Source organism: Mytilus californianus, unplaced genomic scaffold (genome assembly GCF_021869535.1).
Source record: "Mytilus californianus isolate M0D057914Y unplaced genomic scaffold, xbMytCali1.0.p SCAF_3, whole genome shotgun sequence".
Classification (NCBI taxonomy): domain Eukaryota; kingdom Metazoa; phylum Mollusca; class Bivalvia; order Mytilida; family Mytilidae; genus Mytilus; species Mytilus californianus.
The window spans coordinates 90721901-90793989 of NW_026262679.1; the positions used below are offsets into that span (position 1 = coordinate 90721901).

General features: G+C 34.2%; 2 protein-coding genes across 2 annotated transcripts; both read right to left on the bottom strand.

Moving 5' to 3' along the window:
- Positions 1–20068: 20068 nt before the first annotated feature.
- LOC127733684 (uncharacterized) lies at positions 20069–38984 on the bottom strand. The gene is made up of 2 exons (XM_052242998.1): positions 38937–38984; positions 20069–21784 (listed from the first exon to the last, which is right to left on the bottom strand). The coding sequence occupies exons 1-2, from the start codon at positions 38982–38984 to the stop codon at positions 20435–20437; spliced, it is 1398 nt and encodes a 465-aa protein (XP_052098958.1). The 3' UTR covers positions 20069–20434.
- Positions 38985–57979: 18995 nt separating this feature from the next.
- LOC127735387 (uncharacterized) lies at positions 57980–70823 on the bottom strand. Its single transcript, XM_052245552.1, has 2 exons — positions 70751–70823; positions 57980–59752 (listed from the first exon to the last, which is right to left on the bottom strand). Exon 2 carries the CDS (start codon positions 59737–59739, stop codon positions 58057–58059), a length of 1683 nt encoding a protein of 560 aa, XP_052101512.1. The 5' UTR covers positions 59740–59752; positions 70751–70823; the 3' UTR covers positions 57980–58056.
- Positions 70824–72089: the final 1266 nt, after the last annotated feature.

Consider the following 72089-nt stretch of genomic DNA (forward strand, 5'->3'; position numbering starts at 1 on the left):
TGTCTGGGAAGATATTATTTTAAGAAAACAATACTATGCCGCAACATGCTTAATCGACTGACCTAATAAAAAATTCCAGATTAACTAATTGACTATGAAAATTAGGTCAAGGTCATATGAACTCTGTCAGAGGGACATGTACAGTCATTCCACACACCACAATAATTGACCTACTGATTATAGTATCAAAGAAACGTACCTATATATATAATAAGGAAAACTTAGCAGTGACCAATGCTATGATCCATGAAAATGAGATCAAGGTTAGATAAACCCTACCAGAAGCACTTGTACATCTTACAAGCTTTTCATACACCAAATATAGTTGACCTACTGGTTATAGTATTTTGAAAACGTACCTTATTACAAACACTTTAATTTGAACAATGATTCATGAAAATGTGATCAAGATTAAATAAACCCTACCAGACGCACACGTACATCTTACAATCATTCCATACACGAAATATAGATGACCTACTGCGTATAGTATCTGAGAAATGGATTTAATCACGAAAACTTCGAGTTGATCACTTATCCATTAAATGAGGTCAAGGTTAGGTGAAATCTGTCGAACGAACATGTATTCTTTGCAATCATTCGAAATACGAATATAGTTACCCTATTTCTCATAATAACTGAAAAAAATCATTTGAGGAAAAAAAAAACCCAAAAAACAAAACAAAACAAACAGTTTATAAGAAGTCGATGTACAAAGAAAAGGTAAATGGTCAGATGCCAGGCGCAAACTTCGTATTATCAAGCATCTGGGGCTTTTTTCACAAAAAATCTTACGACTAAAATTGGTCGTAAATTATAAGCCAGAAGTTTCATACGATATTCACGCCATCTTGAAATTATTACGTAACCAGTATCGGTTTTCATTGGTTGTCTTATGATTTGGGAAAGATTCTATTGGCTTGAATGAGAAATAGAATTGGAAACATACCCCGGACAGGAGAAGATATTAATTACGGAAAAAATCAGTATGGGTATTCAAGATCCGATCCGATACCCGATTGCCTTTACTTTGACCTGTTGATACAATTTGTAATGCATTTTTGTTATTTAATGTTTACTTATTCAGGGTTATATCTAGTCTAACTATTTTTAATATATACCACCTTTAATAAGTATTTAGTATGACGATAAATTTTCACGTTTGTTCTCGTACTAGGAACAACAAACTTATTTATTTTGTAAAAATTATTTCCTTACTCCATGTATACCTTACAACAAAATTATTTTTATTTACCTGTGTACGTTATTTTATTTGGCGGCATTTTGTCCAAGGTTATGGTTGTCTTTCTGATATTGTTAAACATCTAACCCTCCATGTTTTATTAATTTTGTATCTACATTGTGTCATAAAATCAAATTTATTCGTTCAGTGTATGTTGACTTGTTATTGATGTCTTTTGATTGAGTCAAGCCATTTCAATTGATATTTTATAGTGTGTCTTCCTATGTTGTGATGTTACACTATTGTTTCAGATAGGGTGAAGGTTGGCGCCTATCAAAACGTTTAAACCCGCTGCATTTGTTTGCACCTGTCCTAAGTCAGGAACCTGATGTTCAGTGGTTGTCGTTTGTTGATGTGGTTCATAAGTGTTTCTCGTTTCTCGTTTTTTATATAGATTAGTCTGTTGGTTTTCCTGTTTGAATGGTTTTACACTAGTTATTGTTGGGGCCCTTTATAGCTTGCTGTTTGCTGTGAGCCAAGGCTCCGTGTTGAAGGCCGTATTTTGACCTATAATTGTTTACTTTTACAAATTGTATCTTGGATGGAGAGTAGTCTCATTGGCACTCATACCACATCTTCTTTTATCTATATACTGGCTTACCTTGCTATATGTTAACTTCATATTGATAAATAAGAGGAGGGACAAAGATGAACAAGTTTCTGAGTGGTCATTTTACTATATATGAATATACACCAACACTTAAAATACCTATTACTGCCAATGACCTTCAAGAATTTTGTCAGAATATATGTGATACCCCGAATTGTGCATTATAATTGTTGTGATAATGATGTGGAATATTTAGGAGGCATCTAATAACAGGTTAGTAAAATGGCTGTGTAGAAAAATATGCATTATGAACAGTATCCATATACAAATAAATATTGCATCAGAAATGACTGTTAAAAGTCCAATAACTCTTGTACGATAAACCATAAATTTTCAAAATACAAAGCAAATCTATATTCTCCTATACCAACGACATAGTAAAGTATGTAGTAAATTGATCAAAACATACTAGATCTAGTGCATTACATGTCGAACAATACCTATTATTAATCTGACCGTCAAATTCCCATAACTGTGGAATGACAAATCATAAATTTTCAAAATCAAACCATATCTCTGGAATGACACAACCAAAGAATTTGAAAATCAAAATGAAGCTTTCTTCTAATTTTTACGGTGATGTAGTTTACCGAACCCGGCAATTGAGAAACGATCCGGGTAAACTTATCAAACCTTTAAATAAACTTATTCTAAAAGATTACCAATTCAACACTGTAAGAATTTTGAATATTATTTTTATTGGTATAAATAATGATTTTGCTATCATTAAATTAAAACCATACTAAATATTTTTGTTATACACAAATGCACATTCACGGTTCTACAATGTGTCGATACCTATTTTTTGGCATTGCACAAGGTCATGTTTTTCTCGGACTGTTAATGACGTCTTTACACTTAAGCCATTGGATGTTGGATGTGTACTGATTGATATTTTAGTCTTAGATACATGATTTTTGTAATTAGTTGTTATTGACCTTGAACTATCTGTCAGTAACTGCGAGTACTCTCAGATCTGTATTTATACTTTGCGTCTTTTATTATTGTAAGGGATGTATAAATTCCCTGGTCTGTGTTTTTGTTATATGTTAAATTGCTTTGTATCGATCTGCTGAGTTAAGCTCTTTTCAACTGTTTTTGTAGTGTGTTCTTATGTTGTACTGTTACACTACTGTCCCAGGTTAGGCTAGTCTTGGCGCCTTCAAACATGTTTAACCCCTCATTCTCTAAGTGCCTGTCCCAAGTCAGGAGCCTGCAGTTCCGTGGTTGTCGTTGGTTCATGTCCGTCATATTTGTTTTCGTAAATTGTTTTGTTATAAACTAGTTTTCTCAACTGAATTGTTTCATATTTTTCATGTCGGGGCTTTTTACAGCCGACGATACGGTATGGGATTTTTTCATTGTTGAAGGCCGTACGGTTGCCTATAATCGCTTACATCCGTTTCATATGAACGTTGGTGGATAGTTGTATTGGCAATCATACAACATCTCGTTATTTTTATATTCTATCAATCCGTATGTTCCGTTTAAGTTTTGTGGGAATCGGCAAATTTTAGTTTTTATAGGAAATGTTCATGGATGAACTACAGGTTACTATAATACATACCATCTAAGACGGGCTTATGATACCACAATTATGAGTATATACACAAAGGAGATAATTAACACCTTTCACATACTAAAATAACCACATAAACCACATCTTACTTAAAAGTATAATACAGCGAAGCACTCCAAAGATTTTAAGAAAACTAAAACTTTGTATACTGAAATATTCAATACTTTTTGTGAATTTGTGAAACTAGTCACTGTATACAAGATACAGGTATTCAACCATCTGAAATATATAGAGCCAACGCCGCAGCCTACAGATTACAATGTCAAGAATTCTGGAGACAAAAATTACCCTTCATGGTAAGTAAAATTGCAAAATATATTAGCAATTTTTCATGAAAAAAAAAACATTAGGAATACTGCTTACAATTTCACGTGTAAAATGATAACACCTTGTTTTTAAAATTTGGTGCGTCCACAGCGCTTTTCAATATTTTTATGTTCACCAGGGATGCTCAAAACCAAAACAATTGAAAGCCAGGTACAGCGTTTTGTGCACCATATGTTATTACACATTAAATCAAATAAGTGATATGAAATGAAGTAAAGAAAATTAATTTGTTTGATTTATACTCTCTAATGTTTGTCATTTTATCGGCTTCAAACAGATTTTAATAATTTTACAAATTCTGCTTTGCAGCTGTAAACTACTTAATCATCACTTAAGTCTTAACTTAGTCTGTATAATGCAATCTACTATTATTGGCAACTAATACATTTTCTTTCTTTCCATCAAATGCGAGTCCATAAGGCTGACTACTGCCGTCATCTTTCCCAATCAGCTTTCTTGCTTGTTTTTCGTCCGACGACTACTATTACTATAATATATAATACTATTGTTACCAGATGAGGCAATATAAACATTCGAGTCATTATCTACAGATATCCATCGCGGAGAACGAATTGATTGAGATGTTCTCCCACATCTTCTCTCCAGCCAACAAGCAGCATGTTGCTGTATGATGGGAGTTATTGATATAAAACTATCTAAAATTCCACAACATCTGCTTCGCAGCTATAAACTACGAAATCAAAACTTAAGTCCGTACAATGCAGGTCTATAATGATACGAAACTATTTATTTTTCTTTCTTTACATCAAACGCGAGTCCATAAGGGTGAATCCCATCATCACTTCCAAGCAGCTTTCTTGCTTCTTTTCATCCGACGACAATGCAATAATACTATCGTTACCAGATGAAGCAATATAAACGTTCGAGTCTTTATCTACAGATATCCCTAGGGAAGAACGAACTGATTGATCTTTGTATTCCCACATCTTCTCTCCAGCCAACGAGCAGCATGTTACTGTATGGTGGGAGTTATTGGTATAAACTATCTTGCCTTTAGATTTTGCTATATAACTCCACGGGGACAAGGTGTTGTCTTTAACCAAAGAAGAAGAACAATTGTCTGACATATTTACTTTCTGAATACCTCTGCCACAATCACAGTACAACAAATAGCCATCTGTGTAACATAAACCGTAGCATCTACCGGCCGTTTTGATTGTGCATTTTACTGTTTTAGTTGAACTTTTCTAATCTGTATTTGTTTTGGATTAATAAAAGAAACAGCGACTGTCTTGTCATCGATACATGTACCGTCAACTGGGTATGAAGATGACATACGTATGTTACTCTTAAAGGTTCCATCTTCCTTTAAAATAAACAGACGACAATCGCTGCGGTCTATTAGAATGATGTCTCCCGTAGAAGAAATGGAACATCCGGTGATACTAGAAAAATTGAATTTACTTTGTAATGTCATTATTATGTCATTGATACTTGAAAGTTGTACGTGCTGCAAAGACCTTGTCTGTGCTTGTATTTTTTTCCCTGTCTTCAGAACCACCATTACAGAACTTGATTCGATGGATATTGATCCTAGTGAAGTAACAGTTGATAATACGTCGGTTATTTTGTCCTCAATTTTACAGTTTATGTCTATCTTTCGCAAACTCCCATCGTCGAATAAAGACTGCATAAATATTTCATATTTTTGAATACCTGTTTCAATCATTTTACTTCCTAGAAATGCTTGAAGGTCGGAAGCATAATCTTTGATGGCTGAAATATTATTTACCGTTGAATTAACATTTTCTGTATTTTCAGCAGGTTTTCCTAGCAAGTCCTCAATTTGTGATTTAACTTTCTTTTCGGCAGCAAATAGATCCTGAAGTATTCGTTGTTCTAGAGTGTCAAGGTGTTCGTTAATTTTATTACGGACCTGCTTTATTTCATCGTGAAATTGCTGCCTTTGTTTCTTGATTTCCACAAGATTTTGTTTCCGATCTTTAACAACTCTCTCGATATTCATTGTGATATTTATCAGATTCTGATCAAGACTTTCCAATAAGACTGAAGTCTTTGTTGTTTTTATGACATTCTCCAGCGATAATATCCCAAGACAGGTAGCATGGTTGGACTGAATACACAATGGACAACAGACACTTTCATGTTGCGAACAATAATTCTGGAATTTTCTGTCATGCTATATGCACAGTGTTGAGATATATTGGCTTTCGACGCAGGTAATTGTTTATAATTGTCGACAGGGATAACTCCATGGGCACGTGTGGCTTTTAATGCATTGTGATACTTCAGACATTGGAAACACAATCCCTCGTCATACTCAGGACACCAGAAGTCCGCCTTTGTTGTCCTGTTTTGAGACTCACAAACATCACATATTACTGTGCTGGATGATGACATATTTGTAATAACTCTGGAAAATAAAAAATTAAACCGTAAGCCTAATTGTTCACTATAACAAAAGATCATTCAATGATGGTGATGTATCTCCTACAGCTGTAAAGCTGGTCATATAATATTAATTGGGCTGTTGTTGAAAATTGGTGTTAAAGTAAAATGAAAATCTTTTGATGCAAAATAATCAACTAAATAAAATTGCATTTTAGCGAGGATCATAGTGCACTTAAAAAAATCGGTAATCTTGGAATTAATATAATAACTATGAGATGTATCTCATGTTTTACGATGTGTATTTTGGAATTAGTTAAAATGGTTTGTCTTGTTGTACGGCACTTTCTAGTTTAAACAAAACCAGGCCGTCACAGCAATCTTGGGGTTAGATTTATTCTTTTAAATAGTGCATCGAGTTAAAAATGTTAACCCCTTACAAAGACATTGCTTTTCGTCCCTTAGAATATCACAAAATTTTATTTTCCCAGGTAAAACATTTTTTTTCACCTTTTATAAACTCTCTCGACCCAGTTTTTAAAAAACTTAAAAATTGGGGATGCGGTATGAATGGAAATGAAACAACAGAGACCAGAATCTTAAAGAATACCATATAGTAAACTAAACAAGGATTCATTATTCAAGATTGAATATTACCATAGATTTAACATTTGAAGCAACGCTGTGCAATGAAGCCATCACTTTTATAACCTTCAAACAGCCAAGAGTTGATTCTCTTTCAATACACCAAGACAAAACTAGAGGCTCTAAAGAGCCTATGTCATTCACCTAGGTTCACGTGCATCTTCAACAATAGACACATTTCGGACTAGAATAGAATTTATCACAAAAATCTCTTTTTTGTTGATCTTGTATTGCTTATCATTTTTGCTGTTTACAATTACTCTCTATATTCTTTAGTTTTTGCCCAAAACACCAAAATAAGGTAAACAAGCAATTAAGGACAATCACTCCTATAAAGAGATTAATTACTAACGATTTAGGCAAAATTTACTGTTCTGTAGATCTTGTCTTGGTGATCTTTTTTGCTTTTAAAGTGTCTATCTATCTTTTATAGTTTTCAAGATAATAGGTAAAAGAACTAAACATCGTCATTAAAGGGCAATAACTTCAATAAGGAGTCGTGTGACGACTTCGACATGTTGATTTATTTGTAGATCTTGTCTTGCTGAACTTTTTAGCTAATAGAAGTTTGTCTCGATCTATGATAAATATATAGATAATAAGCAAAAATAAAAAAAAAACAAATGGTATAATTCGTCATTGAAAGGCAATAACTCCTTTAAGAATTCGTCTGCTAGTTTTGATGTGAACAGACGGTGGGTAGATCTCAACATTCTGAAAGTTTTTGAAGCAGTCAGATTTTCTCTATTTATATCGGTTTTCAAAATAATAAACAAACCTTGCATTTTAACCCTATGTTCTATTTTTAGCCATATAGGCCATGTAGGTTGGCATGCAGGATCATCGGACACATATTTGAAACTAGATGTCCCAATGATTGCTGCCAAGTTTGGTTAAATTTGGCTTAGTTATTTCAGAGAATATTTTAGTAAAAATTAACGGACGACGACGACGGACGACAAGTGATGAGTAAAGCACATAAATAAACAGGTGAACTCATTCAGCAAGTAAATACGTGCTTCCTTCAAATATTTTCACCACAAATAAACGCAATGTCTCAATTGGTAAATTTATAAACTTGAACAATGCAGGAGAGAGAACTTGTACTTTATTAATATAGAAACTGCTAAATGCAGGTTAACGAATAAACACGAGAAATCAGTTATAAAAGAAAATGGGAATGATACACAACTTCACGATCTATGATTTTTTTTTCATATTGACTTTGATGTTTCTATATTTGACACTTAAGGTAGCTCCAAATATGATGTGACGCAAGACGATAAAAAAAGTAGGCTCACTTGACGCCAATGGTAAGGAAGAGGGGCGGGGCGTTTAATGCGTGACGACAAAGCTCGGGTCATTCCTATCTCCAGAAAAGTTCTTGCATAAATTACACCAATAAACAATCTCAGAAAACCTGTTAAACTGTGTATTTAAAGACATGGATCCTAAGATGAGTTTTTATACAATCAGTTTTATCGTTTCTAATGCCATACGGTCAGTCTCTAAGATCTGACATCCCATTTTCACACAATATAGCAAACTGGCCACATGTTTAGTACGGGAAACATTGTTTCATTGAGCTTGATGTTTGTATGGATTGGTAGGTAAATATAACATTGACTGCGATTAAATGAAATCTTGGAACTTACATGCAAATTTGTTGAACGTCTAGAATATTTTATTCTGGTATCTATGATGAGTTTATTTACATGATTTAGAATGAATGTTTATGTACCAGGAAGGTTAAGTATAGATAAGTGACGACATGCTACACGTGACTTTGATAAAGTATTAATAATTCAAACGCATGGCAAACCCAAAATATGCATTTTGCGGTGATTCCTGGGGACAGCATTTAATCCAAAATTTAATTGAACTGTATTTGTAACATGAATGTTAAGTGTTCTTTTGATCTTCTAGTGAGTGAACCTCGGTTAAAATATAGCATTTTTATTAGTTGTTGGTCTATATATACTATCCGGCTGTCATAAGGAAAGCACATAATTGGAGGAACTCAAACTGGCTCCACATCCTTAGACTAGTAAAAATTAAAGAATAAACAAAATGAAATATCAATATCATGAACAATTTTCCTAAATATTTGAATAACTAATTATGTTCCCAACCATATGCGTATTTGGACCATATGCGTATTTAGCACATACTTACAACTTCTCGTCCAATCAAATTGCTTGAATTTGCCTTCTAATTTTTATAGTACATACTTTTTTCCGTGTACTAAGTAACTACGCATGAATGACCACGAGGGTAAGATTTCATTGTATCGTAATCAAGATATTAAAACAAAAATTGCCACTGGCTATTTTGAAATAAAATGCTGTGTTCTAAATTAAATTAAATAGTTTTGTAATTAGTTTTCATTTTGATTTTTTAAATATCCTGCTATTTAAATCTTTAGATTTCTTTCATTTAAATAAAGAGTAACAAATATGGTTCTTTATACCTTGATTGGAGTATAACGCTATCTTAAAATTGTGATAATTTATCATCCATGCAATTACTTTGTACACAAAAAAGTGTGTACTATGAAATATTGTGAAGGGAAATTAAGGCAACTTGGCTGGGACTATTATACTAAGTTAGTATAATAGTCCCAGAACTTGGTGATGATTTTTTTTAACTTTGTTGTGAAAATCTATTTCGTCATGAATTGATTGATTGATTCTTGGTTGCTTAATGTCCAGTGGCAAATATTTCATGCATATTCAGGACGATGTCATGAATTGAAAAAACCCTTATAATGTCTGAAGAGAATGTGCCACCTATATATATACATATATACATATTCTGATAAACCTTTTAGTTTTTACTTTGAAAAAAACCCCCAAAAACCCAAAACCTATTATCTTTGATTTATAGTTGCTTTTTAATGCCTATCCGCCAGACTATCTATGGGGACAAACTATCTTTATGTTTCAAATTTATTATAGCTTTAGTATTACTGTGAAATTGAAAAATGTTTTCAAAACATGTAAAGCTTCCACTGCAATTTAATTATTGCCTGCTTTTGGTCAATTTATTTTGTCATCTTACCATGTAAAGAAGTACAGGTAGATGAAACTTATATAAATGAAGAAATAAATGAAAAATGAAAAAATTGAGGCCCGATTTATATGGATCCAATGCCGTCAGTCGGCTCCAGAAGCAACGAAGCAGCGCATCCATTTTGGACGGGCAAATATCCACTTTTTTGATATCGGACGAGCTCTGACGTCTCACCGCCCCAGCTTGTCTGTCAAAACAGCCGTTGGACGTCAGATCGAGTAGTCAACTTAAAACTACTGTTTGATCGGTTGTCAGGGGGAATTTCCCAAAGTTCAATAACACAAAAAAAATCTGATTAAATATTTCGTGGAAGGGCAGACTTAAAAAAATTTCAGAGGTTGAAGATGAATTACCCTAGATAGTATACCAAAAAAAGGAACTCTTTTGAAGTTATGCATTTTTAAGATCCACTTGTAAAGTATGTTATGTCTTCAAGAGATTTCAGTAAAAAATTGTTATTCAAACACACCAACTCTGTTGTTATGACTCATTAGAAAGGTATTTCACTTGACCAATATATTTCATTTTTAGTACTGTGAATTTTGAATGTTATTATACCAACTTGTAGCCTAAATATATAAAAAAATTTATAAAATATGAAGCGAGATGATGTATCCAATAGTTTTGCTTTATACGTTTTCAAGACAACATAGTGAACCCAAACACGCCTGAACATGAAAAGGTGTACTTGAATTTTCCTTCCAAATGACATTATTGAACATTTTTAGGATTTTTTTCCAAGAAACTGTCACCAGGGGCAGAGATGCAAATTAATGCTTTAAAATATCAATCTTTTATCTTTCTGTGGAATTTTTATCGGCGGAATTTATGCTAATGCACAAAAAAGATCCACATGTTTCGTGAAAATTTGTCATTAATTTAAAAGTTAACATATATCTCGAAGCTCCATACTAAAATTTATATAAAAAAACGGGTATAAGATGCATAAAATCCTAAATTATGCACTTACATTAATCTTTTAAAGCCCATAGAAGCAGATGTAAACAATTCAAATGTACCAACTTGGCCTATTTTTACCTTCTCTAATAAAGAGTTCCATTTCTTTTGTTATTTTCAACTGAAAATCGGCCTGTAATATATATCCCAATATCGTAAAACAACATGCATGCCATAATAATTGAGACACATAAATACACTGAGCACTTGAAATGATTCTATGGTGTGAAAAAATACCGGATGAAACAAATTAAAAATAAGTGCATGTTATTAAAAAAAACAACATGTGAGAGTCCAGTCCAGTCCAGTCAAGTCCACCGTCAAGTCTAAGAATCCAGACCAGTCCAGGTAATACACTTTGCCCAAATTTCCAGTAACGAGGTTGTGCCATTAACTAGTCAATTACTAGTTTTGTTGTTTTTTTTGGATGTTATGAGTAGTTTCCTACAACTTTAGTTTATTTGTTCAAATTAAGGTACATTGACGAAAGATTATAAGAAACTGAAAATTTCAGTGGTAACTCTGTATCCGTAGATGTGCCTTATAATGATCCCTAATTGCTTAACAATGTATAATAAAATTTTGACCTTCCAAGATATTTTTTGATAATCTGTAAATCATCGGACCCCAACCGAATCGCTTAAGGGCTCGAATTTCAAGCTTAACTGACAAGGGTCGTGGTGAACTATCGCTACCCCTTGTATTAGATAGCTAGATAAAAGTATTATTGAATTAAGAAAAGAGACCTGAATAGGAAGGAAGGGAGCGAGAAACAGCTGATTTGTTATTGTTAAATATGCTCTTTGTTTTGATTATACGTTAGAATTTCAGATTATTTGTTTCATGCTGAAGTATTCTGATTCAATTTCCCAATTTCACCATATTAGATAGTGAATCTAAACATGACTAAACGTTACATTCAACTTGTAGATTTTGACAACACTTAGTTTCTTGCTAAAGGAGATAACCAGTTGGAGATGGGGATATTCATGGGATAAACGTGTGTCTGGAATGGGGGGGGGGGTTCTTCATTTCTCTATTCTTTATATTTTTTTGCTACTATTCTCTATTCTGAAAACCCCATCCGAACCCTCATAAACCATAGCACCAACTTGCAGAATCATTCACAGTGTTTGCTCAGCAATCATTGTTTCGATTAGCAACTTAGATTTCCCCCGAGATCAAGAACTAACAGCATTTAAGAAGGGTTTTATAGCATTGCTTTCATTCCTAAATGTTATTGGGACTATAGATGGAATGTTAATACCCATCCATGGCCTTTTTGGAGGGGAAGAGCCAAACTTTGTTTGCAGAAAAATTAAGGTTACCATGCAATTAATGTGCAGGCAGTTGTTGATCACACGTTGAGGTAAATTATATAATCAGTCATATACATTGGTATATACATCTAAGGCACTGACTATTTGACACTTTTTAGAGCTATTTTTTTCATTCAGGTAAAGGATTGTGGAAACCTGAGTAGAACAGCATATCACATCCTATATTTTATGGAAATGTTAATACCACGTAATTATAGATTTCAACATCTTACTCAGGAATACGATACAAGAAGAAAGCAGTTTAATTATTTATTGCTACAAGATTTGTATAATGATAAAAATTTAGACCTCATAAAATATGCAGATATGTAACCAGTTTATTTCTATGATGGAATTAATCTCAATGTGTAGGGGATTAACAAGTTTGTCAGTAACATGAAAGAAATTACAAACCCCCTTGTGAATGTCATATCACTAACACAACACAGTAAACATAAACCTTAAGGAAACAAGAAGCAAGGCTTTCATGAAAAACAAAGTTATTCAAACAGGCATTCCAATAACTATAACTCAAATACATACCAATATAGAAATAATCAAATGTCTATAAATAGAGACAATAGTATTAGAAATTTTGATTAAAATCAACATAGAAATGCTTGATACACCAACTAGCCACGATACGAGAAGCAATCTTTTTACGGAGAACATAGGAGTCACGATAACATTTTATGATTTACTTAACCTCATATTTGCATGAAAAGGTTATTAATTCACTGAAATAAAAGTTACTATGATAGTTGAAATTTAGTTTACAGTATTGGTATTTCTAAATAAAAGGTTTTATAATGTTATCATATCATGTAAACACTGAACATTATCATGATTATGAACTGTAGAAAGAGCTTGCAGTTTTATTCTTGTTTTGACTTTACATGTAGTACAAATGTATTAATGAGTCAGCTATCAACATCTGCCTGACATGTGCATGGTTTCGGTGATAAACTAAAACTAAATGATATTCATTTTAGAGTAAAAATTAACTGTGATTTGAGTATCCTCTTAGAAACTTGGACAGGTGAAAATAAAAAAAAATTGTTTACCAGAATACCACTCTATATCTTATTGTGGAAAAAAGAGAAAGAAATCTAGAAGACAAAGTGGAGGTATAATAATTTATTATAAGAAAACTCTTTTGTAGATGCATACAATATATAGAAAAGGGTTCCAAGTCAGAAAATAGACTTGACCTTCAAAAGGCATTTGACTCAGTGTGGAGAAGAGTTTTACTGTATAAATTAGCAAAAATTGGAGTGTGCAAAAATATATTTAATATTATGATGAAACTTCCTTGAAATGAAACAATACTTGTTACAATTTCTTTGAAACCTTACGAAGAGTAAAACAGGGGGACCCATAAGTCCCACTCTTTTAAATATATTTATAAATGCCCTGGATAATATCTTCTGTTCTGAAGACTCCATGCCACCAAAACTAGTAGATTCAACCCTTGGATCACTATCTTTTGCAGATGATCTACTTTTCATAACAGAGAGCAAAGAAGGTCTATAGAACAGTGTGAATAAATATAGCAGTTTTTGTGAAAATTGGCAACTTACTCTAAATATGAATAAAACTAAAACCATGATTTTACAGCCACATACTGCCAAAAGTGTAGTTTCAATTCTTAACTACAATGGAAATATAATAAGAAATGTATTAGAATATAAATTCCTAGGAACTCTTATAAAAAGCAATGGTAATCTGATTTTAAGTTTAGAAGACCTAGCGAAAAAAGCAAGAAAAGTCGTGTTTTCGGTTAAAGCAAAAGTAGCTTCATTGGGAAATCTTGATAAATTAGTTCAACCAGTTTTAACTTATAACTCTGAGATATCCTCTATGAATAGCTATTTAACACGATACAGAGCTAAGATAAGAGCTGATCGAAATTATAAAAAACTTTGATCAAATTTCATTTATTGATAAAACTCCATTTGAAAAGGTTCAAATTAATTTTTGTAAATTTTTGCTGGGCACCAGAAAAACATCATCAAATATAGCAGTCCGAGCAGAACTAGGAAGACTTCCCCTTGAACATTTTATTTTTTCACAGTCTCTATCTTGCCTAGCAAGACTGAATTCTGAAAATATAAATCCTTTACTTAAAGAAGCATTTATATTGTCAAAACTGCTGGACTCCCATGGTACTTATTCATGGTATACATATGCAAAGAATATTTCATCCAACCCGGACCTTTTAGATAAAGTTAATAATTATAGGGACTTGAATGAAATAAAGTCTTTAAAGCCCTTGATTAAAAATGAATTAAAAGAAGTCTTATAATTGCTTTCCATGCGTTCATTTCTTTAAGAATTGGTATTTCTTTGCTATATTATGTTTGTTTTGGTTTTTGTCATAAACTAATTATGTTTATATGACAATAAAGATTATTATAATAAAGCTCGTAAATTTAAACAGAATCCTTTGTGACTATTTGAATAATCCGCACCATACTGTATGTGCCTGATCCAACCTAGGAATATGTAGTCCAGTGGTTGTCGTTGTTCTTGTGTTTTTATTGTTACCGGTTTTACGTTTTCAGATTAGTGTCTCTATTGAAAAAGAAAGAAGGGGGAGAGGTATTTCAAATCTCCAACTTCTGCTCCCAAAATAAAGCAGACTTTTCTCCGTATCTGAAACGGCGAAGTATTTTATTATGTCTACTCATATTTCATAATAATTTTAAATAATAGTTCTACTTTGGCCTCAATTGGCAGTGGAAACTGGTGAAAGACATCTTCTATGAAATACTCAATCCTAAGTCTTATTATCAGCCATTTATTTTTGGTCTGTAGGTGGTAGGAATAGGTTTATATCTCAGAAAATAAATAAATAACACATAAAACAATTTCTTCACAAACATTGTTGTGAGGTGGTCGGGAGGAACATATGATGCCTTCATTCTCCAGCAGTCGCTTGTATCGTTACATGGAAAAACATTTAAATAATTGACGGCTGATAATTCCGGATACCCGGATAACCCCACTGAAAAACCCTTCCAACCCCCAGGAGCACAGATCTAATAAATCTCATTGTAAAACAAGAAATATTGTAGAAAGAGCCTTTGGTGTGTTCATGCAGAGGTTTGGGTTTAAAATAGTAACAAATATACCTGACAATAACTACGTGTAACTCTTTAACTTGGAAGTTTATTTGATATTGGGCACTCTACTTACAATTTATTTTTACATCATTAACAACTGGAAGTAAAACATGAATACTGAATCAAGGCCGAATAGGTAACATTGAATTCTTATTCAAGATATAAGCATGAAGACGTGCGGAAAATGAATAGTTTGAAAATTAGTTTAAAAAAAAAATATTGAATTAGAAGAAACTGTTGTAAATATTGTAGATTTGGAAGGAACATTAAAAGCACTGTAACCGCAGACCCTCCACATAAGCAAGTTTATAGTTCAAAATAGCCCAGTGTATTTAAAGTCGATTTCTGGAAATTCCCGTGAATGTTGCTATTTCTATTTACCGATTTAAAACAATAAATGAAAGATCTTATAATGGTCATAACTATAATTGTTTCTGAATAGTTTGAAATTAGGTTTATTTTTATTTTTTTATATACAGAACCGATCAATGGATATCTATACTACGCAATACCCGGTGACATGTAACCATGTTTACACCAATAAAATTGCCAAATGAAGATCTGATATGAAATACACACATCACTGAAGAGACATTAGTTGTCGAAATCCGGATATGGTGTACAAATTTTTGCACCTCATGATTGCGGTATACCATCTTTTCCGCAAGTTTATTGTTTTCTGTTTGTTATTAAATTAATTATTAAGATCCATTTTGTTACATCTGGTGATCCGTTTGTTTGACAATCGCCAATGGCAGTCAGAAGGTTTCAAGAAAATCCGTTGTTCGACCTGCTAGTTAAATGCGTTTTGTTAAAATGTACTTTTTCACTTTTTTGGTCTTTTGGAAAATTTTGTTTGTGCTGTATTTAGACCCCTCTAACAAGAAATTTCTTTTGCATGCACATGTATAAAAAATTGCGGTTTTTATCCAACGCAATCATAGGTTTGAACGTGTTTTCAATTTAGACTTGTTTATATTTTTCGTTTGGGCTTGTATTATATTTGCCTTCAGGTTTATATGATCTGTTCATCCTATTTCGACTCTTCAAATTTCAAGAGTCTATACTAAATTGAGGTAAATTACATGGCCTTCCAAATATCGTTTCGATTCCTAACATCACTGAAGAGACATTAATTGTCGAAATCCGGATATGGTGTACTAATTTTTGCACCTTTTGTTTGCGGTATACCATCTTCTCCGCAAGCTTATTGTTTTCTGTTTGGTATCAAAATAATGAATAAGATCCATTTTGTTACATCTGGTGATCTGTTTATTTGGCAATCGCCAATGGCAGTCAGCAGGTTTTAAGAACATCCGTTGTTCGACCTGCTAGTCAAATGCGTTTTGTTAAAATATACTTTTTCACTATTTTTGGTCTTTTGGAAAATGTTGTTTGTGCTGTATTTAGACCACTCTACCAAGAAATTTGTTTTGCATGCACAAGTATAAATTGAAAACAACGTTCAAACCTATGATTGCGTTGGATACAAACCGCAATTTTTATACGTGTGCATGCAAAACAAATTTCTTGGTAGAGGGGTCTAAATACAGCACAAACAACATTTTCCAAAAGACCAAAAAAGTGAAAAAGTATATTTTAACAAAACGCATTTGACTAGCAGGTCGAACAACGGATGTTCTTAAACCCATATATATATATATATATATATATATATATATATATATATATATATATATATATATATATATATATATAAACGCCTAAAAAGTGTACACTTTTTAGGCGTTTATATAATTTATTTATTGTGCACATGTATCGTTACTCGTAACGATCCAGCGCCCTCGTGGGAAAAATCGTTGACTATTATTCAGACGTTTTATATATATATATATATATATATATATATATATATATTACCTGAAGATCTGTGAAAGCAGTGAAAGCGCTAGTAAATGTGATTAATTGAAACCGTTATTATCTTTTATTACTTTTCTTACATATATATACTGTAAACCAACTTTTTTTCGCGGATACTTTATTTCGCGTTTAGCCCTTTCTAACCCACTTCGCGGCAATTTAATTTCGCGATTCTAAAATTTACTTGACTAAGATAAATAAGGAAAAGTCCAAGTTTGACATATTCGCGACGATTTATATTTTTCTACTCCCTTGAACTACTGATATGTTATACCCGGGGTTTACCTGGGAATCGTAAACAATATAACATGACCCAGGTTTATCTGAACTTTTGCATCTTTCTTAATTTTTAAACGTTTTCCCAGCATACATACTCTATCACCTAAAACTTTTATTGTCAATTGTTCTATATTGCAATAATAATGAGAAATATTTTAGTCGTTAAAAGTGGTAAACGGTTCTTTTATGGTGTTTAAAACATTTAAATATTTTTATTTTGCTTTTTTAAATAATTATTTCAATTTAAAATATTAATGTTATGTGATAATCATTTGTAAATATTATGGTGAACATATTTACTTGATAATGCAACATGCATATCTTTTCACTACTTGAAGTCGCAACTGAATGATTTATGTTCATGAATGACCGTCAAAGATGACAAAAATCCATCAGTAGGCAGTTTGGTAAGCAAGAGAACGTTACACGTAACAAAATGAAAGACACAATTGAAAATATCACACACGTTGTATGGAAAGTTTCAATTTAGTTAATATGTTCATTGAATACAGAATGGGGTTGGCTCATTATTCAGGGCCGTACAGTGATCTTTCTTTCATACATCCACGTCATTTGGACTGGAGGATAGATGCCTCATTGTCAATAATAAAACATCTACTTATTTCATATGTAGGCCTATATTTTATAATACTGAAACGACCTTTTTTGGTTCTTTATGTAAAAACAAACTTTGATCTTCCGAGTTTTAATAAGAAATTGATGAAGCTTTTTCCGTTAAAGGGGAAATCTTAATATTTAACATAGAATTCCATTGTAGGTCTTGTGTTTAAAGTTGTTCGGAAAGTCTCTTCAATTTGTGACCGTCAATATCATCATACAACTGAAGAGTTTGACCGAAAAGTTCTGTGGTGGATGCAGACAAACCCTGAATGAATGATTAAAAGTAACCTATATGTAAAAAAAAAAGACACTTTTATTGCTGTTACTCATCACTTAAATAATCAATACAGTTGCAGTAAATCTTGACAAAATAAGTATTTTTGATCTGATTACTAGTGTAAAATATTTCCTGTTTTCTTTTATACTATAAATATAACAAGAAGTCCATTAGAGTAAAAGAACAAAGGGGAAGAATAACCAAGTAGCATTTTAAACACTACATTGACTTTAGGTACCTTATCTCGCATTTAATCTGTGAACAAACAAATAAACATTATATATCCAACTGAATGTTGATGTCAAGCATTTTTTGCCCGCAATTCCTATATAAAGTGCGACTTATTTGACCACAAAGAATTACAAGACAGAAAATTTAATTTATATCAAAAGTCTTTAGACTCTTTATTTGTTAAGGTAATAGTATTATGTCTAAAAAGATATAATCTTAAGAAAACAATACTACTAGTAACATAAAAGGTCACAAAATCAACAGTTTTCACGAAAAGGCCGCAACATACTTAATCGTACATAATAAACATACCAGATTAACCAATGGTCTATAAAAATAAGGTCAAGGTCAGATGAACTATCTTAGATGGACATGTACACCTCACAATAATTCCATACACCAAACATAGTTGATATACGGATTATAGTCTCGAGAAACGTATCTAATAACGAAAACTTAACAGTGAACAATGCAATGATCCATGAAAATGAGGTCAAGGGAAGATAAACCATACCAGACGCACACGCCCATCTTGCAACCATTTCATACACCAACCTTTACATAGTTGACATACTGCGTATAGTATCAATGGACTTGATCACGAAAACTTTGCGTTGAACACTGATCACTCATCCATGAAATGAAGTCAAGGTCAGGTGAAATCTGTCCAACGGACATGTATACTTTGCAATGAATCGATATACCGAATATAGTTATCATAGTTCTCATAATAACTGATAAGTTCACCTGACAAAAAAGTTGTTTTAAGAAGTTGCTTTATCAAGAAAAGGAGAATAGACATATGACAGTCGGAAACTTCGCAACATTAAACACTAAGTGTTCTTTTCACCAAACATCTTACCACTAGAGTTGATCGTAAGTTATGTACGGAAATTTCAATACTTATTTGGGGGACTCGGTGGCTGAGTGGTGAACAACTGTATCACTAGCCTGTCAACACTAAGGTTGAGAGCTTTGAATCCCACATGTGGTAGGTTCGCTTGACTTCAATCTTAATTGACTAGGATTGTCAGTTTTCCTACCGAAGGTCGGTGGTTCTCTCCGGACACTACGGCTTCCCCCACCATAAAAACTGACCGCCACGAAATAGCACGACACCAACAACCAATCAATCAATCATATTGAGTAAATTTGTGAAATGAGTCACTGTACATGTTATGAAGTATCCAGGTATTCAACCATCTGAATATAAATAGCCAACGCCACAGCCGACAGATTAGCATGCCTATATATAGCATTCTCGAAACTAAAATAGACGTTTCAACGAAAGTCGAATTGCAATAAATATTAGTAATTTTTCATGACAAAATAAAGTCATCAGGGATATTGATTACAATGTCACGTGTAACATGATAACACTTATTTTTTCGTGCGTACAAAGCGCTTTTCAAGATTTAAATGTTCACCAGGGATGCCCTCCCCCCCCCCCCCCCCCCCCCCCCCCCAAAAAAAAAAGGGAAAGTCGCGCAGGTAAAGGGTTTTGTACACCATATATTATTACACCTTAAAGCTAAAGCAAATAACTGAAATGAAATTAAGTAAAGAAAATGAATATATGTGATTAATACTCATTAATGTGTTTGTCATTTCAATAGATATCAGATAGATTTTAATATTTCTACAAAAACTGCTTTGCAGCTGTCAACTACGTTATCATCACTTCAATTGCAACTTAGTCTGTATAATGCAGTTCCACTATAATTCGCAACTAATAATTTTTTTTTCGTTACTTCAAACGCGAGTCCACAAGGATGACTAATTTCTTCATTACTTCCAAGCAGCTGTCTTGCTTGTTTTCCATCCGACGACAATACAATTAGACTACAGTTACCAGTTGAAGCAATATAAATTTTAGAGTCTTTATCTACAGATATCCCTCACGGAGTACGAACTAATTGATTTTTGTATTCCCACATCTTTTCTCCAGCCAACGAGCAGCAAGTTACTGCATGGTAAGAGTTATTGGTATAAACTATCCTGTCTTTAGATGTTGCTACATAACTCCATTGTGACAAGGTGTCGTCTTTAACCAAAGTAGAAGAGCAATTGTCTGACATATTTACTTTCTGAATACCTCTGCCAGTATCACAGTAGAATAAATAGCCACCCAAGTAACATAAACCGTAGCATTTATCTTCCGTTTTTATTGTGCGATCAACTGTTTTAGTTGAAACTTTTAAGATTTGTAATAGTTTTGAATTAGGAAAAGAAATAGCGACTGTCTTGTCATCGATACAAGTACAGTCAACTGGGTACGAATGTGACATAGGTATGTCACTCTTAAAGGTTCCATCTTCGTTTAAAAAAATCAACAGACGATTAATGCTGCAGTCTATTAGAATGATGTCTCCTGTAGAAGAAATGGAACATCCGGTGATATTAGAAAATGTTAATTTACTTTGTAATGTCATTGTTATATCATTAATAGTAAATGGTGGTACGTGTTGTGCTTGTGTTTCTTTCCCTGTCTTCATAACAACCAATGCAGAGCTTGATTCGATGGATATTGTACCTAGTGAAGCAACAGTTGTCAATACGTCGGTTATCTTGTCCTCAATTTTACAGTTTATGTCCATCTTCCGCAAACTTCCATCGTCAAATAAAGACTGTATAAACATCTCATATTTTTGAACTTCTGTTTCAATCATTTTACTCCCTAGAAATGATTGAAGGTCTGAAGCATAATCTTTGATGGCTAAAATATTATTTTCCATTGAATTCACATTTTCTGTATTTTCAGCAAGTTTTGCTAGCAAGTCCTCAATTTGTGATTTAACTTTATTTTCGGCAGCATAAAGATCCTGAAGTATCCGTTGTTCTAGAGTGTCAAGGTGTTCGTTAACTTTATTACGGACCTGCTTTAATTCAACGTGAAATTTCTGCTTTTGTTTCTGAATTTCAGTAAGATTTTGTTTCCTATCTTTAACGATCCTCTCGATATTTATTTTGATATCTTTCAAATTCTTATTAAGACTTTCCAATAAGACTGAAGTCTTTGCTGTTTGTATGACTTCCTCCAGCGATAATATCCCAACACAGTTAGCATGATTGGACTGAGTACACAATGGACAACAGAGACTTTCATGTTGCGGACAATAAATCTGGAATTTTCTTCCATGCTGTGAACAGTGTTGTGATATATTGGCTATCGGCGTAGGTAATTGTTTATAGTTGTCGACAGGTATAGCTTCATGGGAACGTGTGGCTTTTGATGCACTGTGATGCTTCTAAAATTGGGAACAAAGTCCTTCGTCACATTCAGGGCACCAGAAGTCCGCCTTTGTTGTCGTGTGCTGAGACTCACAAACACCACATATAACTGTGCTGGATGATGCCATATTTGTTTTCACTCTGGAAAATCAAAAATAAACCGTGAGTCGAATTGCGTTAATATAGAAAAAAAAAACATCATTAAAGGATGGCAATGAAGTCTCCTCCAGCAGTATAGTTGGTCATATAATTTTTAATTTGGCTGTTGTTGAAAACGGGTGTTAAAGTAAAATAAAAATCTTTATTGCTTCAAAATAATAAACTAAATAAAATTGAACATTATCGTGGCTCATAGTACACGTTAAGAAAATCAGTAATCTTGGAACTGATATACTAATGATGAGACTTTTATCATGTCCGACAGCCTGTATTTGGGAATTAGTTAAAATGGTTGGTCATGTTTGCATTGCTCTTACTAGATTAAAAACAACAGGCCGCCACAGAAATCTCGGGTTTAGATTAACTCTTTTCTGTTAATTTTGCATCGAGTTAAAAAGGTTAACCATAACAAAGACATTGCTTTTCGTCCACAAGAATATCACAAAATTTGTTTTCCCCGAGTAAAACCTATTTTTCACTCGACACAGTTTTCAACAAACATAAAAATTAGGAGTTGCGGTATGATTGGAAATGAGACAACAGAGACCAGGATGTGAACAATCATAGGTCATAGTACTACCTTCAAAAATGAGGAAAACCCATACCGTAGTGTAAGCTATACAAGGTTTAAGTACATAATAATGACTGTTACTACAACATATAAGCAACATACAAAACTGTACATGTTAAAAAAATGTTTTCACTTTCAAAATTTTGTGTCGATGAAGCAATTTCAACACACAAATTCTTCAGATGATTTTTCTTGATAATGAAGAAGCTTCTTCTCAAGTTTCAAAACGTTCAAGCACCAAGATTTGACAAAGTTATTAATGATTAAAAAACTTTAACCCCAGTTTGTATGTAAACATTCACTGCAAAAACAGTCTTTATCGGCGTTATAAGGAAAGGAAAAACATTTTATTTTAAATTTGGGCCATGTGGGCTAAAATTAAGCAAGAACACAAATAAACACGTGCTTCCTTTAAATATTTTCATCAGTAGATATACGCAATGTTTCAATATGTACATTTATAAGCTTAATTAATGCTGACGAGAGACCATGTTCTTAGTAGACATGTTAGATAAATGTTTATAATTGACAATTGAGAGTCGAGAGTCTACACTCTACAGTTGAGACATTTAAATGAGAGATCATCTCAATAGTAGGAATTTTGTTATTGATTTACTAGGAGTTCTATATACATCTACATCTTTTATTACAATGCAATCTATAAATATATATAATAATTGTTGAAGCATATATATTTTTCTCAGAAAACAAGATTCAACGTTGTGTGTTAGTTAGGGAACGACCATTTAACTTCAAGTTAAATGGTTGCTCCCTTACACAATGTTTCGAGTTCTGCGCACACGTTTTGATAGTTGTGAACGGAAATTCCGACATTATTCGAGAACTGTTTGGCGTGTACCGATTGACATTTAAGTCTGGGAGAACATGGTTTTTATTACTAGTGGTTGAAAAGCTACTCTTTCAATTTGCAGTAGAAGGTAAAAAATACAAGTGGCAAAGACTACCTTTCGGTCTATTTGTAAATCTATATGACGTCATAGGAGTGAAATTATCGGTTTTTATTATGGGGAAATCACGGTAATCTATGAGGGTTTGGATCGGAAGGACTCGAGATCCTTCATTTCCGAATTCTTTATTTGTTAAGACCATTTTTCTCTATTCTTTATTTATTGTGCCCATTATTTTCCATTCTTTATATTTTATCACCTGAAAGTTTTTGGATAAGAAAGTTAAGGACAGTTTCCCCAGAGGGCATTAATGAAAAAACATAGATTGAGTCACTACCATCACTTGTTTCCTGTAACTGAGGCTTCAGTACAGGACTACAGGAAACAAGTGATGGTAGGGACTCAATCTATGTTTTTTCATTAATGCCCTCTGGGGAAACTGTCCTTAACTTTCTTATCCAAAAACTTTCCCGAGCAAGTCTGTCGGCCCTTGACCAACCCTATATATATATTAAACTAAAAGTATTATATTTTTGTATAGTACTTCCATAACTTATGGTAGACCAACTGACACTAAGCGTTAATGTAAACTTCAAAAGCTTTTCACAAATAATTACATATTTGTTTGGTATTAGCCAAATTATTTGGATTAAGTAAATAGATAACTGATTTCATATCATCATCTTAATAAAATTTTGGAAAATATTAAACTTCTCTCGAAGGTTGTTATATAGTTGACAATATAAAAGGAAGTGCACTTCATCTTCTACTTTATCTCCGCAAGGTTTGCAGGATCTTTCCGTTGCTAAAGTTTTTGGTTTACTGTATCTCCCAGTTTCAATGACAAGTGAATGTGCACTTATTCTAATTTTTGTGAGAAGTGATCTCTCATATTTTGGTATATCAAAGCTAAGGTAAGCTTTTAAGTCAAATGATGAGCAAATTTTACTATAAAATCTTAGTTTACCTGTGTAATTAGATTCAATATGCTCAAGTTACAGGCACTTGTCTCTGAAAAAAAAATCCATGTTTTATATTAAGGTATATAGGAAATTTTTTTTAGAGACAAGTGCCTGTGGCATAGATTGAGTCTGAGCAATCATCAAGTTATGACGAAGAGGCAACTCCATCAGGTGGTTTAAACCACTATTTATCCAAATCTCTTGCTTATATATTGAGGCATGGGGCCCTGAAGTTGGGCCACAGACTCCTCCCTGGTGGGTATATGTTTGTGAAGGAAATCCTTAAAAGGCACCCAGGTTTGGCCGGGTACTCTATACCAGATATTCACAAACTGTTGAAGGTTGACGTAGATAAAAGGTTCACTTTGATAAGGGACACAGACAGCGGGTGTTGGAAAATAAGGGCTAACCATGAGCATTCCTTGGTAGTGGATACCCCAGGCATGCCATTAGTGGAGAAACATGAGGCGTCTCAGGGTTACCATAACACCACCATGACTTCATGGGGCTATATAAAAGAGGAGGGGTTGCGGAAAATGGGGAGGCAGTATATACACTTAGTAAATAAGGTGCCAAACAGCTTCAAGCCCCATTGGGAGGTAGAGGTAGAAATAGATGTACAGAGGGCGTAGGTCGAGGGCTAAGAATTCTTTTGGTCGCCTAGCGGGGCGGTCTTGTGTCCGGATAATCAGGAAAGTAACATACTGCCCACTTATTTTTTCAGAACCTTACATTTAGATTCAGGTGAGAAACTGGACTTGGGCAACTTAGATGGTCCAGCAGTTCTCACAGGGGACAAGGAGGGTCCAGCAGAATTTAGGAAAGCCATTGCCTTCACAAAAGTGAGGGATGGATGACTTTTTTCAATATTTTCAGTCGTTCCTCCATCTACAACAGGAGTAGGAAACGCCGATCCCTGATATTCCTTTGAACATTGTTGATCGATCTTGTGTTATTATTGTACACGACTGTGAAGGGCACTGTGCAAAATATCATGATGACCCCCATTATCATTTAAACCAAAACATTCATTGGGCAGGACCCCAAATGGGTCCACGTTCCACTTTGGTTGGTTTCGATTTTCCTCATTGTCATTAGTCATAGTGTAGGGCCCTCTTCCGGGGAGGAGACCCTGCCTTCAGGCCCTATTTCATTTTTTGAGACTGACTCTGGCCTCTCGAGCAGTCCCGTTGAAATTTTAACAACCACTTGTTTCTTATATCAGATGGGTACACCATTCAAGATTTTCTCGTTGTTTTGGCTTCTGGGCAACCTTTATCATGATAAGGTTGCCCTCGGAGAAAACAGTCATCTTGATCATTGAATTTAGATGGAGAGTGTTTGATATGAAGTTGGCTCTTAACCGCTTACACTCTTCAGATATGAGAGTAACATCTGCAGCTGTATCTACTACAGCAAACAAGCTTTGACCTTTACATATACCCTAAACACAGTCCCTGATCTAAGCTGACAAACTGTGACTATCCCCTCATCACTGGCCTCTTCTACCAGTGTGGTATCTCCCTCACCGTCTGAGGTGGAGTCCCAACTTTCCTGGGCCTCCTCATCACTTGGGAGAAATTGTGGAAAGGCTACAACTGAAAGTATCAGTCCGCCCTACAAAGAAACAGTTATCATTGTCGAATCTTCCGTCAGCCAGAAATCTACATCCATTAATCCAGAAAGCCCCGATTCGGGATTGTAGTTACTTTTCAAAGCTGATAATATTGACGCTAGGTATTTTAATCTGCAGACACCCTCCGCAGAGAGTGGGACAACAGTCTTGCATGTGACCTTTGATACAGTTAGAAGGGGTCCCGGCAGAAGACAGTGGGACCCTGAAAATCCCTCCCTTAACAAAGGTATAAAGACAATACAAGTGAAGAAGAATGATACCGAACTCTTAACGATGAAGAATGATAATGGATCAGCACAATCTCCTGGTCCAACTATATAGAGGACTTGCAGCCACTAAGTGTCCAGGGCTTAGTTTGTATAAGGGAAGGGGGAAGCTGATGTATGATCCAGAGAAGAACAATTTAGTTTACTTTTTTGTTGGGAACATCATATTGTATTAACTTTATATAAGTAGACCCATGGAAACAAAGGGTCTGTTGGGGGGAGGGGGTGTATACTTTTTAAATTGATGTCTATTTTCTATAAATTTAGTGTTATGTCAGTCTTTCGATGATTTTGGGCGAATTCACAGGCCCACCTCAATATAGGGGGCCTTTTAAATAAAACTGGGGGGAATGTAGTATTGGTAGGGTTAGTTTTAGGTCATGAGATAGACCATCTAGAGATGTCCAGAAGAACTACCCATGAATGAGCCTCTTCCGGTACATGACTAATGGCTAACAGACGACATTTATATAACTGAAATGCAATCCGGCCGTTCCTGGCATAGGACCGACCATCCAAGATATCTATTGGTATTTAGATATTACTTGGGCGATACCAAAATGGGGGTACCTGAGCAGAAGGCCCAAAATATGGAGGCAACACTGAAAGGAAGGAGATGGCAGCTGGTGGGAGAGATGACACCTACAGAGTACCAGTAGGAAAGATACATACATTTCATATTGTCAAATTCATTGATTTATTATTTGTATGACGTCCAGTGGCGAATATTTAACGAACATGTTCTCCTCAGAGAAACAGGTTAAATGTCCCCCCTCCTAAACTAAGAGAAACAGGACGTGTACTACTGCCTTGATTTAATACACTGAGACAACATTTTTGGAACAAGCGAATAAAAAAATGATGGAATTTTCAGATTCAGATAGACACGTAAAACACGTAAGTTCCTAGTCCAATTTTGATAACGATGAAAACCAAATACATACGCAACAAACCAATAAATCATAAGTTTCGAGGATCTCTAGAGAAAAAGAAATATATAAAGGAAAATTTAAGGATATTGTGAGGAAGGTTTCAATCCTTGCATGTTCCTATTGCAATTTATAAAATTCAAGGATATTTTTTGAAGGGAAAAGGTGATGGCGTGTTAAATCCTTGAATATTCAGACATACCATGATTTAGATACAAATAAATGTGTTGCACTCACATGAAAACCTTCTATTTAAGTGGAAACAGCCCTTACCTTTTTCGCAGGTTCCTTGGAACCCAACCCCGTGTATTTTTTTAATAAAGGAATTGGTTCTATATTGGGAGGATATTTTTTTTAGTTCTGTGAGTAAAGAATATGTGTTAAATATTTGTCACTGGACTTCATAGTAACAATCAATTAGTATGAAATATGAAAATGTTATTGCCTAGATCTATACGAAGAAGTAATTGATGTTATGCAAAATTTTTTCATCCATCAAATCAGTCAACTAGATTATTAGAAGAAGTGGAAAGACTTCACTCGCAAGTTTTATTATATCTATTGAATGTAATGTTAAAAAACCTGTTGTTGTGAGGAGTAAATCAATAATTTATTTAATAATTTTGAGATGCTCCCTTATTTTAATGTCTCAGTTGTAGACTCTCGACTATCTATTGTCAATAACAAACGAATAAAGGAAAGATATACGTAACATCACGATTAATGATATTTTGATGATAAACACTTTTCTACATTTGACGTTAAATTTAGCTAAAAAATATGATGGGACGATTGACGATAAAAAATGATGGCTCATTTGACACCTATGGTAACGAAGAGGGGCGGGGCGTTTGACGCGCAACGATAAAGCCCGGGTCATTTCTATTTCCAGAAAAATTCTTGCATAAAGTACACCAATAAAAAATCTCAGAAAAGCTGTTTCACGGTGTATTCAGAGACATTGTATGTATGATAAGTCTATCTATACTGAATACTATTTTATGGTCTCGTATGAAACAGTGTATTCAAAGACATTGTATGAATGATGAGTCTATCTATACTGAATACTATTTTATCGTCTCGTATGAAACAGTGTATTCAAAGACATTGTATGTATGATGAGTCTATCTATACTGAATACTATTTTATCGTCTCGTATGCCATATAGTGTACGTAGTTTACCAATTTGACGCCCCATTTATACAAAATATAGCAAATTGTCAACATTTTTAGTACGAGAAACATTGTTTTCTTGAGCTTGACGTTTGCATGGATTGGTAGGTAATATAACATTGAGTGCGATTTAATGAAAGCTCGGAACTTACATGCAATATAGAATATTTCTCATGTAAACATGAACGTTCATGGACCAGGAAGGTTAAAATATAGAATGATATGTGACGACATGCTACACGTGACTGTAATAAAGTATTAGTATAGTAGAGGGAATCTTAAGGTTTTCTTAAAGACAAAACAATTCGTATTTTATAATTTGCCAGTCTGATTAAAATCAAACTTCTCAGCGCTCCCGTTTTCTGATATGTCGCGTGGGACATATAAATAAATGATATCAAGTGAGAGGTTTGATTTTAATCAGTCGGACTGATAATTTGCCACTATGCACGTCTTTCAACATAGCTAATTATAAATAAACTTAATTATACCCAAAACCGTCACATTATGTATCAACAGATAAAGTATCTAGTGAAAAAAAAAGATAATTTACGGAAACGTTTCATGCAACGTACCTCTACAAAAAGTCTACTTTTAAAAATGAGAAATTAAAATATGTCACAGACATCCATTTCATATAAAATGCATTATTAAAAAAATAAGATATAGAAAAAAACATCATGTATTTGATTTTTAACGGATGTGTAATTAAGCATGGGTGCAATTTAGGTACTTCTCATTACAGAATCTTGAATCGATTGGAGGTCGGTTCAACCCAATGTTTCTGTGTTTCAATATTGATTGAAATTTAAATTTGTGGAACTATATAATAAATAAGGATATATCTACAAAAAAAAAATCGAAACTTTTGTATGGTTCTTAAATATACGTAGGAGAAAAAAAAACTGCCAAACTAGGTGCACTGTGTATATATTCACGTTAAATTCGAGATCAGTTCAGATTGAGCAAAGTCCGAGTGATTCGAAATTTATGGACGGAATGACGATAGTGTTGGTTCAGTTGAGAAACCTCCATCTCCGTTTGCCTCCAAACAGCAAAATGTGACAAATAAAGTTTCTAATTAAAAGGAAATTTCTATGATTTAGGAACCAGTTTTCAATTTCCCAAAAAGTCGTTAGTCTAAAATCAATCTTACGACAAAAGTTGATCAGTATACTGAATTGTTCATGACTTACGATCAACTTTAGTCATAAGTTTTGCGAAACTTATCACAATTTTATTTTCACAAAATAACTACCGACAAACTTTACATCCAAAATTGGTCGTAAACTTAATTAAGGACATATACTTATATAAAATGGCGGCGTCCCTACAAATTTTATTTCTGCGACGCCAATTTAGGAGAGAAAGAATATTTAGGGATCAGACTAAAAAGCTGGATTGTGTGATGATGAACAAATGATCCAAAGATAAAGATCTTTTAAGCAGACAGAGCTCGAAATTGTAGATTCGGTATCGCGTTTAGTCGAAAGACCAACTGGATGCTAAAAGGCTATACCAACAATTACACAGGTATAGATATTTAATATTTTCTTCTTATATACTGTACAGCTGAAAAGCGTTTTTCTATTGTTTTGTTTCTATTTTATACGACCTCGACGTTTTAATACCAGAACAAGCTTTTGTCCTGCAGTAGATTGCAAACAGCTTTGTCCCTTAACCTGTTTTTACTGTTTTGTTGACTGCCATTGCCAATGTTATATTCTAGATGACCATTTAAATTTTACGTAATCTGACTGAGTTGTGATTAAAACAATGAAAGAAAAAGAAAATAATAGGTTATTTGTTGCATTTCACTACTATTATATACTCATCTATACTGAGATGGCAAGTGCGGATGCTAGTGTGAGTTCAAAATTTTTCACATGTTTAAGCAAAATCAGAAAAGTAACTTATGCCACAAATCAACGTTTTCCGACAAAAAAAACATACTGCATGTTCTTCAATACACGTATAATATAATTTCAAGTATCGTAAAACAACCTGCTTAATAATTGAGACAAATAAAAACACTGAGCACTTGAAATGATCCAGGGTGTGGAAAAATACTGGACAAAAAAGAAGACTTGCCATTGCACAAGTTCATGTTTTTTCTCTGACTGTTAATGACGTAATTACACTTAATCCATTGGATGTTGGAAGTGTACTGAATGATTTTTTAGTCTTAGATGCATGATTTTTTTATTAGTTGTTATTGGCTTTTAACTAGCTGTCAGTAACTGCAAGTACTCTCAGATCTGTACTTGGAGTCTTTTTTTGTTATGGGGATGTATTAGTACCCTGCCACGTCCACTCTGTATTTTTGTTACTTGTGTTTTTGGTTTGTATCGATCTGATGAGTTAAGCCGTTTTCAACTGATTTTTATAGTTTGTTCATATGTTATACTGTTACACCACTGTCCCAGGTTAGGGGCCCGTTAACATGTTTAACCCCGCCACATTCTGTATGTGTCTGTCCCAAGTCAGGAACCTTTAATTCAGTGGTTGTCGTTTGTTGCTGTATATCGTATTTGTGTTTTCTTCTTTATTTTGTACATAAATCAGGCTGTTAGTTTTCTCGTTTGAATTGTTTTACATTTGTCATTAAGGTGCCTTTCATAGCTGACTATGCGATATGGGTTTTACTCATTGTTGAAATCCGTACGATGACCTACAGCTGATTTCTGTGTCATTTGGTCTCTTGTGAAGAGTTGTCTCATTGGCAACCATACCACATCATATTTTTAAAAGTAGCATTTTTAACACTAGATTGACTTTTTTGTACCATATATAGAATTGGATCCGTGAATAAAGAAATAAAGATTATATATTCAACTGAAGTTTGATTTAGAGGTTTACCATTCAGAACATTTAACTTATATCAAAAGCCCCAAGACACTTTATTTGTGAAGGTAAAAGAGTGGCTAGGGATATCAAAAGGACATTTAAACTCATAAGTCGAAAATAAACTGACAACGCCATGACTAAAAAAAAAAAGACAAACCGACAAACAACAATACACAAAACAACATAGAAAACCAAAGACTGAGCAACACGAACTCCATCAAAAACTGGGGGTGATCTCAGGTGCTCCGGAAGGGTAAGCAGGTCATGATCCACATGTGACAGCCGTCGTATTTCTCATGTAAGTACAAACTCGGTGATATGTCTAATTCGGTAGGTCACATTTGGGGGAAGGGGCGAGATAGTAGGTACGACAATTGGAACATATCCGTCGTCATCTGTGAAACAGATATTTCATAATAATGTTATGTCTGGGAAGATATAATTTTTAAAAAAAACAATACTGGGACATGAAAGGTCACAAAATCAAAAGTTTTCCTGCAAACACCGCAACATAATCAATCGCACCAAATAAAAACAATCCAGATTGATCATTGGTCAATGAAAATGAGGTCAAGATCATTTGAACCTTACCAGACGCACACGTACATCGTACAATCATTCCATACACAAAATATGGTTGACTTACTGCGTATAGTATCTGAGAAATGGACATGATCACGATAACTTCGCGTTGATCACTGATCACGCATCCATGAAATGAGATCAAGGTCATGTAAAATCTGTCTAACGGACATGTATATACTTTACAATGATTCTACATACCGAATATAGTTATCTTATTTCTCATAATAACTGAAAAAAATCAGTTGACAAAAAAAAACCATACAGCTTTTAAGAAGTCGCTGTTCCAAAAAAGTAGAATGGACATATGCCAGGCGCAAACTTCGTAATGTTAAGCATCTTGGGCTCTTTAGAAAAAATATCGTACGACTAAAATTGATCGTAAGTAATATACTGAAATTTTCAATACTTACGAGCAAATTTGTGAAAGGAATCACTGTATATAAGTATCCAGGTATTCAACCATTTGAAATATTAAGAGCCAACACCACAGCCGAAAGATTAGCATGCCTATGTCTAGCATTCTGGAGACAAAATGGCTGTATATTGTAATGGAAATGCAAAAAATATTGCAAAAACCCACCAAGGATATTGGTTACAATGTCACTTGTAAAATAATAACATTTGTTTTAATGTTCACCAGGGATGTAAAAAAAAAACTTGAAAACCAGGGCAAGCGTTTTGTACACCATATGTTATTACACCTTCAAGCGAATAACTGAAATGAAATTTAGTAAAGAAAACTACTATATCTAATTTATACTCTTAAATGTTTGACATTTCAATAGGTTTCAAACAGATTTTAATAATTCTACAAAATCTGCTTAGCAGCTGTAAACTACGTATTCATCACTTAAGTCTTAACTTAGTCTGTATAATGCAGGTCTAAGATAATTGGCGACTACTACATTTTCTTTCTTTCAATCAAAAGCGAGTCCATAAGGCTGACTAATTCCGTACGTCATCTTTCCCAATCAGTTTCTTGCTTGTTTACCTTCCGACGACAATACAATAATTTTGTTGTTACCAGATGAAGCAATATGAACATTCGACATCCCTCGCGGAGAACGTATTGATTGAGATGTACTCCCACATCTTTTCTCCAGAAAACGAGCAGAAAACAATCTAGAATTCCACATCATCTGCTTTGCAGCTATAAACTACGTAATCAAAACTGTTATTAATTTTTCTTGCTTTACATCAAACGCGAGTCCATAAGGGTGAATCCCATTATCACTTCCAAGCAGCTTCCTTGCTTCTTTTCCATCCGACGACAACGCAATAATACTATTATTATTATTATTATTATTATACAGTATTTATAACAGTGCATTATATAATATCAAAAATTACCCTGAGCGCTTTACAACATATTCACACACATATATAAGCATTAACAATAAAATATGAAAGCCCATGTTATGAGATCCTAAAACAAACATATTTAAAATAAATGGCATATAAAACTATACTATTAAATTTACTGATCAACAATAAAATTTATATAAATGGGCATGGTAAAATAAAGGAGACATTGAACCCGTACAAAATAAAAATAAATTAAAAATATTTGCTTAAAAAATTCAAAAAATATTTGCTTAAAAATTCAAAAAAAAAAAAAAAAAATATTTGCTTAAAAATTCAAAAATTACAGCGATATAAAATATTTTAAGAACCATGAAAAAGCATGTCTGAATAAATGAGTTTTCAGGTGTTTCTTAAAAGCGTTCACAGAATGGATGTTCCGTATATCACTTGGTAAATCATTCCATAGAACGGCTGCTGCTTTGTCGAATCTCCTTTCCCCATATGTTTTAGTTCTCACACGTGGTGTTGTTAAAATCATGGCATTTTCAGATCTGAGAGTTCGCATTGGTTTATATATATTAACGAGTTCTTGTAGGTAGACCGGTGCCTCCTCATGCAAAGCCTTGAACACATAGACGAGGAGTTTATATTGGCATCGGTATGTTACGGGGAGCCAATGTAGAGACTTTAGGATTGGCGTTATGTGGTCGTATTTCCTCCTCCTTGTAATGACCCTGGCTGCTGTGTTTTGAACTTGCTGTAATCTTTGAATAGTAGTTGATGGGAGTCCATACAGCAATGCGTTCCCATAATCCAACGAGAGGTTACAAGGGAGCATACTAATGTTTTGCATGCTTCTTCGGTAATAAATGGACTATCGTTACCAGATGAAGCAATATAAATGTTCGAGTCTTTAACTACAGATATCCCTCGCGGAGAACGAACTGATTGATCTTTGTATTCCCACATCTTCTCTCCAGCCAACGAGCAGCATGTTACTGTATGGTGGGAGTTATTTGTATAAACTATCTTGTCTTTAGATGTTGCTATATAACTCCACAGGGACAAGGTGTTGTCTTTAACCAAATAAGAACAATTGTCTGACATATTTACTTTCTGAATACCTCTGCCACAATCACAGTACAGTAAATAGACATCTGTGTAACATAAACAGTAGCAAATACCGGCCGTTTTGATTGTGCATTCAACTGTTTTAGTTGAAACGTTTATGATTTGTATTTATTTTGGATTAATAAAAGAAACAGCGACTGTCTTGTCATCGATACATGTACCGTCAACTGGGTATGAAGTTGACAGAAGTATGTCACTCTTAAAGGTTCCATCTTCGTTTAAAATCAAAAGACGACAATCGCCGCGCGCGGTCTATTAGAATGAAGTCCCCCGTAGAAGAAATGGAACATCCGGTGATATCAGACAAAATGAATTTACTTTGTAATGTCATTGTTATATCATTGATAGTTGAAGGTGGTACATGCTGCAAAGACCTTGTCTGTGCTTGTATTTCTTTCCCTGTCTTCAGAACCACCATTGCAGAACTTGATTCGATGGATATTGAACCTAGTGAAGTAAAAGTTGATAATACTTCGGTTATCTTGCCAATGTCCTCAATTTTACAGTTTATATCTATCTTTCGCAATCTTCCATCGTCGAATAAAGACTGCATAAATATTTCATATTTTTGAATTTCTGTGTCAATCATTTTACTCCCTAGAAATGCTTGAAGATCTGAAGCATAATCTTTGAAGGCTGAAATATTAATTACCGTTGAATTAACTTTTTCTGTATTTTCAGCAAGTTTTCCTAGCAAGTCCTCAATTTATGATTTAACTTTATTTTCGGCATTTTCGGCATCAAATAGATCCTGAAGTATTCGCGTTCTAGAGTGTCAAGGTGTCCGTTAATTTTATTACGGACCTGCTTTATTTCATCGTGAAATTTCTGCCTTTGCTTCTTGATTTCCACAAGATTTTGTTTCCGATCTTTAACAACTCTCTTGATATTCATTGTGATATCTTTCAGATTCTGATCAAGACTTTCCAATAAGACTGAAGTCTTTGCTGTTTTTATGACATTCTCCAGCGATAATATCCCAAGACAGGTAGCATGGTTGGACTGAATACACAAAGAACAACAGAGACTTTCATGTTTGGGACAATAATTCTGGAATTTTCTGTCATGCTGTGAACAGTGTTGTGATATATTGTCTATCGACGTAGGTAATTGTTTATAATTGGCGACAGGTATAACTTTATGGGCACGTGTGGCTTTTAATGCATTGTGATACTTCAGACATTGGGAACATAATCCTTCGTCACATTCAGAACACCAGAAGTCCGCCTTTGTTGTCCTGTGTTGAGACTCACAAACATCACATATTACTGTTCTGGATGATGTCATAATTTGTTTTCACTCTGGAAAATTAAAAATTAAACCGTAAGCCTAATTGTGTCACTATTAAAAAAAGTATAGCTCGTCATATATTATTAATTGGGCTGTTGTTGAAAATGGGTGTTTAAGTAAAATGCAAAATAATGAACTAAATTAAATTACATTTTAGCGAGGCTCATAATGCCCTAAAAAAATCGGTAATCATGGAATTAATATAACTGTTATGAGACGTATGTCATGTCTAACGGTCTGTATTTTTGGAATTAGTTTAAATGGTTGGTCATGCGTATACGGCTCTCACTAGATTAAAAACAATAGGCCGTCACAGCAATATCATGGTTAGATTTACTCTTTTCTGTAAATAGTGCATCGAGTTAAAAAGGTTAACCCCTTACAAAGACATTGCTTTTTGTCCATAAGAATATCACAAAATTTTTTTCCCCAGGTAAAACATTTTTTTAAACTTTTATAATCTCTCGACACAGTTTTCAATAAACTTAAACATTAGATGTGGTATGAATGGAAATCAGACAACACAGATCAGGATGTGAACAATCATAGGTCATATCACGACCTTAAAGAAAAAGGAAAAGCCATACCATATAGTAAGCTATACAAGGATTCAGTATTCAAGACTGACTTTTACAATAAGATTTAAACAACATGCAAATATGTACATTTGAACATTTGAAGCAACGATGTGCAATGAAGCCGTCACTTTTACAACCCCCAAACAGCCAAGAGTTTATATTCTTCTACGACACCAAGACAAACTATAGGCTTTTAAGAAGCCTGAGTAATTCACCTAGGTCTATGTGTATCTTCAACAATAGACACTCTCTAACATTGTGGACTAATATATAATTCATGACAAAAATCTCATTTTTGTTAGATTTTGTATTGCTTATAATTTTTTCTGTTTACAGTTCCACTCTATATTCTTTAGTTTTTGCCCAAAACACACAAAAAAGGTAAATAATCGGCATTTGAGGATAGTCACTCCTATAAAGAGTCTAATAATGATTTAGGCAAAATTTGACTGATTTTTAGATCTTGTCTTGATTATTATTTTTGCTTTAAAAGTGTCAATCTATCTTACATAGTTTTCAAGATAATAGGTAAACAAACTAAAAATCGTCATTTAAGAGCAATAACTGCAATAAAGAGTCGTCATACGATTTCGGCCATTTAACTTATTTGTATATCTTGTCTTGCTGATTTCTTTTGCTTATTTAAGTTTCTATCTATCTATTATAGTTTTAAAGATATTAGGCATAAATGCAAATCATGCTAAAAATCGTCATTAAAGGGCAATAACTTCAATTAGGAGTCGTAAGACGACTTCGATATGTTGATTTATTTGTAGATCTTGCCATGCTGACCATTTTTGTCAATAGAAATTTGTCTCAATCTATGATAAGTTTATAAATAATAGACAAAAAATAAAAAAAACAAAAACAAATGGTAAAATTCGTCATTTAAGGGCAATAACTCCCATAAGAAGTCGTCTGACAGTTTTGATGTGAATAGACAGTGGGTAGATCTCAACATTCTGAACAATTTTGAATCCGTCAGATTTTCTCTATTGATAGCGGTTTTCAAAATAATAGACAAAACTTGCATTTTGACCTTATGTTCTATTTTTAGCCATATAGGCTATGTTGGTCGGCATGCGGGGTCATCGGAAACATTTTTGAAACAAGATACCCCAATGATGAGTTTAACCTGGCGAGTCTAGCTGAAAAATGTTTGTCCGTTATTGAAAGGTTTAGCAACAGTTTACCGCAACTCAACTGAGTCCGTTAAGATAATGTTTTTCGAGTTTGTCTTCAAAGAGAGTCCATCAAGCAGCTGATAAATATTGCGAGATTCGATCTGTTAAAAGTAAATTTTATAAAACCTAACAAAATATCAAACAAAACTGTCAAAAAAATAAAACCACACACACACAAGTTATTATGAATGCAAAATGTCTGTCAAAATGATACATTAGCTGAAAGATGATGTTCCACAATATAAAAAAAAAGCTGTAAAATGAAAAGGCGTGACACTATTTCCTGAAGAAAAAAAACCAACAAAAAAACCAAGCCTTTAAAATAAGGCAAACCATGTCTAACGAATTGAAACTAAAAATATTAGCATATAATGAATTGCAAGGATTAAGCAGATCCTTTAATGTATCGCTATACAAAACAAAATAATTTATTATCTTAAATATACGACGAACACTGTCTGTTAAAGAGTAGTTATCGATTTTTATGTCCTTTAAAGATACAATATTATCAGAAGTCCATTACTAGTTTTGTTTTTATGGGATGTTATGAGTAGTTTCCTACAACTTTAGTTTATTTTTTCAAATTAAGGTACATTGACGAAAGATTATAAGAAACTGGAAATCGGATGACTTGAAACTTCAGTGGTAGCTTTGTATTCGTAGATGTGCCTTATAATGATCCATAATTGCTAAACAATGTATAATAACATTTGACCTTCCAAGATATTTTTTGATAATCTAAAATCATCGGACCCCTACGATTCGCTTAACGGGTTCAAATTTCAAGCTGAACTGACAAGAGTCATCGTAAACCATCGCTACTTCTTGTATTAGATAGCTAGACAAAAGTATTATTAAATTTAAAAAGAAAGACCGGAATAGGAAGGAAGGGAGCGAGAAACAGCTAAATTGTTATTGTTAAATATGCTCTTTGTTTTGATTAAACGTTAGAATTTCAGAATGTTTGTTTCGTGCTAAAGTATTCTGATTCAATTGCCCAAATGCACCATATTAGATAGTGAATCTAAACCTGACTAAACGTTGCATTCAACTTGTAGGTTCTGACAACACTTAGATTTCTTGCTAAAGGAGATAACCAGTTGGAGGTGGAGGATATTCATGGGATAAACGTGGGTCTGGATGTGGGTCCTTCATTTCTCTTTTCTTTATATTTTTACCCATTATTCTCTATTCTGTAAACCCCATCTACACCTTCATAAACCATAGCACCCTTTGATTTTCCCCGAGATCAAGAACTGACAGCAGTTAAAGAAGGGTTTTATAGCATTGCTTCCTTCCCAATGTTATTGGGACTATAGATGGAACCTTAATACCCATCCATGGCCTTTCTGTAGGGGAAGAGCCAAACTTTTTGTAAAAAAGGTGACCGTGCAATAAATGTGAAGGCAGTTGTTGATCACATGGTGAGGTAATTTATATAGTCAGTCATATAAATTAGAATATATATGAAAGGCACTGACTATTTGACACTTTTTAGAACTATTTTTCTGTACCTGTGGAAACCTGATTAGATCTACAAATCACATCCTATCTATCTTTTATGGAAATGTTAATAAAGGTCGTACATTCAAACAGACTCCTTTGGGACTTATCAATTATTTGAATAAAATTATACGCACTATACTTTATGTGCCTGATCCAATCCAGGAATCTGTAGTCCAGTGGTTGTCATTGTTCTTATGTTTTTATTGTAACTGGTTTTACGTTTTCAGGTGGAAAAGGTGGATAAGTGTTTTTTTTGAAAAAGAAAGAAGGGGGAGAGGTTTTTCAAATCTCCAACTTTTGTTCCCAAAATAAAGCGGACTTTTCTCCGTATCTGAAACTGAAGTATTTAATAATGTCTATTCATATTTCATAATAATTTTGAATAATAGTTCTGCTATGGCCTCAATTGGCAGTGGAAACTGGTGAAACACATTTTCTACGAATACTTCTATGAAACACTCAATCTTAGTCTTATTATTATCCATTTATTTTTGGTCTTTTAGTGGTAGCAATATGTTTCTATTTAAAAAAAAAAATAAACAACACATAAAACAATTCCAGATTCACAAACGTTGTTGTGAGGTGGCCTGGAGGAACACATGATGCTTTCATTCTCCAGCAGTTGGCCTTGTATCGTTACATGGAAACACATTTAAATGCTAGATAGCTGATAGGAGATTCCGGATACCCGTTGAAAGTCTGGCTGATAACCCACTAACAAACCCTTCCAACCCACAGAAGCAAAGATTTAATGAATCACACTGTAAAACAAGACATATTGTAGAATGAGCCTTTGGTGTGCTCAAACAGAAATTAAGATAAAAAATGGTAACAAGTATACAAGACAATAACTACATGTAACTCTTTAATTTGAAAGTTTATTTGATATTGGGCTCTCTACTTACAAGTTTATTTTACATCATTAACAACTGGAAGTAAAACATGAATACTGTATTAAGGCCATTAAGTGATTCTCATTTCTCGTTTTTTATACAGATTAGACCGTTGGTTTTCCTGTTTGAATGGTTTTACACTAGTCATTTTTGGGGCCCTTCATAACTTGCTGTTCGGTGTGAGTCAAGGCTCCGTGTTGAAGGCCGTACTTTAACCTATAATGGTTTACTTTTACAAACTGTGACTTGGGTGGATAGTTATCTCATTGGCACTCATACCACATCTTCTTATATCTACTAATTGATATTGTCAAATCATATTTACAGAATACATAACAGTTATATACATGTTTATAGTTCTTATTAAAAATTTTACAGAGTAAAAAATGAAAACCATACGTTATAAATTTCATCCGTCCGAAGCGCTTTGTTCTTCATCAAGGACGCTCAAAGCCGAATTTTTGAAGATGTATAAGAACCGCCACAGTAGAAAGACCTTTTAACCGAAAAGAACCTAAAAAAAATAGCATAATCCATCTAAGGTCAACTTTGCCCGAGGAAATTCAAACCTTATAAACGGACAATTTTAGAAAGGATTGTTATAAATTACGTCAGTAGCGTAGTAATAACTACTGAGCTGATAATAACCTCGGGGACTGATAGTCAACCAGCAGGGGTATCGAATCAGACATTGAATTAAAATATCAGTACATGTAGATTCATATCAAGTAACAATATTTTAACACAAAATATCTTTAAAGTGACTTTATAACACCTTTCAAATATGTGTTTAATAAAATCTGTGAACTAACATTTTATAAGTGTCTACATAAAGCAGGAGGAGCACTTTCTTACAAGCCTGAGAGATGTTGAAATATAATTGAAGCCTGTTTCAGATTACTCAATTTGGCAATGAAGAAGAATATTCCATTGAACAGAGACCTATCCCATCCAATCCTTCATAATAATCATATCAATCAACAAAACAGTACAGCACAGGCACTTAGAAATCAATTAATTCAGAGATTTTAAGCATTCAGATATATCTATATGATATTTTTCCGACGAGAGGTTAATTGCTCTGCAAAGGTGCTGAAGGGATGTATGTATTGTAATGTATTATATGTGACATTTCAGCGGCTAATAAAAACATATCAAAAATGATCTATGGAAGAAGAAACATCTTATTTTATCAAGACTGTAGGGTCTTACAACAGGTAGCTTTCTACAATCAATACAGATAATAATGTATCTCAAAATAATATTAAGGAGATAACAATATTGTATTTGAAGATTTGCCACATCGACTGACGATTTGATGGTCGCAAATTGAGTAAATGTCGACGCGAAATTTAAAGCGGAGCCATCAAATATCCATTCTAATGTTTCTGAATGCCGAATTACGATTAATCTAAACATTTCAAAATCATGAAGCTAATGTTTGTGTGTGCGGATTGTTTTGCAAAAGGATGTTTATTTCCCTGTAAAAAAATATGTTCGTGAAATTTACATTTCATTTCAATCATACGGTAAAAAACTGCAAATTTCTGACGGTAATTGGTACTACACCAGTACTGTATATGTTTTAATGTTTCTTTGCAGTGTTTGTATTTGTTCATGTGAAAACAGATTCGTATTAAATAAATCAGATACATTAATGTGGTATATAATGTCCGTCCTTTATAGACAACGCGTTTTATTTGGTGTCCGACTGAAAGGTAAACGTCACGGTGTCCATCTTAAATACTGGCAGCTAAAATATATTCAAAAAATGATTTATAAAGACCATACATGCAGGACTTATGTTTCTTGCATAATTTGAAGAACATAACACCAATAGTGTGCAATCACAGTCAGTTTTTGTGGTGAAGATTAACCAATAGAAGGCAGTCATTTAGGCAATGTTCACACTAACTTTATGACCACACATGTAAACGGCAAATAATCAAGCATAATTTGAATATTATATCTGAATCTTTGCAATTCACCACTATTTACCTTGAGGTATTGCCTTGTCCACTCATGAATTTTGTAAAATAATAATGTAGAATTTCTTAGCAGGTAGCACGGTAGTATTTGCATTCCAGTATTTAGGTTGCTCTTTTGTGTACCCTACCTAAGTCAATGTATCTGAACAGTGTGATTGGACAAAAAATACCGTATCAACTGAACATACTTTCCCAAACTGAGGGATGAATCAGGTGTAGAAAAATATGAAATAATTTTACATACAGATAAAAATGAATTTTTGAGATTTTTTTTTAAATTTTGTATTCACTGCACGATAAAAGACCTAAAAGCACTAGTGGCCTTAGATTTTTAAAAATAGCAAAAAAAGTAAACGGTCATGATACACATTCAAATTCATTTCTGAATAGTAAAATGAAAGTACTTCAGTTAACTGTGTATGTAGAATTTTTGCTGTGTTAGAAAGTGGTGAAAATTTAAAAAAGGCTATCATTATCCTTTATGGGCCAGGACATACTACCGTGCCACCAGCATCTCTAATCATACAAACTGATGTACAGTAGTTGTCGTCTGTTTATGTAGTTCATACGTGATTTGCGTTTCTCGTTTTTTTTTTTAATATATAGATTCACGGTGTATAATCGGAACGCTTCAATTCAGAATAACGGCTTGATAACGCTACGATTCGGATCGGAGAACGGTACTTTACAGATTAAAATGGAAAATGTGACCGGGGTGCTCTACTTATGATGGATAGTGCAAAGAATGAGAGGTAGCTATGCACTTAATTTGGGTATCACTCTATACCTTAGGATTTGGAAATATTCATGTTTACTTGAAAAAAAACGGAGATTACCCCGAAAAAGTGCATACAATTAACATACGGTGATTCAGCATTTTAAAAATGGTTCCGTTTTGGGAAATTCTCAACTTAAATGTATACTATACAATAATAAATGCCATCAAAAAAACGTTTGAAGCCTAACTTCTTTTTTTGTATCTGAGAATATGCCGTCAAAACAAAGAAAAATGTGCACATAAAAAAATCACGAAAACGCTTCTGTTCAGATTCAACATTTGCTGCATATTATTTGGAAACACTGCTATTAAGATTTATAGAGTACGCTTCTGTTCAGATTACAATGGGAATATCATTTACAAAAATTTGACTGCAAATAAATGTGTACGTATAGGGCAAGACGTGTAGCTTGTATATATTTGCCATGTTGTTTCATGTAATTTGTGTAATTCATGGGTGCAATTTTCTCTTTGGAAAAGTCGCCATCAAAATCAATAATCGAATCGAATCGAATGTAATTTGTTTATTATTTGCAGGGTGAATCGAAAGAGGAAAAGAAGCAGTCTATGGCTCCATAAACCGAAACAAAATCGAACAAATGCAAATGCAGGCACACCAATAAATATTAAGTCACTAACAAGTATTCGTAAAAAACATCAAAATGGTCCTCCGAAAGCACAAAAAGGGCCGAAGGTGAAGAGAAGGAAATTGTTTACCCCATCAAAAGATGAAGACATTACGAAAGAAGTACAAACACTGTTGCCAAGTATTCTCAATAAGATGAAAGACAATGGACTTCGTGCGGATTTCTGCGTTTTACTGAAGACAATAAGCAACGGAAAATTCCCGCTCCAAAACATAGCGTTTTTATTGGTGTTGGATGTGGCAAGATGGTACTCACTGCAAAATACGACACAAATGAGTTACCCAGTACATACTATGAAATTTTGGCGAGTTTTATACAGAATGTTTCACGGTAAAATTTTAAGATTTATGTCTGGAGAAAAGTCAATTGGACAAATAACAGACGGATCAACATCCAAGGGAATCTACGATCCAGCATCATCATCTATCAACTTTGCAGTACCAAGTGTCAATCGTATAAATGAATTTGAATCACCAAATGCAAGCATTCCTCGTGAAATTCTTCCTGGGGTTATACATTCATCCATTGGATTCCTACCAAAAAACAAGTCATTTGTTCTATCAGTTGACGGAAAAAAATTGGCAACTGGGCTAACGGATGAACGAGGAGATCAAGATTTGTTTCAACACGAGGATGGTGAGTCTTTAAAGTTGCTACCGGATCGCATTGATGAGGAAATTACAAACATAGAAACAACCAAGACTTCATGGAGTAGCATGGAACATACAGAACAAGCTTCTAGATTAATGCAAACTATAAAGATAGTATCACATCGAATTAAAGATCTTCGCGCTTTGTTTCAAAAGCAGAAGTTTGCATTAAATAAGTTCGTCAAGGATGCTGGGGATGATTGGAGAAATTCCAAGTATGTTTTTCCATAAGCAGCATACAGACAATGATATACCAGATAAAATCTGTGATTAAGAGACTTCTTTCTGTCAATGATTGTTTATTGGAGAAAGGGTCTGACTTGTATGCAAATAAAAACGCATTTGCAAAGAGAGACACAATAGATACCTACTCTCAAGTAAACTGGATAACCTTAAAAGATCCCGAAAGTTTGCCGGACTCAGCTGTCAATAACAGTCGATTCATCAAACAAAGAACAGACCAATGGATAGAGATGAGGAAGAAATTTAAACTCACAGGTAGTACACTGTACGAAGGAATAGGTCTCGATACATTAAAAAATCAACAGAGACATTTTGATATAGTTGTTAGGGGAGTTAATACTCAAGAAGAATTTTCTGAAGAAGTTCGAAATAGGATGCATCATGGGACTGTATCTGAAGTCCATGCAATAGCTACTTTAGTTGGCAAAATTGTACCATTATATCATCCAGATCTACAGTTTGTTGAAGAAGGAGCTCGAATAATCTTTTGTGAAGACAGACCCTTCATTTTAGTGTCTCCAGATGGTGGACTAGGAATCGTGAAATTAGAAAACACGCCCGACAATATAACAGATCCTAAAGTGGCATTTGAATTCAAATGTCCAGTAGGAACAGACTACAAAACACCGGTTCACTATGAAATTCCTGTAAGGTATGTGTCACAGTTGCTAGCAGAAATTGCATCAACGGGAACAAAAGAACTTGTTTATCTTAGCTGGTCTGCAGAATCTTTCAAGTATCGTTTCACGAAGAGCTATGGAAGATGATCATAGACGAAGCTTTATCGGTTTACAGTACAGAATTACCGAAACGACCGACAAGAATTTCAGAAGCAGCCAAGAACATCAAACGAAAGCCGTCTTCTTTTAGGCAAGAACACACCGAGCTTCTATGTGAAGTGAAATCCGTGAAAGCCACGTCATTAATCATATCACAAACACATATAGAAACCCCATTCGTTTTTCCATTACCACAATTGGAAGATTAGAGTCTGAAACAGATATATTGGAAGTATTTTCAGAAGCGAAATTGGTAATGAAAGAAGCATATCAAGTATGCCGAAAGAAGGCAACAGAAGTGCTGGTATGGCTGGCTAGTGATTCCGATAGAGAATGGAATTCAGAAATACCACATGCATCACCCATAGCGTACGCAATGAAGGGTTACAGCTTATCGACCAAAAGCATGAGATCAATGCACAACGAGATACAGCAAACATGCTTTAAAAATCGCATTAACATTGAGTGTAGCAACTTCGATGGACAGTGGTTAAGACTTGCAACCCGTGATGAATATGACAAGCCCTTAACTCTTCTACAGTTGCAACGAGACACATAGGAGGAAGCTAAGAAGGCAAACAGGGATCAGATATTGACTATATTTTCGAAGGCACTATTAGCTCCAGCCATTGAGAATGATTTGTTTTGCACAAGACTATCGGGTCTTTATCTGTTTCATACCCATTGTACAAGAAACTTATTGATGCTTTAGAAAGAAAGAAAGGTAATCAGGCAGATAAGCTGACTTATGACAGTGATGCTGTTGACAGCCCGGGAACTGATCAACTGGCATGTCTTCCTGACAAAGCACTTGACCTTCTAATCGGAGATGACAATGCTGATATGATAACAGCATTAACACATGAAGATCAGACTCATCCAGATGAGCAGACACCCGAGGAGACGATAGCAAATCCCACGGAAGATGAAGTAATGGTGCAAAGGACCAACTTACAGTTACAGATAAAAGATGTAGTATATCAACAAATATTGAGCATACAAAGCAGTCAATAGCAAACAAATGGCAGTCAAAATCGTGGATTCAATTTAAAGCAGATATCCATAGTATTGCACTGTTAAAAAAGCTGACACACGATGAAATGAACGTAATAATTGAAAACACTTCGGAGATACAAAAAAAAAACATCGTACTGTGATCAGAAAAAACTTGAGACATGAGGACAAAGCTAATGAAATCAGTAAGATTGTTGGCAGTGGTGAAGAAAGCATTTCGGAGAAAAAGGTAAAAAAGATGTTGACCTTGAAGGAGTTTGCTGTCAGAAAGATAAAAACGTCTTACAAAATCAACACAAGAAACCTTCCCAAATCATTCATGAACATTTTGTATGCAACTTTGATTTACCCACAAGAACACAAAAGATGGGTAGACAATTCACCTTTTCCGAAAGATTTAGAAATTAATGACGTAGGTTCAACTGAATTATTTGCATATCCAGGATTTAGTGATGAAAGACAGAAGTTGGAACCGATGTGTCTCGATGCTCATCATTTGTTTGTTAATTTAAGGGTTAAGGTCTGCAAGGATGGAGTAATGCGTATGCGAAAAGAACTTTCTCTAAACAGGTGGAAGCAAAAATGCGAGAATTTTCTGCCAAATAGTACGTGAATGGTACAACGCTGAAGATTCGCCAGGCATTCCTGCTGCCGAACGAGTATGTCGCCGTTTACGTATGAAGGCCTTTTTACTACGAAATGTTGACTTTGGTGTGTTTCCTCCGTATGGAGCGTATATCAATGGCTTTACTCGTGCATCCTTTGAAGGATTCTTGCAAAGAATTGATACCTGCATCCAATTATATTCCCTATCGAAGACTGGTACATATAACGTGCGGTCTGTTTTCAGTTTGGCGAATGAGACTTTCTTCGGCGAGTTAAGTACCATGGAATGTACACGACTAGGCGATCAGCATACCAAGGCTAATTTCAATCGTCGCAGAAATACTACACTATAGATTTGATCCTTCAGATAGGTAACATTTAAAAATTGCATGCATTATAATAAACTATGTAAAAAAAAACGTGTCGTTCTCGAAAACTGTGCAGGAGATATTTTTGTTTAACATTGTCATCCAGATTTTAAAACTAGACAACCAGAATTAATAGTTACCAAAATAAATAAAGCAACTTATAATTTAAAAAACGCATTGAGATTCAAACTAAAAAGAAGTGTTGACAACGGAAGAACTATCAAAAAAGCACAATCAATGGACAATAGACAAACCTGGGAACAAATAAGGACAAACATTGGAAACTAAAAACAAATGAGAAACACCGTACCCCGAAAAACTGGGGCGACCTCAGGTGCTCCGGAAGGGTAAGCCGGTCCTAATATGTGTTAAATCCACTAATGCATACTTAAATGAGCAGAAAACATATAAACGTAAGTAAAAACGGCGTCTTAAAAAAAAATACGTACTAAACTAAAGAATTAACTGTTACGCTCTAGTTTAAGTTGAGTATATTTACTTTTATGTACACTAAGGGGACAACCATTGGAATTTAAAAATTTCAAATATATGTTCTGACCCTTGCAAATTCGCAAATACCAATTAAGAATCAAATGGTCGTCCCTTAAAGGTACACACGGTTTAAGGTATGTTATTCATATTTAATTTTCAGGTTGTCTTCATTTTTCTGAACGTGTAACAACTACTCCCAGTGCAATTGTTTGTCCTTGCCTTTTCATTGTATATGTTTTTGTAATTTTCACAAGGCCTTTCGCATGGTTACATCAAGACAACCTGTATATCCAGTACCATACCTTACTAAAACAAATCCAATTCCAACAGGCACTGTTGAGGAAAGAAATGGGTTGATGGGGAGTCCTTCTCGAAAAAAAAACCAGTCGTACAGAGGTATAACGTGGCTAATGTTTTTCCTCTTCTACATGTAAGACCGAAACATAAAATTAAAAGAGTTTATCTCGGCCTAACACATAGAACATTACATGGAAAGTAAGCTCTTGATGATCTTTTCTACAACCACCATTTTTATTGGAATTTATAGGTCACACGAAGTATCTTTATACCTATCACATTTAAGAATGTATTTTGTAATGTGTGAATTTTCGTAAGCTTTTCATCCCACCTTGAAAAAAATCAAAATTAGTTTGAGATTCCAACCAGTGTACTAAGTATGAAATGAGGCTTGTGCCCCTAAAATACGGTTGACAAATGATCATAAACCAAAATACTAAAACGAACTTCCTAATTAGAACATGACAGTCGAGCATCTGTAGTATATTTATATATATATATAAATGCATCTTGTTGACACCAGTATACTAGTTTATTCCGTCATGACTGATATAAACTTTGTCGTGCAATCTGAAATTAAATGTAAAAGTTCACTGATGATAGATATAGGAAGATGTGGTATGAGTGCCAATGAGACAACTCTCCATCCAAGTTACAATTTATAAAAGTAAACCATTATAGTTCAAGGTACGGATGAGTCTTTTAAAGACGAAACGCGCGTCTGGCGTAAAAAAATTATAAGCCTGCTACCTTTGATATGTATTTACAACCACTGGGTCGATGCCACTGCTGGTGGAAGTTTCGTCCCCGAGGGTATCACCAGCCCAGTAGTCAACACTTCGGTGTTGACATGAAATAACAATGGTATTGTCATTTTTATAAATTTACTGTTTGAAAACAATGAATTATTCAAAATACTAAGGATTTTCTACCTCCAGGCACAGATTACCTTAGCCGTATTTGGCACAACCTTTTGGAATTGTTGGTCCTCAATGCTCTTCAACTTTTTACTTTATTTGGCTTTTCAATTATTTCGATTCTAGCGTCACTGATGAGTCTTTTATAGACGAAACGCGCGTCTGGCGTTATAAAAATTATAAGCCTGGTACCTTTGATATGTATTTAATTTTCAGTATTAAGTTTTAGAAGATTTTTTTTAGGGACCATTTTTTTTATTCATGTGAACGCAAAAGAACAAAACAAAGAATCACAAAGCCAAGCGATGTCTCGAAACCAGGCGAAGTGTCCAGGGGTTGCCAACCAGTCAGACAGCATCATAGATGCGACGAATCAAAAATTTTACCAACAAGATTGGGAATTGATATGATGGAATTAGACACCTTATAATTAAAAATATCTGAAATATAACATTTATTGAATAAACTATCAAACAATTTATGGCAGTTGAACATTAAAAAGAATTCAAAAACGGAAATCTGTATCATTTAAGTGTGACCTGTTTAAAAAGTCCACATGGTATTCCGGGGAATTGTTGTTAATGTCGCCACCCGTTACCGTATCTGTTAAAATACTAACTCCCAAGTAGTTCAGGAGTGATGGGTCATAATCAGTCATCTGAAGTAAAGAAAAGGCGGCATTTCAATAGTATTTCAACAACGCATAGTACGAAACTTGCCCCATGACCCTTCGGAATATACATAGGATAGTACGGGAATGGGGAACAATGGGCTTAAAAGCGGAGGATAAATAAACGTGAATAGTGGGTGCCGTCAGAGCAAACTGGGCACGGTGATAGAGGGGGTAGAGGGATAGCGAGCAACGGATAAAAGAATGGGAAGAGCGGAATAAGAGGTAAGTAATTTGTACCCTCCCTCTTGGATACTCAAGCAAAGTCTGGGATTAACATTAAATTTACAGAACGTAAAAGTTGCAAAAAAACTGCCATTACAGAGCTGATAGATTACAATAATGAACCAGGCAATATAACATACTTCCTTATGAACAAACCAATAATGTCGTACAATTATTTTGTGCACATATCCTTGTTTTACTAAGCCTTTACTTACTATTTACAACCCTTACATTAAATATTGATAGCCCGAATTTCCACACACTAAATAGTTGGAGATATATTGTCCCTCTGATATACCCTTTCTGTCATTCCCCACCCCACCCCTGTTTAGAATAGCTTTAAAGGGTGTTGTTTAATAAAGCTGATATTGATTCAGTGATAACTTAAATCTGAAAAGTGGCGTTTCCATAAAATGAGGGGCCTGACTCGGGGGGGGGGGGGGGGGGGTCTCATCACGATTCACGAGTTGATTTTTTTGTCAATCACGATTCACAGAAAATAAATTTCCATGATCACGGATCACGAAAATATAAAAAAAAAAAAAATCTGTAGAAAAAAGCATCACGATAGCGAAAATACGCCGATCACGAAGAACGAAAATAACCCATCAGGCCCCTCTAAAATGTTAAAATCCGAACAGAATCGTTGTATTGAATTTTATATAATATGACGTCATATTCCTGTTTAAGTTCAATTTTCACCAAAGTACATAATTAATATGGTGTATCTTGTAATAAAGTTTGTGTCAGTAATCTTAAAAAACTTACAACAGTATTTATTTACTAAATTTAATCGATTAACCGGTAGCTGTGAACGTTACCCCCAACTTTATATTTTTTGTATATACAAATACACATTCTCAAGATCAAATGCAAACTAAACAATTAAATATTAGGAAATAATAATATCTCAAAAGTTCCGTTAGATTATATGTCATTTACAAACATATTCCTGTTAACAAATATTGATAAGTTTGTGGAGTGACGTAACTTACCGTAGTCAGTTTTCAGTTGTAAAATCTGTAAAGTACCGTTCTCCGATCCGAATCGTAGCGTTATCAAGCCGTTATTCTGAATTGAAGCGTTCCGATTATACACCGTGAGATTAGACCGTTGGTTTTCCCGTTTGAATGGTTTTACACTAGTAATTTTTGGGACCCTTTATAGCTGGCTGTTCGGTGTGAGCCAAGGCTCCGTGTTGAAGGCCGTTTCTTGACCTATAATGGTTTACTTTTATAAATTGTTACTTGGATGGAGAGTTGTCTCATTGGCACTCATACCACATCTTCCTATATCTAAATGACATCATTTCTAATTCTTTTTTTTTTTATAAAACTATCCAAGTCACATGCAGACTTCTGTTTTATTTTGCGTAAACGATTTCTCCTTCTAATATTACGCTTAATATCAGCGATACATAAAACAACCTTTAGCTTACGTTTGATCGTTAACCAAAAATATCGCACGCGTAGCACAAAATTCCATTTTATATTAAAAACAATCGTACTTTGCGATGGCCGTACATTGCGTGTAAATCGCGTACCATATTTGTGTGTACTTCAAGTCTTGAACCTATCACAAAGCGATCACAATAGACGCAGGTCAGTTAGAACAGAAAGAGTTTCCCCGAGACAGAACCAATTTAACGGAAAACAAAATTAATATAGATTTTATATCTAGGTCCCGACTTCTTGACCGGTAGATCTTTTTTGAGCTGGTTGATGTTCTGTCTCTCCGCCTGGAAAGAGCAACGATAAGGAACTTTGCCATAAACTATACATTAAGTTTTTAAAACAATATTGAGGTTTTATGCCAAGAGTTGGTTCCGACTGAGATAGGAGATATTCACAGGATAAGTCGGTCGTCGGTTATTAGCATTATCTGAAGCAGAGTCAATTGTCACGATTCTTTTTCATAAAATAATTTCCTCCTGGACCAAGAAACTTCGAGATAGATTAAGAAAGATTTCCACTGTATGTCTCGGATGCCAAATGTTGATTGTACAATTGACGGAACCTTAATTGATTCCGATTACAAGGCCATGTAAAGATGAGCAGGCCTTTGGTTGCAGAAATAATTTTTATAGCGAAAACGTGCAAGGCAATTGTGATGCTAAGATGAAATAAGTATAAGTCCTATGTATGCTATTTGATTTAATTTTCAATAACTCTTCCGTATATACCACCGTAAGTAAAGGGACGCCAAACAGTTTAACGTGTATCTTCCGTCCTATGTTTAACCTATGTTTCTCTCCAATAAAAATGTTTCCTCTATCTATTACTGGCCGTTTTTATATTTATTTATCTTTAAAGAGTTTTTACATAATTAATGCTATGTTGTCTATTTCAACAGCTTAAGTCAATTATTCTTGTTAATGGTCTACTATTTACAACTTAAGCTTTAAATAAGAGATTGTGGGTGACAAACTAATACGAAAATTGCTCCCATTTGATAACCGCAATATTGTAATTTTTATCTTAATTTAACACAAGCAATTGTTTTACTCTTTTTGTCATCAACTCCAAAGTATCTACCACATTTGAACATGTAGTATATCAATCATCAAACATACTATTGAGTCAAAATTGTAAAAAAAGTGTCTGTAACAGGTTAATAATTAGTATGGTCAGGTTATATATTATATTTGCTGCTCACAGGCACTTGTTTATCTAAAATAATAGAATGTGTCTGAGGACACGAATCCCCCTCTCTTTGCAATTTTCCAAGTTAAAATGGGGCTTAACTCTAGAACAGTAAATGACTCACAATCCAAATTCGAACTCTGTCTGCGTGTTGTGGTTCTTAACATTGTGTATGAGTTTCATAAAATTTGGATGAGGAAAACTTACGTTCAGGTATTTCACATCCAATCTTTTATGGTAATATTCTTTACAAAGCACAAAAATGTCGGCATTCACCTCAAAAGCTAACCAAACCTTTGAACAGACTTATTCAGAAGGGATAAAGTTACGATACTGTTGTCAGGTCATTAAAGATGGCATATTTTGGTATTAATATTGATTCACTCATAGGGTCTTTGCATCGGAAATAAACTCATGTATTCTAAAACCAGTTGTTGGCATGATACAGGTTATGTTCTTCTCATATAATTTATGATGTCATGATATTAAACCCCTAACGGGAGGGATTGTGCTTGATTTTCATATGATGAAGACATAATCTTTCTATCATATTTATTGAGGTCTGGAGCTGGCATGTCATCAACTGCTAGAAGTCCTTTGTTAATTTATGTATCATTGTCATTTTGTTTAGTTTCTTTTGTTACCTATTCTGACATCGGACTCAGACTTCTTTTAAACTGAGTTTTACTGTACGTATTGCTGTGTGTTTGTTTAATCTACATTGGCTAGAGGTATAGAGGGAGGGTTGATATCTCACTAAACACGTATAACCCGGCTGCATTTTTGCGCCTGTCCCAAGTCAGGAGCCTCTGGCCTTTGTTAATCTTGTATGTTTTTTATTTTTAGTTCATTTATATGTTTAGGAGTTTAGTATGACGTCCATTTTCACGGAACTAGTACACATTTTTGTTTAGGGGCCAGCTGAAGTCCGCCTCCGGGTGCGGGATTTTCTCGCTGTGTTGAAGACCCATTGGTGGCCTTCGGCTATGTTTTTTACTCTTTGGTCGGGTTGTTCTCTCTTTAACACATTCCCCATTTCCATTCTCTATCTTATTTGCAGTAAATCTTGTCAAAATAAGTATTTTTGAACTAATTATTAGTGTAAAATATTTCCTGTTTTCTTTCAAACTATACATATAACAACAAGTCCATTAGAGTAAAAGAACAAGCGGTAGGATAACAAAAAGAAGTATATTTAACTCTACATTAATTTTCTGTACCTTATATCGCATTTAATCTGTGAACAAACAAATAAAGATATTTTTTTAAACTGAATTTTGATGTAAAGCTCTCCGTGCTCGCAATTCTAATAAAAAGAGCAACTTATTTGACCACAAAGGTTTACAAGACAGAAAATTTAATTCAAACGAAGAAAATAAAGCATTATAAAAGTGTAACGTATAAAAACCGAATAAGGGACAAATAAGTAACGAATAAGTAACAGGGTATCCGTCGAGCTCGAAGACGGAGACATATGCGCTAACGGGATAATTTCATCTCAGCGAAACAAGAACTAACACCAGAGACATGAAAAGAACTAAAAAGAGATCATTAAAAAGGGGCAATGTATAAAACGCGAACAATGAACAGATAAGTAACAGGGTATCAGTCGAGTGCAGAAACGGGTACACACGCGCTTATAGGGTAATTTCACATCTACAAACTAAGAACTAACACCAAAAACAAGAAAATAAAGCATTAAAAAGGTGTAATGTATAAAAATCAAATATGGAACAAATAAGTAGCGAATAAGTAACAGGGTATCAGGCGAGCGCGGAAATGGGGACATATGCGCTTACGGGGTAATTTCAACTCAGCGAAACAAGAATTAACACCAGAGACATGATAAGAACTAAAAAGAGATCATTAAAAAGGGGCAATGTATAAAACGCGAATAATGAACAGATAAGTAACAGGGTATCAGTCGAGTGCAGAAACGGGTACACACGCGCTTATAGGGTAATTTCACATCTACAAACTTAGAACTAAGACCAAAAACAAGAACATAAAAGAAAATAAAGCATTCAAGAGGTTCAACATATAAAAAAGCGAATAAGGAACAAATAAATAGCGAATAAGTGACAGGGTATCAGTCAAGCGCGGAACTGCTACATATGCGATAACGGGGTTATTTAACTCCACGAAACCAGAACTAATACCAGAGACATGAAAAGAAACACTTAGAAATCATTAAAAATGGGCAAAATATAAAAAGCGAATAAGGAACGAATAAGTAATAGGGTATCAATCGAGCGGGTAAACGGGCACATACGCTCTAATAGGGTAATTTCAGCTCTACTAATCAAGAACTAACACAAGAGACAAGAACATAAAAGAAAATAAAGCATTAAAAAGGTGCAACGTATTAAAATCGAAAAAGGAATATATAATTAGCGAGTAAGTAACAGGTTATCAATCGAACGCGAAGACGGGGACATACGCACTAACAGGGTAATTTCAACTCATCGAAAGCATTGCTAACACCAGCGGAAAGAAAATAAAAGAAAAGAAAGCAATAACTAGAGGCTCTAAAGAGCCTGTGTCGCTCACCTTGGTCTATATGCATATTAAACAAAGGACACAGATGGATTCATGACAAAATTGTGTTTTGGTGATGGTGATGTGTTTGTAGATCTTACTTTACTGAACATTCTTGCTCCTTACTATTATCTCTATCTATAATGAACTTGGCCCGGTAGTTACAGTGGAAAATACTTTGTAAAAATTTACAAAAATTTACAAAATTTACAAAATTGTAAAAAATTTACTATAAAGGGCAATAACTCCTTAAGGGGTCAATTGACAATTTTGGTCATGATGCCTTATTTGTAGATCTAACTTTGCTGTACATTATTGCTGTTTACAGTTTATCTCTATCTATAATAATATTCAAGATAATAACCAAAAGCTGCAAAATTTTCTTAAAATTACCAATTCAGGGGCAGCAACCCAACAACGTGTTGCCTGATTGGTCTGAAAATTTCAGGGCAGATAGATCTTGACCTAATGAACAATTTTATCCTCATCAGATTTGCTCTAAATGCTTTGGTTTCAGAGATATGAGCCAAAAACTGCATTTTACCCTATGTACTATTTTTTAGCCATGTCGGCCATCTTGGTTCGCGGGCGGGGTCATCGGACACATTTTTTAAACTAGATACCCTAATGATGATTGTGGACAAGTTTGGTTAAATTTGTCCTAGTAGTTTCAGAGGAGAAGATTTTTGTAAAAAATTACAAAAATTTACGAAAAATGGTTAAAAATTGACTATAAAGGGCAATAACTCCCTAAGGGGTCAACTGACCATTTTGGTCATGTTGACTTATTTGTACATCTTACTTTGCTGAACATTATTGCTGTTTACAGTTTATCTCTATCTATAATAATATTCAAGATAATAACCAAATACATCAAAATTTCCATAAAATTACCAATTCAGGGGCAGCAACCCAACAACGGGTTGTCCGATTCATCTGAAAATTTCAGGGCAGATAGATCTTGACATGATAAACAATTTTACCCTTTGTCAGATTTGCTCTAAATGCTTTGATTTCAGAGATATAAGCCAAAATCTACATTTTACCCCTATGTTCTATTTTTAGCCATGGCGGCCATCGTGGTTGGTTGGTCGGGTCAACGGACACATTTTTTAAACTAGATACCCCAATGATGATTGTGGCCAAGTTTGGTCAAATTTGGCCCATTAGTTTCAGAGGAGAAGATTTTTGTAAAAGTTAACGACGACGGACGACGACGACGGACGACGGACGCCAAGTGATGAGAAAAGCTCACTTGGCCCTTTGGGCCAGGTGAGCTAAAAAAGTGGAATGTATAGAAAGCAAACAAGGAACGAATAAGTGGCGAATAAATAACAGGGTATCAGTCGAGCGCAGAAACAGGTACACACACGCTAATAGGGTTATTTCACCTCTACAAACCAAGAACTAACACAGGGGACAAGAAAACAAAAGAAAATAAAGCATTATAAAGTGTAACGTATAAAAAACGAATAAGGGACAAATAAGTAACGAATAAGTAACAGGGTATCAGTCGAGCGCGAAGACGGGGACATATGTGCTAACGGGATAATTTCAACTCAGCGAAACAAGAACTAACACCAGAGACATGAAAAGAACTACACAGAGATCATTAAAAAGGGGCAATGTATAAAACGCGAATAAGGAACAAATAAGTAACAGGGTATCAGTCGAGTGCAGAAACGGGTACACACGCGCTTATAGGGTAATTTCACATCTACAAACTTAGAACTAACACCAAAAACAAGAAAATTAAGCATTAAGAAGGTGTAACGTATAAAAATCAAATATGGAACAAATAAGTAGCGAATAAGTAACAGGGTATCAGGCGAGCGCGGAGATGGGGACATATGCGCTTACGGGGTAATTTCAACTCAAGGAAACCAGAACTAACACCAGAGACATGATAAGAAATAAAAACAAATCATTTAAAAGAGGCAACGTTTAAAAAGCAAATAAGGAAAAATAAGTAACAGGGTATCAGTCGAACGCGTAAATGGGAACACGCGCTAATAGTGTAGTTTCAGCTCTACTAACCAAGAACTAATACCACACGCAAGAACATAAAAGAAAATAAAGCATTCAAGAGGTGCGACGTATAAAAAAGCGAATAAGGAACAAATAAGTAACAGGGTATCAATTGAGCGGGTAAACGGGCACATTCGCGCTAATAGCTAATAATTCAGCTCTACGAATCAAGAACTAACACAGAAGACAAGAACATAAAAGAAAATAAAGCATTTTAAAGGTGCAACGTATAAAAATTGAAAAAGGAATATATTTGATTTTTGATTTTTGGTGTTTTAACGCCACTTTTAAGTGCCGCTTTTGGGCTATTTCGTGGCGGCCAGTTTTTATTGGTGGAGGAAGCCGGAGTGCCCGGAGAAAACCACCGACCTTCGATAGGAAAACTGACAATCCTAGTCAATTAAGATTGGAGTCGAGTGCACCCGCATGAGCGGGGTTCGAACTCACAACCTCAGTGTTGACTGGCTAGTGATTACAGTAGTAACTACCTAGACCACTCGGCCACCGAGGTCCCTAAAAAGGAACATATTATTAGCAAGTAAGTAACATGTTATCAATCGAACGCGGAGACGGGGACATACGCACTAACAGGGTAATTTCAACTCATCGAAAGCATAGCTAACACCAGCGGAAAGAAAATAAAAGAAAAGAAAGCATTAAAAAAGTGGAATGTACAGGAAGCGAACAAGGAACGAATAAGTGGCGAATAAGTAACAGGGTATCAGTCGAGCGCGGAAACGGGTACATACGCGCTAACAGGGTAATTTCACCTCTACGAAACAATAACTAACATCAGAGACATAAAAAGAAAAGAAAAAGAAAGCATTTAAAGGTGACAACATTTTAAAAGCGAATAAGGAACGAATAAGTAAAGAACAAGTAACTAGGTATCAGTCGAGCGCGGAAACGGGTACATACGCGCTAACAGGGTAATTTCACCTCTACGAACCAATAACTAACATCAGATACATAAAAAGGAAAGAAAAAGAAAGCATTAAAAGGTGACAACATATTAAAAGCGAATAAGGAACGAATAAGTAAAGAACAAGTAACTGGGTATCAGTCGAGCGCGGAAACGGGTACATACGCGCTAACAGGGTAATTTTTCTTACTCGAACCAATATTTTAAACCAGAGTCAAGATAAGAAAAGAAAAGAAATCATTAAAAGGGAACAATATATCAAAAGCGACTAAGAAACGAATATGGAAAAAGTAATAAGTAACGAATAGGTAACGAATAAGAAATAGGGAATACGTAACGAATAATGAATAAGGAATAAGTAACGAATAGGTAACTAATAAGGAATAAGTAACAAATAAGGAATAAGTAACGAATAAGGAATAAGTAACCAACTCGACGACCCTAGCAAATAACTGAAATGAAATTTAGTAAAGAAAATTACTATATTTGATTTATACTCTTTAATGTTTGTCATTTCGATAGATTTCAGACAGATTTTAACTACATAATCATCACTTTAGTCCTAACTCAGTCTGTATAATGAAGGTCCATTAGTATTTCCAACTAATAAATTTTCTTCCTTTATACCAAATGCGAGTCCATAAGGCTTACTAATTCCGTCATCTTTTCCAAGCAGCTTTCTTGCTTGTTTTCTGTCTGACGACAATACAATAATATTATTGTTACCAGTTGAAGCAATATAAACGTTGGAGTCTTTATCAACAGATATCCCTTGCGGAGAACGAACCGATTGATCCTTGTATTCCCACATCTTCTCTCCAGCCAACGAGCAGCATGTTACTGTATGTTGTGAGCTATTGGTGTAAACTATCTTGTCTTTAGATGTTGCTACATAACTCCAGCTGGACAAAGTGTTGTCTTTAACCAAAGTAGAAGAACAATTGTCTGACATATTTACTTTCTGAATACCTCTGCGATACTCACAGCACAACAAATAGCCATCTGAGTAACATAAACCGTAGCAACTACCGGCCGTTTTTATTGTGCGTTCAACTATTATAGTTGAAACTTTTATGATTTGTATTTGTTTTGAATAAGGAAAAGAAACAGCGACTGTCTTGTCATTGATACAGGTAACATCTACAGGGTCTTTAGGTAACATAGGTATGTCACTCTTCAATGTTCCATCTTTCTTTAAAATCAACAGACGATAATTGCCGTGGTCTATTAGAATGATGTCTCCAGTAGAAAATATGGAACATCCGGTGATACCAGAAAAAATGAATTTACTTTCTAACGTCATTGTTATATCATTAATAGTTGAAAGTGGTACGTGCTGCAAAGACCTTGTCTGTGCTTGTATTTCTTTCCCTGTCTTCAGAACCACCAATGGAGAGTTTGATTCGATGGATATTGAACCTAGTGAAGTAACAGTTGACAATAGATCGGTTATCTTGTCTGCAATTTTACAGTTGATGTCTATCTTCCGCGAACTTCCATCGTCAAATAAAGACTGCATATATATTTCATATTTTTGAATTTCTGTTTCAATCATTTTACTCCCTAAAAATGCCTGAAGGTCTGAAGCATAATCTTTGATGGCTGATATATTAATTTCCATTGAATTCACATTTTCTGTATTTTGAGCAAGTTTTCCTAGCAAGTCCTCAATTTGTGATATAACTTTCTTTTCGGCAGCATATAGATCCAGAAGTATTCGTTGTTCTAGGGTGTCAAGGTGTTCGTTAATTTTATTACGGACCTGTTTTATTTCATCATACCATTTCTGCCTTTGTTTCTGGATTTCCACAAGATTTTGTTTCCGATCTTTAACAACCGTCTCGATATTCAGTTTGATATATTTCAGATTTTTATCAAGACTTTCTAATAAGACTGAAGTCTTTGCTGTCTGTATGACATTCTCCAGCGATAATATCCCAACGCAGCTAGCATGGTTGGACTGAATACACAGTGGACAACAGAGACTTTCATGATGGGGACAATAATTCTGAAATTTTCTGTCATGCTGTGAACAGTGTTGTGATATATTGACTATCGACATAGGTAATTGTTTATAGTTGTCGACAGGTATAACTCCATGGTTACGTGTGCCTTTTGATGCATTGTGATGCTTTAGACATTGGGAACACAATCCTTCGTCACATTCAGGGCACCAGAAGTCTGCCTTTGTTGTCATGTGCTGCGACTCACAAACACCACATATTACTGTGCTAGAAGATGCCATATTTGTATTCACTCTGGAAAATTAAAAATAAACCATGAGCATTGTTGTGCCAATATAAAAACAGATCATTGAAGGATGGTGATGAAGTCTCCTCCAGCAGTATAAATGGCCATATAATATTAATTTGGCTGTTGTTGAAAACGGGTGTTAAAGTAAAATGAAAATCTTTATTATTGCAAAATAATCAACTAAAAAAAATTGCATATTATCAAGGCTCATAGTGCACCTTAAAAAAATTCGGTAGTTTTGGAATTGCTATACTAATTATGAGATTACTCTCATATCCAGCGGCTGTATATGGAAATTAGTTTTAAAAAAAGTTGGTCATGTCTGTACGGGTCTAACTAAAAACACTCTCGGAGATAGATAAACTATTTTCTGTAAATGGTGCATCGAGTTAAAAAGGTTGACCCTAACAAAGACGTTGCTTTTCGTCCATAAGAATAATACAAAATATTTTTTTTCCAGAGTAAAACATTTTTTGTATTGTTTTCTTCACTCTCGACACTGTTATAGAGTAGATGAATGAAAATGAGACAACAGAGACCAGGATGTAAACAATCATAGTTCACAGCACTACCTTCAAAAATGAGGGAAACACATACCGTACAGTAAGCTATACAAGAATTCGGTATTCAATATTGACTGTTACTACAAGATTTAAGCAAGATACAAATATGTACATGTTAAAAAAGTATTTCCACTTTCAGAAGTTTCCTTTTTCTCACACTTTTTGTTCGAGTTGAGAATATAGATGTCGGTAAAACAATTTCAACACAAAACGCATACGGACCTATTATGGTTTACCAATTAAGAGATAACTGTACTGTATTTGAAGCTATGCGGACGTCCATCGGTAGTTTTACTGTCGCAAATTGAGTTTACCTGGCGACGCAAAAAAAACCAAACCCATTGAAAATCTGGAAGTATCAATGTTGAGGAGTAATCACCAAACACGAAGGAGCTAGGGTTTCACGTTGACCGAGTGGTCTTAGTATTTCATGTACAGTGATGACTAGCCTGTTGTGGGTTTAAATCCGTTCATTGGGAAATATGTTTGATTTTGATCTTTAATGAAAGTGATTGTCCGTAGTATACATAAGGTCAGAGCATATTTCTTTTCGGATACTCCGACTTCCCTCATCAATAAAAACCGACCACAATTATATAGCGATGTTGGCTTATTGTGACGTGATACACTACGGAACAAACAAGGAGCCCAAAACTTCCATAGAAAATTTCTCAATATCAATTTTTTTTCATTCCTGTACAAGAGAGACAAACGGTGTAATGGGAATGATGATTATATATTTAAGTTAAATACACCATGCTGAATATGTCGTGTGGATTTGTTTTGTTTTGTTTCACCCATCGGAATTCTATTTAAGATAATACTATCACTTGGCATCAACTGTCGTCTAGCAGGAACTATTAAAATGCTTCACTGCAACTACTGAACAAAGTGCTACTACAATTAACCACTTTACATTTTGGCAACTTTGATGAGGTCATAATGATTATTTCCAATATAAAGGCGGCCAGATTATTTATTGTCACTCATTTCACTCAGACCAGGGCCAGAATATTTATAACAACTGTCCCTCCTACTATTTTAACTTTTGTGATACAGATCACCGTTTCATAGGATTCATATATAACTTCAAACAAATAGAGCAGTCAAAATAAAGTCTAGAATATATATTCTAGTAATAAAAAAAATATAATAGCATAACAACCAAGAGTGGATCCAAGGTCCAAGGAAAGAGAGGTGTTATTATCCAAAATGATCAAATTTATGGCGAGCGTAGCAAGTCAATTTCCTTTATTAACAAAATTATATTTTCTCAGATCAAAAGGAGGAGGGAAGTACACTACACCCTCTTCCAAAACTGACAAATCTTTTGAATACTTTGTAAATGTGGCGAGCGAAGCGATTCATAAATATTTTTCTAACATTTTGAATGTTACAGGTCAGAATATTTATTTTCATGTGTGATAAGGCAAGATTTTTAACTTTTTTTTAAATGGGGGCCAGAATATTTATTTCCAAAATCTGCCAGCCCCCTTTAGAATCAGATGGTTGTCCCCTCAATCGAAATTTATTTGTAACATGAATGGTAAGTTTTTTTTTATCTCCTAGTGAGTGAACCTCGATTATACGTTACTGGTCTATCCTATCCCGCTGATGACCGTTGTCATAGGAAAAGCACAGAATGGGAGGAGCTTTAACCAATGCAATCAATTTCGATCTCAGAAGTAGTTATTTCTGACTCCACATCCTTAGACTAGTAAAAAATTAAAGAGTAAACAAAATGAAATATCAATGAACAATTTTCATAAATTTAAATAAAATACAGATACAACTTATTAAAAAAAAAACATTAATACGAGTATCCAGTGTATATACACTCATAATTATAGATTATAACACGTCCTTTTCCATATCGGCCATGGTGTCATCCCGAGACTCCCATATCAGCCTCAGGCCCAAGCTGATTCCTCATATGGGTCGAGGGGTGATACCAGGGCCCATATGGAAAAAGACATATTATAATCTATTGATCACATATTATACAAATGATTAAAAAAAATGGAAACATTTATTTTATTCCACCTTGCTATATCGGCTTGATTTTTTCTTTGTTGTTGTTAATAGCATGAGAGGCGATGACGTCAAAAATCTCTGACGGCGTAACCATGATGGCCGACCACGCCCCGTGGTTCCACGTTTTCATTACAGAACATGGCTGCCCTGTAGTTGAATCCGCGTCGCTCGGTGGACAAAAAGAGTTCAATACCCTGTTCATGTTAAGCATATATATGTCATGATCCTGAATATTAGTATCTTATAGATTTATTTTTATTCTCCATACGAATATTATTGGGATATATCTGTATTATCACCTACACTTTGATGTTGGGAGTTCTTTAAGCGTTGCGAGATTTACCGGTACGTACTCAATAGAAGATCCTATCCAAAAGTATAACCCATGTTTAACCTGAACCGTTTGGTTGTTCGGATGTATCAATACACAACCACGTCCAGTCGTAATGGGGACGTTTAATCTGATAAAGGGAGAGTGCAATAATCGACTTTACACATTAAAGAACCCATGGAACGGGTCCACAGGGACCTGTTGCAAGATAAAATGTATATACGTGTCTAGCATGTGCTCTTTTTCAGTTGCAGATGAAATTCGTGCTCTTATCTTGATCGACCAACTCTGCAGAACAAATCTATTGGATTAGTGGTTTTTTTTAATATGCATGCAGTTTTTGTCACTTGATATCGGGCAACAATGTGCATCTACAGCAATGGACACTCCAACATTATGGACTAGAATAGAATTCAGGACAAAAAATCTCTTTTTTGTTGATCTTGTATTGCCTATAATTTGTTTACAGTTTCTCTCTTTCTTCTTTAGCTTTTGCCAAAACACACAAGAAAGGAAAACAATCGTCATTTAAGGACAATCAGTTTTATAAAGAGTCTTATAACGATTTCGGCAAAATTTGACTTATTTGTAGATCTTTTCTTGCTGATCATATTTGCTTTATCTTTGTTTTATTGTTTTCACGACAATAGGTCAAAACGCAAAAAATAGTAAAAATTGTTAAGAGCAATAACCCCAAAAGGGAAATAACTGACAATTTCGGTCATTTGACTTATTCGTCGACCTTGTCTTGCTGATCATTTTTTCAAATTTATGTTTTTATCTATCTTTTATTGTTTTTAAGATATAAGGCAAATACGCAAAATATTGTTAAAATCGTCATTCAAGGGCAATCACACCAATAAAGAGTCATCCGACGATTTTTCCCAAATGACTGATTTATAGATCTTGTCTTGCTGATGATGTTTGTTACTATAAGTGGCTGTCTATCTACATTTGCATTACAGTTTTAAAGATAATAGGCAAAAACCGTCATTAAGAGCAATAACTCCAATAAGGAGTCGTCAGACGATTTCGGCCAGTTGCCTTATTTGTAGGTCTTGTTTGCTGATCACGTTTGCTTATTTATAATTTTCTAACTATCTATTATAGTTTTTAAGATATTAGGCATATGGCAAAACATGGTCAAAGTCGTCATTTAAGAGCAAAAACTTCAATGAGGAGTCGTAGATTCGATATGTTGATTTATTCGGTGTAGTTCTCGTCACGTTATCATTTTTGCATTAGAAGTTTCTCCCTATGTATGATAATTTAAGAGATAGTAGACAAAAACAAAAAAATAAAAATGGTAAAATTCGTCATTTATGGGCAATAACTGCTATAAGAAGTCGTCTGATAGTTTGATGTAAATAGCCAGTAGGTAGATCTCAACATTCTGAACATTTCCCGCTCAACATTTCTGCCTCGTCAGATTTTCTCTATATATGATATATACTTCCGGTCAATGGCCGCTTCCAGTGAAAAAATTTAGTGAGAAAATATTGCACCACCATACCTGTGCATTGGCTCCTCACACATTAAAAACTTGCCAAAACGTATAAAATCATCAAAATGGTTGATGTCAATAACTCAGAAATACAGAAATTTCTTAAAAGCGGAAAAACTGAACGCTCCTACTCAGACATGTGCTTACCGCCAAAACTCGTAGCCCCAACAACTAAAAAATCTAAACTTTGCAAATTTGAAGAATTAGACATGTCACTATATGAAAAAGAAGCAAGATTAGTTGGTTTTCGAACAATAAGACCTCGTATCATGGCCTGGCTAACTGCCCTTGGTGCTTACTACTATGAATATTTGGGGAAAAAACTGACATGAATGTTCAGTGGGTTGATAGTCCTGTGGTCATTTCACCAACAGAGCCACTAAAAAGTGTCACCATAGAATTATCAAATGCAGGTGATCCAACCCAGAAGCTATATGAACTAACATTTTTTTTTTTATTAAAACAGGGTTTCTGCAAGTTCAAGGCACTCAATTTGATACCCTATTTGCTCAAAGAGACTTCCCGCAACTTTTACAAATAGTTCGACATTTGAAAGGTCCATATGAAATAGATACAATAGATCATAAAGAACAGACCGAACATTTAAAAGAGGAATCTTCAGAACCTGAATCTTCTGTAGCAATGGGTGAAAATACAAGCATAGAAAATATATCTGACTCAAATAACAATCTTGAAAAAAGTGAGCTATCCAATATTCATACACTTTTGCATACCAGTTTCAGTCGGGTAGATGCAAACTTAGTTGATGCATTAGAAAAAATAAATACCTACCAACAATCAGTAGAAAATGATCTCCAACTTAAAATACAAAGTGTACAGGATATGTTCTCAAGTATACAGAATCAGCAAAAAAACACTAATGACACAAATACAGTTACATCTTATCAGAAAAAGATTTCAGAACTCCAAAAGGAAAATCAATCTTTAGAACTACAGCTAAAAATTGAACGTAACAATGTAGCCTTGAACAACGCAAACTTCGAAAGTGCCTTGCAACATGAGAGGTCTCTAGTTAGTAATCTGAGAAAGGAGTTGGAAATTGTAATCACAACATCAACAAAAGAAATATTATTTAACTGTGATAATTATGAGGCAAAAAAAAAAAACAAGAAATAACTGTGCTTACAAAAACAGTCAAAGACCTAAACATGCAAGTTTCTCATCTCCAGGATGAAAATACTTCAATTAAATCCCAATTGGCCAATTTGTATGACGAACAAATTAGTCGTAGACTAAATATTAATCCTGACAAAACAGAAGGAAAGAAGTCTATTCCTGATGTACCTACGGCACTAATGGTTGGTACATCCAATCTTAAAGGTATTAATGAGAAAAAGATCACTCCAGCTGTTCACATAACAAAGTTAATAGCATTCACCATAGACCAAGCAAAAGAAAAAATAGATGATTATGAAACTGGGGAACTAACATTAGTCTTATTGCATATCTTAACAAATGATCTGAAAACAAAAGACCCAGCCACCTGTTTAAAGGAAATTCAACTGCTCATTGCAGATATCCAGAAGAAATGTGAAAAGGTGCTCTGCATCATTTCGCTTGCTACACCACGAATTGATGATGTAGTACATCACACTAATGGGCAAATCGTCAATGCAATGCTTAGACAAGCATTTGCTAAATCATTAGAGGTCTAACTTGTTGATCATAGTAATATGTGCCATGAAGGTATGCCCATATCCGAGTTCCTTGCCGATGATGGATTTCATCTGAATGAAAAAGGTACCTCTCAATTGGCTGCAAACATGAAAAGAATGATTCATGCCACCCTTAACATTCCGTTTCCGTATAGAGAGAGATCAGACTGGAGTAGGTCACACAACAGACGAGGCCGAGGACAAGGTCGAGGACAAGGTCGTGACGATAATAACTTATACATTACACTTAATTTTTGAGTAACAATAGTAAACGTTAATTATTGTAAACTTACATAGCTCAATTTGAAACTCTCACTACATTTTTGATTTTTGCAATGATGTTCCCATTTTTGACACATATCAATCGGATAGACAGATTTTACTTAGAAAAAGTTATGATACAGAAGTTAACACAAGGGGAAAAGATCTAATTGATTTGTGTATTAGTCATCAATTAAGATTTTTAAATGGTAGAATTATTGGTGATTTATTTGGTAAATATACATGTTACAAACCAGTAGGTGCAAGTGTTGTTGACTATGCAATCATGTCTGAGAGTGCTCTCAACCAGGTGTTATATTTTAAAGTTAATGATTTTATACCTACATTGTCAGATTGTCATTCAAAAATTGAATGGAAAATGTCAGCTCATTTTACAACAACTCATGAAGAGGTAAATGATAATATTTTGCCTTTATCATGCAACTTTGTATGGTCAGATGATTCTTCAGACAAATTTCAAGCTGCGTTGTCTTCTATTGATATTCAACATATGAATTTTGACTTTGAAAAAAGTACTATTCAAAATTCACCAGACTCTTTAAATGCTGCTGCAATTAAATTATCTAACATCTTCATTAATGCTGCAGATAAATCTCTTCGAAAACCTAGACCCCCCCAAAAAAATAACAAAAAACAACAGCCACAAAATAACTGGTTTGATAATGATCTAAAGAAAATGAGAAATAATCTTTTTAATTATAGTAAAGTATATTCCAAAGTTCCAACATATCCATATGTAAGAAATCATTTTTATAAATTAAACCGTGAATATACAAGAGCAAGAAAAATTAAAAAGAAAGAATTTAAAAAATCTATACATTTAGAGTTAGAGGGGTTCCATGACAATAACCCAAAATTGTATTGGAAGCTTATAAACGATCTTCAGAATAAAAGTACATGTAATCTAGAGAATAACATATCTCCGACTCAATGGATAAAGCATTTTCAGGACCTCAACTCTTTCAGTTTAGAATTTACAGATCGTTTAAAAGAACTTGATAAAAAGCTAGAAGATGCTGAAAAAAAATAAATGTTTCAATGAACTAGACTTTCCAATAAAGGACTCAGAAATATATTCTGCTATTGGTAGATTAAAAAGGGATAAAGCTCCTGGGTTAGATCATATTAGCAACAACATGTTGAAAAGTGGTCAAAGTTTCTTAACAAAATGTTTAATTAAATTGTTCAATACCAGTTTATTATATGGTTTATATCCTAAATCATGGGCGGAAGGATATATAAAACCACTGCATAAAGGTGGTGATAAAGATGAACCAAGTAACTATAGAGGCCTGACAATCACCAGCTGTTTTGGTAAATTATTCAATTGCATATTAAACTCTAGATTGGATTTTTTTTTAATAAAGCATAATCTAATAGATGACTCTCAGATTGGTTTCACAAAAAGGGCTAGAACATCTGACCATATGTTTATCTTAAAATGTATTATTGATAAATATTGTTCACATAAGGATGGTAGAGTGTTTGCCTGCTTTGTTGATCTAAGAAAGGCTTTTGACACTATAATTCATACAGGATTACGACTTAAACTCTTAGAAATAGGGGATGGTACTAAATTTTATAATGTTATTAAGAATATGTATTCTGTAAGTAAATCTTGTATAAAAACAAGTAACACTGCTCGCACTGAACTGTTTGAAAGTAAATTGGGAGTTAAGCAAGGCGACAATCTAAGTCCTAACTTGTTCAAAATTTTTATTAATGACCTTCCTTTATTATATTTAAACAAACATCGGATCCGCTTATACTAAACTCTCGGCCTATACATTTGTTTGATGTATGCAGATGATATTGTTCTGCTCTCTTCCTCATCGCATGGTCTTCAACAAAAACTAGATATTTTAGATAAGTTTTGCAAACAGTGGTGTCTTACTGTAAATTTATCTAAAACAAAAGTACTTATATTCAATAAGGCAGGCAGACATCTCAAATATAATTTCAAATACAATGGAAAAATTGTTGAATGTGTAACAAAATGTAAATATCTTGGCATTACTTTCTGTTCATCTGGATCATTCTCCTACGCTCAAAATGAACTTTATCAGAAGGGTCTGAAAGCTTATTTTAAACTGTGCAAGGAATTTATTTCTCATTGTCCTTCACCCAAAGTCTAATTACACAATTATGCCAATATTATTATACGGTTGTGAAATTTGGGGTTACTTTAATCCCTTTACGACAAGATTGAAAAAACCCTGATTTGTCGTTTGAAGAAATTTATAAAAGACTTAAATGCGAAGATTTGCATGTTAAATTATGTAAATTTGTTTTGGGTTGTGGGAAAAAGAGTTCAAATTTTGCCTCCTTGTCAGAGCTTGGCAGATTACCCACACATTATAATGTTGTCACTGCAATGCTTAAATATTGGCACCCCTTAGAAAATTTAGATAATCAATTTCCTATTTTAAAAGAGGCCTATTTAACTTCCATAGAGATGTACGAAAATAAACATCCTTCTTGGTATGGCTCTGTGAATATACAGAAAAAAATAATTTTTGACAACCAAACTGACTTAAAGTCAATGAAAACAAATAGTTTTAAGAAGACATGTAAAAAATATATGAAAACTCATTATATAAATCTTTGGAAAAAGCAAAAAACTTCATTATAAGATGGCAAACTGTGTACACACTTCAAGTTTAAACAAAACTTTGGATTTGAAAATTATTTAAATATTATAAAAGATTTTGGGCAGAGGAGAATTTTCACCAGATTCAGAATATCAGCTCATAGACTTCAAATAGAGTTAGGAAGGTATCAAGTTATTATCAGGCAAAATAAATTGTGAACTCATTGCTCATCTGGCGAGGTAGAAGATGAGAACCATTTTTTACTGACTTGTACAAAAAATAAATAAAGAGCTGCTGAACCAATTTGCAGTTTACTTAAGTGTTGTTGTCAATGAAGCGGTATTTGACTTGTACAAAGTATAAAGTTGAGCGTTGTGATCTTATTAATGCTATTAGTATGCAATGTCCTAATTTTACCCAATTACAAAATCCTGAAAAGTTTATTTGGATGATGAGTAATGAAGATAATGAAATTTTATGTAAAATTTGTTGCCTTATAGCCAAACATGAACATCCTAATTAGGGAGCATTGGGACTTCACTTGCACCTGCTACTACTATGCTAGAGTGTTGAATATGTATATATATGCATATGTATATGTATAATTAATTATATACGATTTATTGCTATATGTTAATGTTATGATCTCAATGAAGATTTTATTTCGGTCAGTTAAAAGTTTTTAACATTATATCTAAAAATATTCAATAAATTTTGTGGATTGCTGCCACTGCTGAATGCAGTAACCACTTCCTTGAATGCTTTATAAAAAGTGTGTTGTTAAAAGTAATCATTATATTTAGACAAATAGATGCCTAAACCTTTTGGTATCATCCCTTGGTGATTTTTGCATTAAAGTGATAAAAAAAAAACTTTTGTGCACTAGTCACGAGGAGGTTAAGACAGTATCTAAAATCACACTTGCGAACATGTCCAAGTGCATTTGCCCTTGGTCTCTTTTCCATTATAGTGACTTGTATTATTTATTCCTTCAACTTGCTTTTCTGGATAAGAGACAAGGTGGACCTCTGTTAGCAAACTATATGATGAAATTATTAAATTTTTGTATTTGCACTCTGGCATGGCAGTTAAATCTAAGATATGAAATTTTGAAAGAACTTAACTAACTTATAATAATAACAATAACAATTGTTTTATGCTGTGATATTTTATATGATTATATATATATATTCTATGATAATCTCATCTGCTTCATGTGAATTTTAATTTTATCTTCATTTATATGTTTATGTGCTATGAATGAGAATGTATTGTGTATTGTTGTCATTATGTCCCGTCAGGGGCCCTTAATTGGAAAATAAAGAACTTTGAACTTTGAACTTTTGAACTTATATATAACGGTTTTCAAAATAATAGACAAAACTTGCAATTAACCCGGCCCCTGTTTAATTTTTAGCCATGTCGGCCATGTTTGTTGGTAAGCCGCGGGTCATCGGACACATTTTTGAAACTAGATACCCCAATGATGATTGGGGACACAGAATTTGGCCCAGCAGGTTCAGAGGAGAAGCTTTTTGTAAAAGTTAAAGAACGAAGACGACGGACGCCAAGTGATGAGAAAAATTCACTTGGTCCTTTGGGTCAGGTACGCTAAAAATAAGAAAGACCACGAATAAACACGTGTACTCATTCAGCAAGTGAACACGTGCTTTCTTCAATTATTTTCATCAGTAAATATACACAATGTCTTAGACTTGCTACATGTCCCTTCCTAATTTATTTTTTTTCTTCGATTTTACCCTTGAAACTGTTTTACTGCTATAACTAAAAGATTGCCATTATATTGACACCTGTCGAGTCCAAGGGCAATCAGTATACAGGGGCATTCAGTATCATGGCAGTTTTCAGTAAACATATAAATTAGCGAGATAGAAATAAAAGAAAAGGAATTGCATGTAGCGAGTCTAGCAATGTCTCATTTGGTACATTTATAAACTTGATCAATGCAGACATGACCATATTCTTAGTAAAAACACGATTTAATGAAAGCTTGTAACTTACATGCAAATTTGTTGAACGGTCTAGAATATTTTACATCATAAAATGAATGTTCATGGACCAGGAAGGATAAAATATAAATAGATACAATGTATGTGACGACATGCTACACGTGACTTTAATAAGGTATTAATAAATAGAAACAAAAATGCATAAATTCTTAATTTCACAGATAACTAACTCAAAATAGGCAAATTTGATGAGGTCAGAATATTTATTTCCAATATAAAGGCTGCCAGAATATTTATTTTCCCTCAGAACAGAACGAGGATATTTATTTTCCCTCAGACCAGAACCAGAATATTTATGTTCTTCTCATCCAGAAAAACTATCATTCCTCATAATCAATCTTCACCCCCTAAAGCAGTTAAACTTTTGTGTCTTTTTTTTATATAGGATACACATACAACTTCAAACAAATAGAGCAGTTAAAATGAAGTCTAAAATAGATATTCTATTGATACAAAAATACAAAAGCATTACAATCAAGGGTGGATCCAGGTCCATGGAAAGAGGGGTATTATTATCCAAAAACGTATGATTTCTGGCGAGCGTAGCAAGTCAATTTATTTTTTGGAAAGATTTCTTAAACAAAATTATATTTTCTCAGTTCAAAAGGAGGGAAGTACACTACGCTCCCATAAACTGACAAAACTTCAGTAAAAAAATTACACTTTATAAATTTTATTCGTCCGACGAATTTTTTCTGGATTATCTGTAACTATTGGATACCTTTGTAAATGTGGCGAGCGAAGCAAGTCATAAATAGTTTTGTAACATTTTGAAAATTTCTGGCCAGAATATTTATTTTCATGTGTAATAAGGCAATATTATTTATTTTCACCATTTGCCAGGCCTTCCTTCAGAATCAACTGGTTGTTCCCTAAATCGAACTTTATTTGTAACATGAATGATAAGTTTTCTTTTGATCTTCTAGTGAGTGAACCTCTATTTTACAGTTACTGGTCTAATCTATCCCGCTGTTGACCGTTGTCATAGAGAAAAGCACAATGCATTAATTTCGATCTCAGAAGTTGTTACTGCAATGTATGGCTCCACATCCTTAGACTAGTAAATAATTATAGAGTAAACAAAATGAAATATTAATATCAATAAACAATGTTCATAAAAATTTAAATAAAATACAGATACAACTAATTTACAAAACATTAATACGAATATTCAGTGTATATACACTCATTATTATAGATTATAACTTGCCTTTTCCATATCGGCCATGGTATCAACTTGAGACTCCCATATCAGCCCAATGCGCTAGCCGAGGCTTCATATGGGTCGAGGGATGATACCAGTGCCATTATGGAAAAGGACATGTTATTAT

Excerpts from the sequence above, each read along its gene's own strand:
- LOC127735387 (XM_052245552.1), bottom strand. The coding sequence starts at position 59,739 with ATGGCATCTTCTAGCACAGTAATATGTGGTGTTTGTGAGTCGCAGCAC.
- LOC127733684 (XM_052242998.1), bottom strand. The coding sequence starts at position 38,984 with ATGACAACCACTGGACTACAGATTCCTGGATTGGATCAGGCACATAAA. Across the intron at positions 21,785-38,936 it reads GATTGGATCAGGCACATAAA|AAGCATCACAGTGCATCAAA; the intron begins GTATAGTGCGTA and ends TCCCAATTTTAG.